The sequence below is a fragment of the Castor canadensis genome, chromosome 3, assembly GCF_047511655.1.
Source record: "Castor canadensis chromosome 3, mCasCan1.hap1v2, whole genome shotgun sequence".
NCBI classification, from domain to species: Eukaryota; Metazoa; Chordata; class Mammalia; order Rodentia; family Castoridae; genus Castor; species Castor canadensis.
The window spans coordinates 175,822,727-175,894,815 of record NC_133388.1 but is presented as its reverse complement, the minus strand read 5'-3'; the positions used below and the strand labels follow the sequence as shown (position 1 = coordinate 175,894,815).

The 72,089-nt window shown below is 36.9% G+C and overlaps 1 protein-coding gene, 1 non-coding gene and 1 pseudogene across 2 annotated transcripts; 2 read left to right on the top strand and 1 right to left on the bottom strand.

Annotated features, from left to right (window-relative positions):
- Positions 1–31,998: 31,998 nt before the first annotated feature.
- On the top strand, positions 31,999–32,718 carry LOC109688149 (large ribosomal subunit protein uL6 pseudogene; annotated as a pseudogene).
- Positions 32,719–35,897: 3,179 nt separating this feature from the next.
- On the top strand, positions 35,898–60,437 carry Rad21 (RAD21 cohesin complex component). Its single transcript, XM_020166446.2, has 14 exons — positions 35,898–35,989; positions 43,642–43,816; positions 46,799–46,928; positions 48,190–48,289; positions 50,053–50,159; positions 50,799–51,005; positions 51,462–51,587; positions 51,963–52,085; positions 52,882–53,105; positions 54,360–54,519; positions 54,935–55,083; positions 56,264–56,413; positions 57,979–58,062; positions 58,592–60,437. Exons 2-14 carry the CDS (start codon positions 43,673–43,675, stop codon positions 58,781–58,783), a joined length of 1,896 nt encoding a protein of 631 aa, XP_020022035.1. The 5' UTR covers positions 35,898–35,989; positions 43,642–43,672; the 3' UTR covers positions 58,784–60,437.
- Positions 59,121–59,193, bottom strand: Trnaa-agc (transfer RNA alanine (anticodon AGC)). The gene has a single exon. It is a non-coding gene; the product is annotated as a tRNA-Ala (tRNA).
- Positions 60,438–72,089: the final 11,652 nt, after the last annotated feature.

Genomic DNA, 72,089 nt, shown 5'->3' with positions numbered 1-72,089 from the left:
GAATGGCTGAGTATGGTCTAAAAGCACTAAGACTGGCTTACCAGAGCTGCAACCTGGCTGTGTGTGTTTTCTGCCAAGTGGGAGTGGGGGCTCTGAGCTCAGAACCTGCAGATCATACAGTTACCCCCAGTCTCTTTCCTCCCACAGGCTACTGATCTGATCAGAGGGGCCTGAAAGCACTAAGTCTTGTGCCAGAGTGCATGAGTCACTCTGCTCACCCTCTCTCAAATGCAGCTGGGGGACACACATAGGCTTGAATGTTTGCTGCCTGTGGGGGCAAGAACTGGGGGACTTGTGGCACAAGTGGAAGCCTACCTGGGATCGAGGCTGCAAAGCTCATTTCAGCTAGCAGCAACTTCTGGTACAATGAAAGAAACATTCTAAAGAAAAGGCAGCCCAGAAGTGGACAGAAGTAAGCATCCTTAATGAGCCCATCCTCAGTTCACTTATAGAAACAACATGTACACTAGAAACTACAGGAGACTCCACCATGATTTCTTCCATCTAATTGGTGTTGGAAATTAGGACCAGTGCCCCTAGCACCTGGGTGAATGTTTAAGTACTGAGCTATATCTCCAGCTTAGTGGTGAGAAACTGCAACTCAACTTTGCCACTACCCAGTCTGCCTGAACTTTGACAATAGATCAACTGAAAGACTATAGGTGATCAAAACTTCCAACCAATGACTTGGCCTCAGATATACAAATTCCAATACTGAAACATAAGAAATATGAAAAAAAAGGCAATGTGAATCCTCAAAAATCAACAACCCTACAATAATGGAAACTAATGTCAGTGAAGTGGATGAAATCCTAAAGAATGATTATAAGAATCATCAAAGAAATTAAAGAGGATATGAAAACACACTTGAATGAATTCCAAGAGAATATCAATAAACAGCTGAATGACATGAGGAAGAAAATGTAGGTGTGAAAGAAGAAATCAATAACAATATAGAAATTCTGAAAAAAATCAAGTTGAAAGTCTGGAAATGAAAAATTCAATAAGCCAAAAAAACTCAGTTGAAATCCTTTCCAGTAAACTGGATCAAGTTGAACACAGAATATTGGGGTTGAAGGCAGGATAGATGCATTAAGACACTCAGATGAAGCTAAAGAAAGAAATCAGAAAGTATAAATGGAATGTGCAAGACCTCTGGAACACCATTGAAAGACCACACCTATGTGAATCATGGGCATATAAGGAGAAGATGTATAGGCATAGAAAACATAATCAATAAAGTAATAGCAGAAAATTTCCTAAATCTTGAGAAAGAGATGGTCTCTCAGATACAGGAGGGTTTTAGGATATCAAAAATATAAGACTAAAAAAGATAATCTCCAAAACATAGTATAGTTAAAACCACTAAGTATACACAAGAAGGAAAGAATATTGAAAGTTGTAAGAGAGAAACTCCAAGTCATATAAAGGTAATCCCATTAGAATAACAGCAGATTTCTCAACAGAAACTCTAAAAAGAGCAAGGAGGGCAAGGAATGATATATTTCAAGTCCTGAAAAAAATAAATACCAACCTAGATTACTGTGCCATTCATAATTGAAGTAGGAATAAAAACTTCCCATGATAAGCAAAAACTAAAGGAATCATAACCACTAAACCAGCACTTCAGAAGACACCTAAAGGAATCCTACCTGCAGAAAGGGAAGATAAATACAAGCATGAAAATATGGGAAAAAAATAAATCCCACCAGACAAGTAGAATAATCAAACAAAGACTAGGGAATAATCAAACACAACAACAAAGACAGAAATTACTACACAGCTTTCAATAATAAGCCTGAATGTTAATGGTCTGAACTATCTAATGAAAAGGCACAGACTGGTGGACTGAATTAAAAAACAAGACCCAATAATTCGTTTGTACAAGAAAAGTACCTCACTGGCAAAGATAAGCCCATGCTTAAAGTGAAAGGATGGAAAAAAGATATTCCAAGCAAACAGAGCACAAAAGCAAGCAGAAGTTGTCTATGTTCATATCTGACAATGCTGACTTCAAACCAAAATTATTCAGAAGAAACAAAAAAGGTAAATTCATACTGATAAAGGCAACAAAATATCAGGAAGACATAACAATCACAAACATATATGCATTGAACATTGGTTTATCCAATTTCATAAAACTACACTACTGAACATAAAAGCACAGATGGATTCTAACACAATAATAGCAGGTATCTTCAATATCCTATTCTCACCAATAAATAAGACTTGAGACAAACAATCATCAAAGAAGCATCAGAATTAAATGACACTGTATATAAAGTGGACTGAAGAGATAGCTACAGATTACTCCACTCAACAGCCATAGAAAACACATCCTGTTCAATAGCCCATATAACTTTCTCCAAAATAGATTGTATTGGGAGATATAAAGCAAGTCTTTACAAACACAAAAAAAATTGAAATAATTTTCTGTATTTTATCAGTCCACAGTAAGATAAAACTAGAAATCAACAGGAAGAGAAACTACAGAAAATATTCAAACATATGTAGACTGATCAATACTTTTGAATGTTACCTGAATTGAACCAAGATGATAGAAACTACTTAAATAGTCAGCAGCGAAACTGAAGTAGTGACATAGTATATAACAAAGAAAGGCACAGAATTGGATGGATTCATTACTGAATTCTACCAAACTTTTAAAGAATTAACACCAATGTTTCTCAAACTATTTCATAAAATAGAAATGGAAGGAATGCTACTAAACTCACTTTATGAAGCTAATATTATGCTGACACCAAAACTGGATAAGGACATGACAAAGAAAAGGAAAATTAGAGACCAATTTCCTTGATGAACAAAGACACAAAAATTCTTCAATAAAATACTTGCAAGCCCAACTCGACAACACATTAAAAACTTCATACACCATGATCAAGTTGGTTTCATTATAGGGTTGTAAGGATAATTCAACATATGCAAATCAACAAACATAATACCACACAGAATAAAGGATAAAACTACACAAATCATCTCAATACATGCAGAAAATGCCTTTGATAAAATTCAACAATGCTTCATGATAACAGCATGAGGAAACTTGGAATAGAAGAAACACACAACAGCATAATACATGATATATCTGATAAACCTATATCCAACATCATACTAAATGGGGAAAAACTGAAACCATTTCATTTAAAGTCAGAAAGGAGACCACTCTCTCCACTCTTTTATTCTTAGAACAATAAAGTAAAAGAAAGAAATAAAAAGAATACAAATAGAAAAGGAAGAAATCAAATTATCCCTATTTTCAGATGATATGATTATATACTTAAAAGACCCTAAAGCCTCCACCAGAAAACACTTAGATCTGATAAACACTTCCAGCAAAGTACCAAGATCCAAAGTCAACATATAAAAATTAGTACTTTTTCTCTATACCAATAAAAAAAAGGCTGAATAAGGAATCAGGAAAATAATCCCATTCACAATAGCCTCAAAATAACACCTAAGAATAAACTTACCTAAGGAGGTAACAGACCTCTACAGTGAACAAGACATCTGCATATAATCAAGAAATTGAAAAAGACACTAGAAGATGAAAAGATCTCCCATTTTCATGGATTGGCAGAATTAATATTGTGAAAATGTCCATACAACTGAAATCAACCTACACATTTAATGCAATTCCCATCAAAATTCCAATGCCATTCTTCACATAAACAGAAAAATCAATTCTAAAATGTGTATGGAAGCTTAAAAGACCCCAAATAACCACAGAAATCCTGAAAAAAAATAGCAATGCTGGAAGTATCACAAAATCCAACTTCAAATTAAACCATAGAGGCATAGAATCAAAAACAGCATGGAAAACTTACTGAAATCACTGTAAGAAAGGGACTAAAGTGGAAAGAAAAAAATAGAAGAGATGAACCAATTTGGGTTATAATACATATATACATGGAAATGTCACAATGAAGCTCCCTGTATATCTTAAACAAACAAAAAATTTTTTTTTCAAAAATGGAGGTTAAACAGGTCCTGTCTGGGGTTAGTACCAGTGGGAGAGGAAAGGATATAAGGAAAAGGTGTAGAAGGGTAAATATGGTGGAAATATTATATGCTTATGTATGAAAATGGAAAAATGAGACCAGTTGAAACTATTCCAGGAATGGAGGTGAGGATAAAGAAATGATGGAGGGGTAAATTTAACTATGACATATTATAAGAACTTTGGTAAATATCACAATGTACCCACAGTACAACAATAATATGACAATTAAAAAGGAAAAAAAGAGCATGTTGCTGGTATAGAAACAGGCATGAAGACGAATGGAATAGAATAAAAGACCCAGAAATAAACCCACACAGCTGTGGCCATCTGATTTTTGACAAAGAATCCAAAAATATACATTGGAGAAAAGACAATCTCTTCAGCAAATGGTATCAAGAAAACTGGATATACCAAAATCTATTCAAAATCAATCAAAGATCTTAATGTAAAATCTTAAATTTTGAAATTACTACAGGGAAACACTTAAAGAAGTAGGCATTGGCAACAACTTTCTGAATGGGGTTCCATTTGCTCATTAAATAAGAGCAAGAATTGAAAAATGCAACTTCATCAAATTAAAATGTTTCTATGCATCACAGGAAACAATTACCAGAATGAAGAGAAAACCTACAGAATGGGAAAAAAATCTTTGCCAGCTATTTATTGGACAAAGGTTTATATTCAGATTTTTCAAAGAGCTCAAAAAATTCAATATCGAAACAAATAATCCAGTTAAAAAGTGGGCAAACTACTTGGGTAGTTCTCAAAAGCAAAGGTACAAATGACAAGTAAATATGTGAAGAAATGTTCAATGTACTTAGCCATAAAGGAAATGCAAATAAAATGACAACTGAGATTCCATCTCACCCCAGTCAGAATGGTATTATGAAAACAAACAATAACAAATGCTGGTAAGGATGCAGGGAAAATGAAATTCTTATACAAATTAGTGGGAATGTAAAAACTAAAACTAGAGCTACTATATGATCCTCCATATTTTATTGAACATAAAATATAAGAAATGAAGGCATGCCCATGTTTATGGCAACATTGTTCCCAATAACCAAGTTGATAGGTGCCCATCAATTGACAAAAGGAGAAAGAAAATGTGGTAGATACAAACAATGGAGGATTATACAGCCATAAAGAGAAATTATGTTGCTTCTAGGAAAATGAACAGAAGTAGAGATAATCATGTTGAGCGACATAAACTATACTCAAAAATATTGCATGTTTCCAATCACATGTGGAATCAAGACCTAAAACCCATAATTAAATAATAATAATATCACATGACTACAAAAGGAACACTGTTTGGGGGACAACCAGTGAGAGGGAGAAGGGGGAAAGGAGAAGATGATGGGACAGTGAATATGACCAAAGTATATTATATGTATGTATGAAAATAGCATACCAAAACCATTTATAACTATAAAAAGATGGCAGGGGAGATGTGAAAGAGTACTAGAGGGGGTGAACCTGGTCACAGTACATTATATGCACGTATAGAAATACCACAACGAAACCCCTTCGTACAATTAATACATGCTAATAAAAAAATTTTTTAAATCTCAAAACTAAGAAGATATGAACTAAGATAAGCCAAATATCTACAAATAAGACATTAATTAAAGATAAATGTAAGAAACAATTGTAGAAATAGAAAAAGGTATGACTTTACAGCATTGGGTATATTTTTTTTTAATTAGAGGGCTTTGACAGTAAGCTTATTAGAAGTTAGAAAAACTTAATAGAAAAAACTAGTATGAAGTCAGTCTATCATCAAATGTAACTAATTTCAATAAATGCTTATTTTGCACTATTTCTAGGTCTTCTACGTCATCATTAAAGGTTTAGGATGACAGAGGGAATCGATTTGTTTTATTCTGTGCAGGTCAGAGTCCCTCCTGGAAAACAGTGCTCTGTTTAGAATAAAAGAGAACCATATTCTATGTCAGGAATGAATGTCTGGGCTTGCAAACCTTTGGTGTAATAAATTCTCCACTGAAAAAATGTTTAACAGAATGTCTGTTATAGAAAGTGCTTAATAGAGAATTTCATGCTTATCATTTGTTTTGAATTCTGAAAGATGACATTGTTGCTGTAAAGGGAAGGGCTAATGTGAACATTGTCCAAGTTTTACCCTTTGACAAGTGCCTTAAAAGCATCTCATAATCCTCAGGTATCTTCAGCCTCACAACCTAATAATAACATCAGCTGTCTGTGATAGGAGCTGATAAATAATTCTTGTCTGCATCATCTTCCTGTTTAAAAAAAATCCCTGTATCCCATAAAGACAACTTCTTAAAGTAAAATAGGATGAGCCTAATTAAAGCAATGAGCAAACTGCAACCTTTGTCAAACCAATCTCAGTGTAACAGCACAGTTTTTTCCACTATGGGAAAGAACTTCCATTCTAAACTGAATTTAGGGCAAACTCTATGAAACTTGAGTTCCATGAACTATTAATTTAGCAGATAAGAACTAACTCCCAGATGTTTCATGCTATTTAAAGTGAAAGATTCATTTGCCTCTGAGGTATACTCAGAAAACCACACAAAGTAAAAGCCTCACTGGCATAAATGAACTAAGAAAATTATATGAAAGTCAATTTGCTTCCCTACTTGGAAACTTTTGACTTCTGGAATGAAGAAAATTACTATATTTACCATGAATTTATGGGTTCAACTACATGAATACAAGCACTAGTAATATATCTTAATGAAAACATGGGAAGTTATTGCTGGCATCCTCTACCTCTACATTAGAAAACCAAAAGACTCATGCTATCCTGTATTTCATGGAGCAAACTACTTGGTCTCTACAGCCTGTTTGGAACAAGTTATCAGAGTAATAAATAAAGTCTGGAGCAAATTATAAAACCACACTAGAAGTGCTAGAATTGCACAATTGAATGGAGAATTGTCTTTTTTTGAGTGGTACTGGGAATTGAACTCAGGGTCTCATGCTTACTAGGCAAGCACTCTACCACTTGAGCCATACCTCAACATACCTATTGTTTTTACTTTGTTTTTTATCGAGGGTCTTATGCTTTTGCCCACACTGACATCAGACTACAATTTTCCTATCTCCACCTCAAAAGTAGTGAAGATTTCAGGGCTTCAGGAAGAACTGTTTTCATCCTAAGAGATCCTGGTAGTATTAGGGAAGATATTCAAGATGCCACAGAGGCCACTGGCAACACCAAATTTCCAAAAGCTAGGTAGACATTACTGACACTCCAACTCATGGATTGTGGGGGCAGACAGATCTCATTTCAAAGAGTGAGTCTTACTAGCAGGTACTTAAACCTCAGTTCCCCATTTGTGAAATGAGACAAGAAGAGTACCTTTTTCAGATTAAATCATCCATGTACATGTGTCATGTTTCTTTTGAGAAACTAAAGAGCGCCCATGTCTGCTTTCACTTAACTTCTATCAAAGTGTCTTTAATAGAGCAAATGATCAAGAAATAGAAGTGATTATCAGATGCATTATTGTTATTGTTATTATTATTAGTGATTAGTGATAATGACCAACATCAGTGCACTCATTAAAAGCTATAGTTTCAGGGGGTATTTGTGTGTGTGCATGTGTGTGCTTGTGTGTGTGTTGCTGGGAATTGAGTACAGGGCTTCGAGCATGTTAAGCACATGCTTTACCACTGAGCCAATCCCCAACCCTATGGGGTTTAAAAGGTCCACCACTTCTTGGCACCAACTTTGGATAAGTTACAAAACTGCTCTGCTATCAGTTTCCTCATTTATAAAATGGGGGTGATTATAGTACTTATCTCATAAGGTTTTCCTGAGTAAATAAATTAACATGTAAAGGCTGTTTAAAACAGTGACTGGCACAGCACATGCAAAAGCCAATTACATTACTAATTACTAATGCAAATTAGTCCACATGCTTCTGAGCCAAACAAGAAAAAATATCAAAGTTCCATTTTCTGGAAAAGTCATTTCTTAAACATGACTCCCGAAGACTGTAGATCCTAGCCTTGTATTATATAGTGAGCCATGAGGACAGGAACAAGTGTTCCCTCCAATAAACCTAAAGGCTCAACAAGCTTCCTCCTCCTGTCTCCTGAATCCATCCAGGCACTGAGCTATTCACATCCTCCTTTTCTGTTGCAAGGTAAGGCGCATCCTTCCTCTCTTCCACTCCTTCCCATGGCTGTCAAGGCCCTGACGATGGGAAAATGGGAAAACAACAAGACTCCTCTCCTTACTTTTATCAAATAAAATTAGTTAAGTTTACCTCTTAGAATGGCACTAAGACAAAATAACTATATATAATTGATCAGAGCAGTCAGGTCATATGAAACAACCAATAAGACTTTTCTGGGAATATGTGAATAAAATGTTGGAGAATAACCCAAATCTATTAAACTGTGGTGAATACAATCTTTTCAAAACTTACTCACCTCTATCAAATCAGTCAACTCTTCGTTTTGTTGCTGTCAATTCTCTCTACTCTAGAACTAAGCCCGTCAGAAATACACTGCAGTGTAATTCTTCTCACTGTAGCTAAAATGATGCAAAAATATGAGGAATCAGGTTGACTTCCTTAAATGGTTTTCTAATTGCTTTGAAGATAAAAAATCCAAAATTCCTAACATGATGTATAAGATCCTCCACATTTGGGTGATGAAGAGAGAAGATGAATGAGTTCTGGTTGGATGGATTCTTCCACCATGTAAAAATTTGCAAACTTAATCTATGTTAAAACACAGGACTTAAACCATACGAGAGGTGAATTTAAAAATCAGAGACCCTGAGATAACATTAAATCTCTAATAAAATATGCCTATTAACATTGTCATTATTGTGACCATTGCTTAACTATTATCAAAATGGAAAATATATTTAAAGTTTCCCTAATTTCTGAAAACAAACAGCTCCAATTTTCATTATGGAACTATTGCTGTGTAACAAACTGCCCTAAAATATAGTTGCATTAAAAATCAGTGTTATTTTCACATTTCATTGTATATAAATGGGGATGGCTTCCATCTGCTCCACAGAATATGAGTCCTCATTTAAGATGGTACAAATGATTGAAGATGAATGACAGACTAAAATGGGGCTATGTCTCAGTGGTCTTTATTCCTCTCCATGCAGTGTCAGCTGGGGCTATTATGTCTAAGATGACTTTTTCACTCACATTCATGGTTCCTTGAGTGGAATGGCTAGACTAGCGAGGAGCTGGTTGGCATCACTCTTTCACCATGTGGTCTAACTATGTAGCCAGCTTGAGCTTCTTTACATAATGCCAATGTCGTAGTAATTGAACTCTCTTCAGAGAAACTCCAGGAGGCCCAATAAGATCCTAAAGTTTGTTACAATTTTCCTTGGAAGACCCAGAACATCACTTCTACTGCACTCTGCCAGACCAGATTCAGGACAAGGGGAGAAACAGAATCCTACCACATGATGGTGAAATAGCAAATGTATTCACAGAGGGGAAGAAATTATAATGGTCATTTTTACAAACTACTATGGCCATTCACTGCTTTCTGGCCCCAACAGTTTCTTTCCTCTGACCTTTATATATAATGTACTTATACATTCAGATTTCCAAGAACTGCCCTTGTCAGCCTCATCACAGAGCCACATTAATAGTGTTACTGGTATTAACAATGCAAAAACTACCTTCCAGACACTACCCTAAGCACTTTGCATACATAAATTCATTTCATTTTCTCAACAAACTTATGATGTTTTTGTTATAGCCCTTTTAGAGAAGAGATAAAAATGAAGTACAGAGGAGATAAGTAACCTTTCATACAACTAAGCCCAGTGGTACAGCCAGGATTCAAACCTAGGCAACACTGCTTCAAAGCCAGATGTTTCTTATTATTTCTTTTATTCATATGTGCATACAATGTTTGGGTCATTTCTCCCCCTCCCCCTCCCTTTCCTTTGCCCCCTCCCTCTCCCTCCCTACCCCCTCGCTACCAGGCAGAAACCATTTTTCCCTTATCTCTAATTTTGTTGAAGAGAGAGTATAAGCAATAATAGGAAGAACCAAGGGTTTTTGCTAGTTGAGGTAAGGATAGCTGTACAGGGAGTTTACTCGCATTGCTTTCCTGTACATATGTGTTACATTCTAAATTAATTCTTCTCAAACTAACCTTTTCTCTAGAGAAAAGCCAAATCTTTTTAATCACTGCATTGTATTATAAAGATAGTGCCTTTTCATCCTTCCTTTCTATATCTACTGGATGTCTGCAACTCTTCTAGGCCCTGGGATAAAAGAAATGATTTACTAGTATGTGTATAGGGGACAAGTGAAAACAGACAAAAAAACATATAAACAAGGAAACACACAGTGTATCAGATGGTAATAAATCTATGCAATTTTCTTTAAGCAAAGTAAGGAGAATAAGCAGTATCTAGAGAGCAAAGCAGTTACTTTATAAAACACAGTGGTCAGGAAAGACCTCCCTGATAAGGTTACATTTGAGTAAGACCTGAAGAGAGTAAGTCAATGAGTCTTGCAGATATCAAGAGGAAAAGCATCCCAACAGCAAGGACAAAGACATTTAGATGTGTGTTCTAGGAACAACAAAAGTGGAGCAAGGAGGCCAAGATGACTCACATGGAATAAGTCAGAGGAGATAGTTCTATTTCTCCAGATCATTTCCATGCCTGCAGAACTTAGTTACTGATCTATATCCTTTGTATACTTTTCTCCTCAATCTCTGTATGTTCTTTTTAATCTGTAGAGCAATTAATATATGGTTATAATTACAAAGCAATGGATTTTGTAAGATAATCACTTTTATCTCAGACAAAAACTGGTATCTTAAAATACATTTATCATTTGTGAAGATAGAGTGTTTTGTCAAAGAAAAATGTGTTAGTTGCTATCTCCTACAGAAGTGAGTTGATTTTTCTCACTTCTAGCCTTCCACCATCAAAGCCAGCTTAATTATTATTCTCCACCCTTAATACTTATTTCAGTGATTAATCTGACAACTTAGATGCACATTTTCTTCAACACTAATAACTGTACAATTTTGAAGATGAACCTTGTTAGAATTCTCCAAAAGGTAGAATGAAATCATATAACTCATTAATTCTATACAAGATGGCTACACTATCAAAACCAATCTACATGTTTAATGCAATTCCTATCAAAATCCCAATGGCATTCATCACAGACATTGAAAATTCTACCCTAAAGTTCATTTGGAAACACAAGAGACTGTGAATAGTCAAGGCAATACTCAGCAAAAAGAGCAATGCTGGAGGTATTACAATACCTGACTTCAAACTATACTACAAAGCAATAGCAATAAAAACAGCACGGTATTGGCACAAAAACAGACATAAAGACCAATGGAACAGAATAGAGGACCCAGATATGAATCCACACAGCTATGCCCACCTTAGTTTTGACAAAGGCACCAAAAACATATGATGGAAAATAGACAGCCTCTTCAACAAATGTTGCTGGGAAAAGTGGTGCCTGCAGAAAACTGAAATTAGATCCATGTTTATCACCCTATACTAGTATCAACTAAAAATGGATCAAAGACCTTAATATCAGACCTGAAACTCTGAAGCTAGTACAGAATACAGCAGGGAGGATTACAAGATGGCCTCTAGAGGGAGGAAACAGAAAGCATGCCTCCTACAGTGAAATCTTGGAGAAACGTTGGAAACACACCTTGCAGGCAAGGCCACTGAGAAGAGGCAAAACTTTGACTCCTCCACATCTCCAGCCTGTGCAGAGAATCTCCACCTCACGTTAAACAGAGAAACCAGGAGGGCCCCCAGGCCACCAGACACCCGCGCCCAGATGGCTTGGGAAGACCCGGACAAGGTGAGCTAAGTGGTACACGGTACTTCCACAGACAACCCTGGGCCAGATCAGCATAGCCCCCTAGACAGACCGACCCCCAACCTGGGGAAAAAAGAGAAACTGAGCAAAAAGCAATAAGAACAATAAAGACACGTGGCAAAGAGGGTGGGGCACCAGGAGCTCCAAAGAGGGGGGGAGGGGAATCCTTCCCAGAACTGTAAGTAAACAAGCTGGGCCTGGCTGGAGAGGCTCTGGTGGGAGCAGGGGCGCACGCCCAGCAACCAGGAGTGGGAAAGCTTGTGAGAGTCACAGAGGGAGGAAAACTCAAAGGAGAGGGGAGAAGACTCACCTCCCATGTAAGCTGTAGACAAACATGCCACCCGGCAGGAGCAGCAGCACATGCCCAGCAATCAGGAGTGGGAAAGCTTATAAAAGCGGCAGTGGGAGGAAAACTCCACAGGAGAGGAGGGAAGGCCCACTTCCCATGTGAGCTGTAAATAAACACGCAGGCCTGAGAAAGCAGGTGCACTGTCACCTCCCCCAGTGTGCTTGGAAAGGGGAAAGCTTGTAGCAGCAGCTCACACACAGGAGAACTCTGAATAAACAAAGCCTGCGGGGCCAGGTGAGTGCTAAGCTCACTCCTGAGATGTGCATAAATAATGCCACCAGCAACAGCAGACTGACTGCAGTAGGCAGGCAAGCCACAGATGCAGATAGCCATTCACAGACCTGTCTCCAGACTCTTTTTTTTCTCTCTCCCTACCTTTGATGAGAAAACAACCGAACTACACCTGCATGATGAAAAATTTACTGAAACTGTATTGCATTTGAACTTGTGACACTTGGTGGGCTTTTTTGTGTGTGTGTGTGTGCAGTTTTGTTCTACTTTATGTCTCCCCTTTGATGAGACAGCTACAGAACAACATCTGAGGCACCATCTCCAAGATTGGAGGCTGAGAAATGAACACCAAAATTATTAAGACTGAAATTTCATTGCATTTGAACTTGGAGGTTTTTATTTTTTATTTTTTATTTTTGTTTTGTTTTATTTTATTTTATTTTACATATATATTTTTTCTTTCATTTACTTATTTTTTATTTTTATTCTTATCTTTACTCTTTCTATTTTTTATTTTCAATCCTCTCTCTGTCTCTCTAATGCTTTTTTGGCTTACGGTTCATCAGTACACTGTCTCTCTCTGTTTATATTTCTGAAATTTTTTTGTGTGTTTCTTTGTTTTGTTTTTTCTTCTACTTCATTATTTGTTTTTCCCTTTTCCTTTAACTTCTTTGCTTTCCATCCCCTCTCACCCTTCCATTCTAAATATCACTAGTGCTATTATTATGCGAGAAAATACTTAATTGTACACAGTACAGGGACAATAACAATATCAAGGGCAATGATGGAAAGACAGAAAAAACAGGGAAAACAGTTTCCCCACAGCAAAAAATTACTACAGGAACCAGAGGGAAATGAAGAAAACAGATAACTCAGATCCAGACTCCAACAAAATGAAGATAAACTATGCCAAAGAACCCAATGAAGCCCACAAGAATAATTTAAAAGAAGACATACTACAGGTACTCAATGAGAATTTAATGGAGATGATACTGGATATGGTCAACCAAAATGTACAGGAGACACTCAAGAAATTCCAAGACAACAAAAACAGAGAATTTGAAAAAGCAAAAGAAGAAATGAAGGAAACCATAGAAACACTGTATAAACACCAAAGTGAAACAGAGAACATGATGAATAAACAGATCAATGAACTCAGGACAAAAATAGACAACATTAAAGAGGAAACAACCCAGGATATGGAAAACCTCAGAAAAAAGAATGAAACAGAACTGCAAAACAAAACAGAAGGCCAAACCAGCAGGATAGAACAAACAGAAGACAGAATCTCAGAACTCGAAGATGAAATGGTAATTAAAGGAAAAACTGAAGAACTATTAATTAAACAACTCAACACCTGTGAAAAGAAAATGCAAGAACTCACCGACTCCATCAAAAGACCAAACTTGAGAATCATGGGCATCGAAGAAGGAGAAGAGGTACAAGCAAAGGGAATGTGTAATATTTTCAACAAAATAATAACAGAAAATTACCCAAATCTAGAGAAAGATAGTCCCATAAAGATGCAAGATGCCTCCAGAACACCAAACAGACCAGATCAAAATACAACTACCCCACGACATATCATCATTAAAACAACAAGTTCAGAAACTAGGGAAAGAATATTGAAGGCTGTAAGAGAGAAAAAACAAATAACATAGGAAGGTAAGCCCATCAAAATCACAGCAGACTTCTCAACAGAAACATTAAAAGCAAGAAGAGCGTGGGGTGAGATCTTCCGGGCACTGAATGAAAATAACTTCAACCCCAGGATACTCTACCCAGCAAAACTATCATTCAAAATAGATAGAGCAATAAAAGTCTTCCATGATAAGCAGAAACTAAAACAATATGTGACCACAAAGCCACCACTACAAAAGATTCTTCAAGGGATTCTGCAAACAGAAAGTGAAACCCAACATAACCATGAAAGAACAGGCAGCACCAAACCACAGGAAAAGAAAAAGCAAGACAGTAGAGAGTAACCTCAACTTAGTTACACACAATCAAACCTTCAAACAACTAAGACAACTAAATGACAGGAATCACCAACATACCTATCAGTACTAACACTTAATGTTAACAGACTTAATTCACCCATCAAAAGGCACTGCTTGACAAAATGGATTAAAAAGGAAGATCCAACAATTTGTTGCTTACAAGAGACCCATCTCACTGACAGAAATAAACATAGGCTTAGGATGAAAGCTGGAAGAAGATTTACCAAGCCAATGGCCCTCCAAAACAGGTAGGAGTAGCAATACTTATCTCTGACAAAGTAGACTTCAAACATACATTGATCAAATGAGATAAAGAAGGACATTACATACTAATAAAAAGGGAAATAGACCAAAAGGAAATACTAATTATCAACCTATATGTACCCAATGTCAACGCATCCGATTTCGTCAAACATACCCTGAAAGACCTAAAAGCATATATAAACGCCAACACAGTGGTTGTGGGAGACTTTAACACCCCATTATCATCAATACATAGGTCATCCAAACAAAAAATCAATAAAGAAATCCAAGATCTAAAATATACAATAGATCAAATGGACCTACTTGATGTCTACAGAACATTTCATTCAACTTCTACACACTATACATTCTTCTCAGCAGCCCATGGAACCTTCTCCAAAATAGATCATATCCTAGGGCACAAAGCAAGCCTCAGCAAATATAAAAAAATAGAAATTATACCATGCATTCTATCTGATCACAATGCAATAAAACTAGAACTCAACAACAAAAGTAGAGACAAAAAACATGCAAACAGCTGGAAACTGAATAACTCATTACTTAATGAACAATGGGTCATTGATGAAATAAAAGAGGAAATTAAAAAGTTCCTGGAAGCCAATGAAAATGAAAACACAACCTACCAGAACCTTTGGGACACAGCAAAGGCAGTCCTAAGAGGAAAGTTTATAGCCATGAGTGCATATATTAAAATTCTGAAAGATCCCAAATCAATGACCTAATGATACATCTTAAACTCCTAGAAAAACAAGAACAAGCAAATCCTAAAACAAATAGGAGAGAAATAATAAAAATAAGAGCTGAAATCAATGAAATAGAAACCAAAAAAACCATACAAAGAATTAATGAAACAAAAAGTTGGTCCTTTGTAAAAATAAACAAGATCAACAGACCCCTGGCAAACCTGACTAAAATGAGGAGAGAAAATACTCAAATTAGTAGAATCAGGAATGCAAAAGGGAGATAACAACAAACACCATGGAAGTCCAGGAAATCATCAGAGACTACTTTGAGAACCTATATTCAAATAAATTTGAAAATCTTAAAGAAATGGACTGATTTCTAGATACATATGAAAATCCAAAACTGAACCAAGAGGAAATTAACCACTTGAATAGATCTATAACACAAAATGAATTGAAGCAGCAATCAAGAGTCTCCCCAAAATGAAAAGTTCAGGACCTGAAGGATTATCTGCTGAATTCTATCAGACTTTTAAAGAAGAACTGATACCAACCCTCCTTAAACTGTTCCACAAAATAGAAAGGGAAGGAAACTAGATCCATGTATATCACCCTATACCAACATTAACTCAAAATGGATCAAGGATCTTAATATCAGACCACAAACTCTAAAGTTGATACAGGAAAGAGTAGGAAATACCCTAGAGTTAGTAGGTATAGGTAAGAACTTTCTCAATGAAATCCCAGCAGCACAGCAACTAAGAGATAGCATAGATAAATGGGACTTCATAAAACTAAAAAGCTTCTGTTCATTAAAAGAAATGGTCTCTAAACTGGGAGAGAACACCACACAGAACACCCACAGAATGGGAGAAAATATTTGCCAGCTACACATCAGACAACGGACTGATAACCAGAATATACAGGGAACTTTAAAAACTAAATTCTCCCAAAACTAATGAACCAATAAAGAAATGGGCACGTGAACTAAACAGAACTTTCTCAAAAGAAGAAATTCAAATGGCCAAAAATCACATGAAAAAATGTTCACCATTTCTAGCAATAAAGGAAATGCAAATCAAAACCACACTAAGATTCCCTTCACCCCTGTTAAAATAGCTATAATCAAAAGCACCAACAACAACAAATGTTGGCGAGGATGTGGCAAAGATGTCCCACTACTAACAAATGGATTAAGAAAATGACTCTTGGGGATATACCCAAAAGACTGTTACTCCAGAGGCACCTGCACATCCATGTTTATTGCGGCACTATTCACAATAGCCAAGTTATGGAAACAGCCAAGATGCCCCACCACTGACGAATGGATTAAGAAAATGTGGTATCTATACACAATGGAATTTTATGCAGCCATGAAGAACGAAATGTTATCATTCGCTGGTAAATGGATGGAATTGGAGAACATCATTCTGAGTGAGGTTAGCCTGGCTCAAAAGACCAAAAATCGTATGTTCTCCCTCATATGTGGACATTAGATCAAGGGCAAACACAACAAGGGGATTGGACTATGAGCACATGATAAAAGCGAGAGCACACAAGGGAGGGGTGAGGATAGGTAAGACACCTAAAAAACTAGCTAGCATTTGTTGCCCTTAATGCAGAGAAACTAAAGCAGATACCTTAAAGCAACTGAGGCCAATAGGAAAAGGGGAACAGGTACTAGAGAAAAGGTTAGATCAAAAAGAATTAACCTAGAAGGTAACACCCACGCACAGGAAATCAATGTGAGTCAATGCCCTGTATAGCTATCCTTATCTCAACCAGCAAAAACCCTTGTTCCTTCCTATTATTGCTTATACTCTCTCTACAACAAAATTAGAAATAAGGGCAAAATAGTTTCTGCTGGGTATTGGGGGGGGGAGGGAGGGGGCAGAGTGAGTGGTAAGGGACGGGGTGCGGGCAGGGGGAAGAAATGAACCAAGCCTTGTATGCACATATGAATAATAAAAGAAAAATGGGAAAAAAAAATAAAAAAAATAAAGTAGTGTTTTGTGTAATGTATTATGCATGGTGTTTAAGGAATTTTCAAGAAATGTTGCACTGGGAAACTCAAATTAAGTCACTAGAACTTTCATTGTGAGTTTTGGGTGCACATTGGATGCAAATCTTTTCACTAAAAATGGGGTGCTTCTCTTTTCAGAATACTTAGTGTATGACTTGTGTGATTTGGGACAATCAGAGGCTGCAAATCTGGCTGTTACTTCCTGTCCTTTGCCCATTCTGTTGATGCAGCTAAATTCTTTCCATGGTAATTGTTTTTTGTAGGTTTGTTTTCAGCTTTTGAAACTGAAGACATGTTTTGGAGAAAACCCCATTCAGAAAAACATTATATGGGGGAAATCTTCATTATTCAAAAAACATCATACAGCTGAATCAAGAACAGTCTCCTACTCTGAAGAAGCAACATAAAATTCCACAATAGAAAAAGAAGATAGTCAGAGGAATTGAGAATGAAGAGAAACAGCATATTCTTTCTGGGATATTTGAAATTTAGTAATGCAAACTTATCAAATAACATAAGTTAATTATATTGCACTTTTATCAAGTACATTTATTCTAGTTATTTGAAGAGTTATTCCACTAGCTTTCAAAAAGTTGTCCAAAAGAGTACAAGAGGAATGAATAGTCCTTCCAAAGTATTGCAGTAGATAATGAGAAATTGCCAGAAGTTATTAAAAGAAGAGAGATTCTTTGCAATGGCCCTTGCTTAACTAACATCACAGAGAACACGACATATATATATATATATATATATATATATATTTTTTTTTTTTTTTTGTGGTACTGGGATTTGAACTCACTTGAGCCATACCTCTATCCCCAACTTTAGTTTATTTTTAGTTTATTTTTCAGATAAGGTCTTGGATTTTTGCCTAGCCATAATCCTCACAATCTCTGACTCTCTCATAACTGGGATTATAGGCATATACTACTACACCCAGCTGGTAGTAAAAGGCAGTTTCAGGACTGGGGACATGTCTCAAGTGGTACGGTGCTTATCTAGCAAGAGCAAGGCCCAGTGCTGCCAAAAATAAGAAAAAAGAAAAGACAGTTTCATGTTAGTTAACATAGTAGTTTATTAGGTTTATTAGATTGAGGAGAGAGGTGGCAAAAGAAAGAATATTTGCTACTATCAATAGAAATTATAGTTTTTAAAAGGATTTTAAGACAGAATTAAAGCATACAACACTATTACATAAAATATTACCCTAAATAAATAGAATAACTCCTGAAATGTATGAGGAAGATCAGGGCAAAAGAATTCTGGTGAGTGTGTCAGGTTGGAGAATGACCCTGCTGTGTCAGAGTTGGGTATGTATAAGGTAGAAAAGAAAACTTTAGGGCCAGGTATGGTGGTGCACATCTATAAACTCGTCAATGCAAGAGGCAGAGGCAGAAGGATCACAGTTTCAAGCCAGATGGGGCATAGTTATCATGAGACCCTATCTGAAAAAACAAACTAAAAAGCCTGGGGGGAAAGCCCAAGTGGTAGAGTACTTGACTAGCAAGTGTGTGAGGCCCTGAGTGCAATCCCCAATACTGAAATGAAAACAAAGGAAACCCTAAGAATTCTCATATTTGGACCTGTAGGATTTGTTGAAGGGCCAAGATTACACATCTTTAACTAATCATTCAATTCCATAGCTTGACACATTGCCATACAAGTAATGATTCAAAACTTATCAAACAACTTGACACCAATGTCTACTGAACGCAGATACACAAAGCAACTCTTTTCTTCCTTCTTCTTATCTAAATACAAAAGTGATGCCTAAATCAAGAAGTACCATCTTACTGCCATGAAGCAACAATTCAGCACTCTGAGGATGATAGAACTGGAAAGATGCTTTGCTATATGACATTGTTGAATATCTTTATTCTTTATTTCTGAAATCAATGTTATTCAGATCATTTATTTCTTGAAGCAAAAGTATTCTTAATTAATATATCCCTAAAAGGAAAAACATATTTTTTTCAAGGTCCTCAAAGATAAGCCAGGCCTGATTTGAAAGCTCTGTCACCACAGTATCCCTAAGACAAAGCAAACAAACCAAATCACTTCCCTGCTGACATCTGCAATTCTTCATTTAATTAAGGTACACTTATCTAGGACATGAATGCCAACTCATTTGTTTGTATAGCACCTATGTTTGGCATTGTTTTAGGGTCTGCTCCAAGAGACAACTTCCTTTTGGGGGAATGTTTTTGTTGCATAACTTCATGTACTCTTCAACATATCTGATTTTTAATTACTATAGATTTCCTGGTTTGGTCATTGCTACCCTTCATTGAATAAATAGCTACTTCTGAAATTTTTCTTAATGAGCCATCTTTTCTCTGGATTTTTCTCTCGAATAGTTACAAATGACCATCTGTCATTTGAACAGCCCTTCCAAAGTATTGCATTAGATAGTTTATTGCCCCTCACTTCCAAATCTACTTTGCTCTTGCTTTGTAATACAAGAGCTTGTCTATGTACATGTCCCTTGTTGGCAGATGTGATGTCATGCTTTATCAACAGCGAAGCACAAGAAGGCCATGGGAAGAGAATGAGGCTCCTCTTGCTGGCTTCTGTATGTGCTTAACAAATAGTAAGTGGTACATCCAACAGCATTTAGGCCTCATTGTGTCTTTCCAGTACTACTAAACAGTCTCCTGGGATCCAAGATGGCAACCAGAACACAGCCACAGACCTTCTGACCTCCGTGATCCAGGGACTTTGACAAGAAGCTGGAGACTTGCTTGAATGAGGTAAAACACCAGGGAGAGCTGAAACATCAGCACTCTAAACCCCTAGCTCCTGGGAGGCTTCTCCATCCCACCATATACTAAAAGAATAGCAGGCGCTGCATGTCAAGCCCCACCCCATAGGTCCATGGAGCCACTGCTCCATACACCGTGGGATCGCCAATCCTCCAGCCCTGCTCCTTTGCCCCACCAGGGCTGTGCTACCCCAAACTCGCACCCCTCAGACCCACAGGATCTCTGTGGGACGAGCCCTTAAGGCCAGGGATCCACAGACATTTATGATCTCTGCCAGGCCACGCCCCCTCCAGGTCTGCACAGCCCTGCAGGAGCTCTGTCTCACTGGGCTGCATTCCTCAGCCCTACATGATCTCTCCTTTGCTGGCCACACTCCCAAGGCCTGCACAGCCCTGCAGGAGCTCTGTCTTGCTGGGCTGTGCTCCCCAGCCCTGCACGAGCTCTGCTTTGCTGGCCAGGCTTCCAAGGCCTGCACAGCCCTGCAGGAGCTCCGTCTTGCTGTGCTGCACTCCCCAGCCCTGCATGATCTCTGCTTTCCTGGCCATGCTCCCAAAGCCTGTACAGCACTGCACAATATTTACTCTGCAAGGCTGTGCCCCTAAGGCCTGCCAAGCCAGGGACACACACACACACACACACAATCACTGTTCTTCTTGACCATGCCCCCCCCCCAACGCCTGTCAAGCCAGGGATCCATAGACAAGCAAGATCTCCACTCCACCAGCCTGTGCCCTTCAGGCACACCAAGCCCATGCTCCAAAGGCATGCTACTTCACCTCAACTAAAGGCCTCCATCTGAAGGCCCATGGGACCCCACCCACCATCCGCTTGCCACAGGAAGGCTCAAAACCTACCTAAGAGACACATACAGACAGGTCTGGATGCTAAAGAACTAGCATCAGAACAGCTAAGACTGCAATTCTACTGCTCCAGACTGGTGATTTTTTTTTTTAATTTTTAATTTTTATATTTTTCCCTTCTTTAAGGGATTTGCTGCCTAGTTTACTGTTTGATCATCCACCATCTCTACCATTATTTTTTTCTACTTTCCTCTCTACTCTATTCCTTTTATCTTTCTATCTCTCTCTCATTTTTATCCTTCTCTGTTTTGTTAGCATTAATATTGCTACCCAGCTAATACTAAATTACACATAATTCAGGGATAGAAACATTACCTAGTGGAAATATGGGAAGAAGAAAAAGGGAAGGAAACCATTCCCCCAAAAAAAATAAAGTACTGCAGGATTTAGAGTGAAATGAAGAAAACGGATACCCAGACCCAGACTCCAACAAAGATAAACTATACCAAGAAACCCAATGAAGCCCACAAGAACACCATGAAAGAAGAAATCCTACAAGTAATTAATGAGAATTTCATAGAGATGTTACTAGACATGGTCAACCAAAATGTACAGGAGGCACTCGAGAAATTCCAAGAGGACAAAAATAAAGAATATGAGAAAACACAAAGACAAATAAATTAAATCATAGAAGCCCTAAATAAACGCTAAACTGAAACTGAGACCACCACAACAGAGATAAACGAATTAAGGTCAAAATTTGACAATATAAAAGAGGAAGTAACCCATGATATGGAAAACATCAGAAAAAAGAATGAAACAGAAATACAAACCAAAATGGAAGGCCATTCCAGCAGAATAGAACAAACAGAAGACAGAATCTCAGAACTTGAAAATGAAATGGCAATTAAAGGAGAAACTGAAGAACTATTAGTTAAAAGACTCAAGACCTGTGAAAAGAAAATGCAAGAACTCACTGACTCCATCAAAAGACCAAACCTGAGAATCATGGGAATTGAAGAAGGAGAAGAGGTGCAAGCAAAAGGAATGCATAACATATTCAACAAAATAATAACAGAAAACTTCCCAAATCTAGAGGAAACTATGCCCATTCAGGTACAGGAAGCCTCCAGAACATCAAACAGACTTGACCAAAATAGAACTACCCCACGACATATTATCATTAAAAGAACAAGTACAGAGACTAGACAAAGAATATTGAAGGCTGTGAGAGAGAAAAAACAAATAACATACAAAGGCAAACTCATCAAAATCACAGCAGACTTCTCAACAGAAACATTAAAAGCAAGATGAGCATGGAGTGAGGTCTTCCAAGCACTGAATGAAAATAATTTCAACTCTAGGATACTCTACCCAGCAAAACTATCATTCAAAATAGACAGAACAATAAAAGTGTTCCATGATAAGCAGAAACTAAAACAATGTATGACCACCAAGCCACCACTACAAAAGACTATCCATGAAATTCTGCACACAGAAAATGAAAGCAAACAAAACCATGAAAGGGCAGGCAAAACCAAACCACAGGAGAAGAAAAGGCAAGAAAGCAGGGTAACACTGATTCAGCTACACACGATCAAACCCTTAATCAATAAAGATAGCTACATGACAGGGATCACCACCTACTTATCAATACAAACACTGAATGTTAATGGACTAAATTCCCCCATCAAAAGACACCAATTGGCAAACTGGATTAAGAAGGAAGATCCAACAATCTGCTGCATACAGGAGACCCACCTCATCGACAGAAATAAGCACTGGCTGAGAGTGAAAGCCAATGGTCCCCGAAAACAGGCAGGGGTAGCAATACTTATCTTGGACAAATTAGACTTCAAACCTACTTTGATCAAACGAGATAAAGAAGGACATTCCATACTAATAAAAGGGGAAATACACCAAAAGGAAATAACAATTATCAACCTATATGCACCCAACGTCAATGCACTCAATTTCACCAATCATACTCTGAATAGACCCCAACACAGTGGTATTGGGAGACTTTAATACCCACCTATCACCAATAGATAGGTCATCCAAACAAAATATCAATAAAGAAATCCTAGAACTAAATCACACCATAGATCAAATGGACCTAGCTGATGTCTACAGAATATTTCATCCAACTTCGGCACCATATACATTCTTCTCAGCAGCCCATGGAACTTTTTCCAAAATTGACCATATCTTAGGGCACAAAGAAAGCCTCAGCAAATATAAGAAAATAGAAATAATCCCATGCATTCTGTCTGACCACAATGCATTAAAACTAGAAATCAACAACAAAAACAGCAGTAAAAGAAACACAAACAATTGGCAGCTGAACAACACATTACTCAATGAAGAATGGGTCACTAATGAAATAAAAGAGAAAATCAAAAAGTTCCTGGAAGTTAATGAAAATGAAAACACAACCTACTGGAATCTATGGGACACAGCAAAGGCAGTACTAAAAGGAAAGTTTATAGCCATGAGTGCATATATCAAAAGAACAGAAAGATCTCAAATCAATGACCTAACACTACAGCTGAAACTCCTAGAAAAACAAGAACAAACAAACCTCAAAACAGCAGAAGGAAAAAAATAATTAAGATAAGGGCTGAAATCAATGAAATAGAAACAAAAAAAAATACAAAGAATCAATGAAACAAAAAGCTGGTTCTTTGAAAAAATAAACAAGATTGACAGACCCCGGCAAACCTGACTAAAATGAGGAGAGAAAAAACACAAATCAGTAAAATCAGAAAATCAAAAGGAGAGACAACAACAAACACCATGGAAATCCAGGAAATCATCAGGCTACTTTGAGAGCCTATACTCTAATAAATTTGAAAAGCTCTAAGAAATGGACAGATTTCTAGAAACTTACAACCACCCAAAACTGAACCAAGAGGATATTAATCACCTGAATAGATCTATAACACAAAAAGAAATTGAAGCTGCCATCAAGAGCCTCCCAAAAAAGAAAAGTTCAGGACCTGACGGATTCACTGCTGAATTCTATCAGACATTTAAAGAACTAATACCAACTCTTCTTAAACTGTTCCACAAAATTGAACAGGAAGGAACACTGCCTAAATATCCCTAATGAACATCAATGCAAAAATCCTCAATGAAATAATGGCAAACCGAATCTAACAACACATCAGAAAGATCATTCACCATGACCAAGTTGGCTTCATCCCAGGGATGCAGGGTTGGTACAACATAAGCAAATTTATAAATGTAATACAGCACATCAATAGAAGCAAAGACAAAAACCACTTGATCATCTCAATAGATGCAGAAAAAGTCTTCAATAAGATCCAACACCACTTCATGATAAAAGCTCTAAGAAAACTAGGAATAGAAGGAATGTACCTCAACATTGTAAAGGCTATATATGACAAACCTACAGCCAACATCATACTTAGTGGAGAAAAACTGAAACCATTCCCCCTAAAATCAGGAACGAGACAAGGATGCCCACTCTCCCTACTCCTACTCAACATAGTACTGAAATTTCTAGCCAGAGCAATTAGGCAAGAAGAAGAAATAAAAGGAATACAAATAAGTAAAGAAACTGTCAAAATATCCTTATTTGCAGATGATATGATCATCCTGCACCTTAAAGACCCAAAAAACTCTTAGACACCATAAACAGCTACAGTAAGATGGCAGGATACAAAATCAACCTACAAAAATCATTAGCTGTTCTATACACCAACAATGAACAAACTGAGAAGGAACACATGGAAACAATTGCATTCACAATAGCCTCAAAAAAAATCAAATACCTAGGAGTAAATTTAACAAAGGATGTGAATATCCTCTACAAGGAGAATTACAAACTCCTGAAGAAAGAGATCAAGAAAGACTACAGAAGATGGAAAAACCTCTCATGCTCATACATCAGTAGACTCAACATAGTAAAAATGGCTATACTACCGAAAGCAATCTACATGTTTAATGCAATTCCCATGAAAATCCCAATGACTTTCATCACTGAGATTGAAAAATCTACCCTAAAGTTCATTTGGAAACACAAGAGACCACGAATAGCCAAGGCAATAATCAGCAAAAAGAGCAATGCTGGAGGTATCACAATATCTGACTTCAAACTATATTACAAAGCAATAACAATAAAAACAGCATGGTACTGGCACCAAACCAGACATGAAGACCAGTGGAACAGAATAGAGGACCCAGATATGAATCCACACAACTATACCCACCTCATCTTTGACAAAGGTGCCAAAAATACATGATGGAGAAAATACAGCCTCTTCAACAAATGTTGCTGGGAAAAGTGGTTACCAGTCTGCAAGAAACTGAACTAGATCCACGTCTATCACCCTGTATTAGTATCAACTCAAAATGGATCAAGGACCTAAATATCAGACCTGAAATTCTGAAGTTTCTACAGGAAGGAGCAGGAAACACTCTGGAACAAATAGGTATAGGCAAAGACTTCCTCAATAGAACCCCAGCAGCCCAGCAACTAAGAGAAAGGATGGACAAATGGGACTTTATAAAATTAAAATCTTCTGCACAACAAAAGAAATGGTTTCTAAATTGAAAAGACCACCTACAGAGTGGGAGAAAATATTTGCCAGCTATATTTCAGACAAGGGACCAATAACCAGAATATACAGGGAACTTAAGAAACTAAACTCTCCCCAAATCAATGAACCAACTAAGAAATGGGCAACTGAACTAAACAGAACTTTTTCAAAAGAAGAAATTCAAATGGCCAAAAACACATGAAAAAATGCTCACCATCTCTGGCCATAAAGAAAATGCAAATCAAAACCACACTAAGATTCCACCTCATCCCTGTTAGAATAGCCATCATTCAAAACACCAACAACAAGTGCTGGCAAGGATGTGGGAAAAAAGGAATCCTAATCCACTGCTGGTGGGAATGCAAGCTGGTGCAACCACTCTGGAAAAAAAATTTGGAGACTTCTTAAAAATCTAAGCATAGATCTGCCATATGATCCAGCAATCCTACTCCTGGGGATATGCCCAAAGGAATGCATCACAGGTTACTCCAGAGGCACCTGCACACCCATGTTTATTGCAGCACTATTTACAATAGCCAAGTTATGGAAACAACCAAGATGCCCCACTACTGATGAATGGATCAAGAAAATGTGGTACTTGTACACAATGGAATTTTACTCAGCCATGAAGAAAAATGAAATCTTATCATTCATGGAACTGAAGAACATCATTCTGAGTGAGGTCAGCCAGGCTCAGAAGACCAAAAATTGTATGTTCTCCCTCATATGTGGACTTTAGATCTAGGGCAAATGCAGCAATGTTGTTGAACTTGGATCACAAGGAAAGGGGAGAGCACATATGGGAGATATAGGAATAGCTAGAAAACCCAAAACATGAAAGCACTTGATATCCCCACTCCAGAGGAACTAATACAGAAACCTTAAAATGACAGGTTATCACTAGCAGGGCATCAGGAACCAATGTAAAGATCAGTTAGAGTTGGATCAACAAGGGTCATAACACATGGGTAAACGAAAGCAATAGTAGGAATCTCTCTTTATAGCTCTCCTTAACTCAACTAGCAAAAACTCTTTGTCTTTCTTATTATGCTTATGTCTTTTCTTCAACAAAATCAGTCACAAGGGCAGAACAGGCCCTGCCTGAAACTGAGGAGGGGAGGGGGGGTAGGGTGGGGAAGGGGGGTAGGGTGGAGAAATGACCCAAACAATGTATGCACATGTGAATAAATGAACAAAAAAAAATTTAATATATATTGAGTGAAAGAAATCAGAAAAAAATAATAATTTAAAAAATAATAAATTTTTTTTTAAATCCCCTTAGTCCTCTTACACCAGAGAGAACGACTTCCTAGTTAGTTTTACCAGCAACCCAGATGGTTGATTCCCAGCTAGACTGAGCCAGCCCTCACCAATGGTACCTCAGCAAATTTCTCTGCCATTGAGTGAACCACACTCACACCTCGTGTTGGGATGACAAGGTTAGTCTCTTGCCAACATTTTTTTCTCCCATAGCTACACAGGCTCAGCTGTAGAAATAACAGGTGTTCACTATATCTACTATATTTTCTTTTGGTGGCACTGGGTTTTGAATTCAGGGCTCCACACTTGCTAAGCAGGTTTTCTACTCCTGGAGCCACACCTCCAGTCTTATCTACTATTCTTATATCCTGTAGCATTGTCTTTACTTGATATAAAATCCTCTATTATTTGCGAATTAGTTCTGTATCCTTTAGTAGTTAATTCTTGTTTTCTTTAAGTATTACTTCATTATAAGATAATTGCTCTTAATATTAAAACTTTCCATTCAAGTCAGGCATAGTGGCACACACCAGTAATCCTAGCACTGGTGAGACTGAGACTGAAGCAGGAGGAATGCAAGTTTGAGGCCAGCCTGGGCTAGAAAGTGTGACTCTGTCTCAAACAAAAGACCAAAATGTCCCATTCAGATTACTGAGTGGTTTTGCCTCCTGACTAGACTTTGACTGATAGACACATGGTCTCTAGGTGGCTTGTAGGAATTCCAAATATAGTACCTTTATTTTACACAAATGTCAAGAACAAAGGTCCAGGAATGAGGTAACACTCAAAGACACTGAATTTCTGCTGTGGTATTCTTCCTTGATCTAATTATTTAATTGTGATCCTAAAATAAGATTTTGAATGTCAGCCTGTAAACTGAATTACACATCTAAAATTTCAATGTTTAGGGAAGTGTCTGAGTATTAAAAATGGAGTGGTTTCCTACAACTCAAATATTTACAATATATTTTACTACTACTATTGGTGAGCCCATATGGGAAATACATGGTTTTAACTACTTTCAACCCACACAATCGAATACCAGACTATTTTAGATTTTAAGCTTTTTGCTATTCTTTCTCAAGGATATCTGCAAATAACATATCTGATAAGAGACTGGAATGAAGAATATATTAAGAACTCATATAACTCAACATTTTTTTTGGTTGTACTGGGGTTTAAACTTAGCTTTGAGCTTGTTAGGCAGGTACTCTACCATGTGAGCCATGCCTCCAGCCCTTTTTGCTCTGATTTCTTTTGAGATAGGGTCTCACTTTTTGCCCAGGCCAGTCTGGACTATGTTCCTCCTATTATGCTTCCCTCAGTAGCTGAGATGACAGGCATGTGCCAGCCACTGTGCCCAGCTTTTTCTGTCGAGATAGGGTCACAAGAACTTGTTTTGCCAGGAATGGCCTGCACAAACAAAATCTCCACTTCCCAACCTCTACCTCCCAAGCATCTAGGATTATAGACATGAGCTACTAGTGCCCAGCCTACAACTCAACTATTCAGAAAATAATTTATAGGTAAAGGACTTGAATACATTGTTCCATAGAAGATGTACAAATGGACATGGAACCCATGAAAAGATCCCCAATGTCATTTAGTCATTAGGGAAATGCAAATTAAAATCACAATGAGGTATCATTTCATATCTACTCAGATGAACAGAATAAGAAACAGAAAAATAAGTTTTGGTGAGGATTAGAACCCTGCTACATTGCTGGTGGGAATGTAAAATGGTATCGCTGATATGGGGAAGAGTTTGGCTGTTTCTTGGTAAGTTAAAATAGAATTACCATATGACTCAACAACTCCAGTCCTAGGTACATATTTTAAACTACTAAAAAAATTCAAACAAAAATCTGTACACAAATTTTCATAGCAGTACTATTCATAATAGCCCAAAAAGTAGCAACATCCCACTGCCCATCAACTAATAAATTGATAAACAAAATGTGGTAGATCTAGATCTATACAACAGAATACTGTTTAGTCATAAAAAAGAAATGAAGAACAGATGCATGTTTTAATGTGGAAAAAACAAAAATACTATGATAAATGAAAGAAAATGGACACAAAAAGCCACATTTTGTATGATTCTGTTTAGATGATGTGGAAGTCAGATTTTCACAGTGTTTAGTCCATGGTCCCTTGGCCCAACTGTCTTCAGTCCTGTGGTGAGTCAGTACATTATGACAGCAATATGTGGAGGAGGAAAGCTTCTCACTTCATGTTGGCCAAGGAACAGGAAAAGAGAGCACTCTCTTACAAGAAGGCCACCCAAGCCCTTTATACTCATGAATCCATAAATGGATTAATGCATTGATAAGGTCTGAGCACTCATGATCCAGTAACCTTCCAAAGACTCCTCTGAATACTGCTGCATTGGGGACCAAGCCTTCAACACTTGAGCTTTTGGAATATGTGTAAAATCCAAACCACAATGTGAGAAACTACAAATCCACAGATAAGTGGTTTCCAGGGGCTGCAGGAGGGGTGATAAAGAGGGATTGTGTAATAGTTAGAAGATTCCTTTTGGGGACAAAAAAAAAATATTCTGAAGCTGGATTAATAGTGACTATTATACAAAATTGTAAATGTAAAAGCTGCTATTAAATCATACAATTTTATATAACAAATATAGATATATAGATTAGGTATACTTTACCATAATGAAAAGATAGATTATAGGAGGAGAGGAGTAAGATTTAGAAAATACAAACAAATCTTTCAAGAAATTTTGCTACAAAGAGTAGCAGAGAAATGGTACAGCAGATGTGGGGTGAAAGGAAAGTTTTTTAAAAAAATATTGAGGATAGTACCATTATGATAATTACTAAAGGGATGTTTGATGAATAGATGTGTGATTACCAAAGGCATAGAGGTCATCCACTTCCACCTGGTATGAACAGATAGACTGCCACTGGGTATGTTAGGGCCCTAACAGATAACATCCCAATCCACCTTTTTCCACTGGTACTCAGGGTTTCCCTGTGCTAAAGAAACAAATGATGGCCATAAAAATATGGAAGAGCACAGAGACTAACTTAGATTCCACCTTAAATTGTCTTCCTCTAGTGAGATAGTGGACAGAACTCATAAATGTGTGCTAACAGAAAGACATGTGAATGGGGGTTGAACTCAGGGCCTTGCACTTGTTAGGCGAGATCTCTACCATTTGAGCCACAGGTCCAACCCTTTTAGCTGTAGGTTATTTTTCAGATAGGGCCTCACTGTGACTGCAAACAGCTTATCTGTGCCTCTGGTATAGCTGGGATTACAGGTGAAAGCCACCATACCCTGGTCTGAAAACTTTTATTCTCAAAAGTTTAAAATCCTATCCATGGTTGAAGTAATACCTTAACATGAAATGAATTCAATTAATTCCAGACAAGAAGTACATAGTGCATAAGAAAAGAGAAGAGTTTCATTTTAGGTGCAGCAAATTTGCTAATGAAGAATGATTAATGTTTTCATCATCCAAAAAAGCAGGTATAGTATCCCTACACAATAGCATGCTAAAGAGAAAAATGTACTAGATAAAAATCACTTTGTCGAACTGTGAGGAGACTTCCCTACACAGATGACATGACCAAAGAGAGATGCTATTTAGTATTAAAGATAACATCTCAGAAAGAGATATAATAAAGGGTTTGCTGAGACTCTTCAAATCCATAAAATACTTACCATTTCAGATTATATGAAATGCTCCCTTCAAGGGGAACGTACAGAATATTGTCAGGGAGCCTAAAGTGTAGAACAGAGAACTGCAAATCCTGGGCTTAAACATGTAAATTTAATTCTTCAGTGTGAAGAGAGTGAACAGCTACATAAGTGTTGATTTACAAGTCTTGAATTTCCTGCTGTGGTTTAAAATGCTGTTTTCTTTTTTTCTGTTTTTTAATTAGTAGAAAATAATTATGCAAAGGGGTTTCATTATGGCATTCCCATGCATGCATCTAATGCACTGCTTTTGAAGAAGAATGGAATGTATAATAAAGATTTGGAAGAAAACATTTGGTGGGAACATGATCAAGAACATAGGTAGAGGGTTGCTTGAAAGTAAAGTTTATAGGAGAAAAAAGTTTCTCCAGTGAAATTATAAAACAGTACTCTATGAAACACCATGGATGACATAGATGATTGAGCTACTTGAAGTTAGAAATAAGACACTCATTTTTTAATCCCTTGTATCTTGCAAAGTACTTGAACTAGGTAAGTGTATCTGTACAAACATAAATATGCAGCAACATAAACAGAAAAAATTAAGATAGGACTTGCTCATTTACAAAATAGATGTTGAGGTAGGCAATTGAAGGCTTAAATGACAACTCCACAAATTTATCATGACTTGTCCACCTCACTGCTTTTCTATCATTAATCTTTATCATCATTGTCCAGGATAGCTATTGGAGCACTGGCCATCACATCTGTGTTCCAAGCAGCAATGTCTTCGAAATATTTAGAGGAAAGAGAAGAGTAACCTGCTCCACTTTTTAGAAAACTTCTAAGAATGCCCACATAAAACATATTCAAGAGGTGTGGCTTAATATTCCAGCACTTGCCTAGCATGCACAAGGTCCTTGGTTTGATCTTCAACACCACGAAAAAAAATTCACTTGGCCACACTTCGATTCAAGAGAAGTTGGGAAATGTAATCTATTAATATTGGTGACATGTGCCAAAGGCAAACATGTTGGAAGGCAAGTATCAGCTTTTGTCACTCAATATAGACTAAAGATCAATAGCAAAGGAGAATCAGTATATCTTAGAAGGGATAGCAAATATAGTGTGGAAATTAAGTATGTGATTAGATACCCAAATTTCAATGACTGTAACCACAATAATATTAAAATAGTAACTAATATTTACTGAGCTCAAGCAATGTAACACTTTACATTATCACATATTATGAACCTCAGCACTAAAGGGGCAGATAAAATCAGCCTGATTTTATGTATGAGAAAACTCAGCCTCAGACAGGTTGTACAACTTGCACAAAATCATACGGCTACTAAAAGGAAGAGCCATGATAAACACCCAGGTCTACTTGATTCCAAACTCTATTTTCAAAAACATGTAGTCCACATACCTGAAATCTTGGAATTACCTGGAAGCTGTCTATAAAAGCAGACTCTCCAGCTCCAAACTACTGAATTCAAATCTGATTTAAACAAAATCTTGATGTGCTCTGGGAATCTGAAACCCATCAGCTCTGGAAAAGCCAGCAGTGCAGGTCAGATCCCTTTCCCTGATGGTCCCCTGCACAGCAAGTGCCATGTAGATGTAGAGGCAGGTGATATGAGTTCTTTTCTGGGCTTCTCCATCAGCCTTACTGGAATAGCATTCCTGATGAAGACTTCTAGGGTTGGGCAAGCAATAAGGGCCATTCTCAGTCATCAGAATGTCCACATTCCAGAGAATGTCGACATCAGTTTGAAGGGATGCAGAGCTATTGTGAAGGGCCTCAGAGGAACTCTCTGAAGGACTTCAATCACATCACTATAGAATTCACTCTCCTTGGAAAGTAAAAGAAGCAGCTCAGGGTTGACAAATGGTGGGGAAATGGAAGGGAACTGGCTACCATTCACTTTCTGTAGTCATGTACAGAACATGATCAAGGGTGTTACACCTGGCTTCAGTTATGTGTATGCTCACTTCCTCAATATTCAGTTTCTTATTGAAATACAAAATTTCTTGGGGGAGAAATACATCCTCAGGGTTCGTTTGAGGACAGGTGTTGCATGTTCAGTATCTCAAGCTCAAAAAGATGACTTAATCTTTGGAGGAAATGATACTAAACTTGTCTCAAATTCAGCTGCTTTGATTCAGTAAGTCACAACAGCTAAAATAAGGATGCCTGAGTTTTTAGATGACATCTATATTTCTGGAGGGGGAAGCTAATAAATAAAATCCAAATTACCCAGCTGCAGAAATAAGATCCCAGAAAGACCAATTTGTGATATTTTAATGATGCAATAAAAGACTCCTATTACATTTTTATAAAACAAAATCTCAAAGTAAGCAGTAAATCCATTAAAATTGGATAAGTATCACTCTTGACCCCCTGCCATGAATATATCAGACCCTACTGATAGTTAAGCAAAGAGTGTTAAGCAAAGAGTTTCGATGTTATGACACATACCAATTTTTATAATAATGCTAATTCTTCATATATGATTAGCAAATAGAGAAATGATTTCCAAATAACATGGCAATTAAACTGATTCAGTTGTGATTCTTTTTTCCCATGGTATGTTAATTTTTGTTGTTCCTATCAAGCCACAAAGAACCAAGTACACGTCCAGGCATTCATGTCAGTTCTTGGCTCAGTTTGGTCCTGTGCTGTGTCTTTGACGTGCTTACTGTAGCAATTTCTTTTCCCACTGCATTTTTCTAATTTCTCATAACAGCTTCTACATTTCTTATTCCTCTCATTAAGCAACTTCACATTCTTTGTAGCAAAAGTACTGTATTTACCATATTGTTTCCTCAACTGTTGGTAATTTAACACTTTTTAAAAATTTGCAATGATTTTTTTAGAAGTTTGTTGGTATTTTGGTTAGTTCTGTTGGTTTTAAGAGCTCTACTTCAATCCTATTTACCACCACTTTGCCTAATAATTTTTAAACCATATTACAGAATGAAAGGAATAGTAGATACCATATTAAAACAACAAAATACCTTGATTCTGAAGTGAATGTCTAGAAGGCTTAAGGGTGAACACTACCTACTTACATTAAGTACCCATCATTCTCAAAGATTTGTACTATTACAAAGGAGAAGATGTGTACGAAAATGGAGGAAATGTGTCAAAATGGTCACTAACAAAAGTTCCCAGCTAAAGAGTTGAAAATGCTCCCAGAATTGAATTTCGGTTAGCATAGTGAAATTTCCTGAGAAAAGTCCAAGTAAACAACATAGACTTTGATCTAGATTCTGTCCCTGAGAATTTTCCTGGTCTCTATCTCAATCCTTAACAAATTCACATTCACATATGACCAGAGACTCACCTCCATCATTTCAGGGTTCACTCCAACCCCTGGTGATTTTTCTTTGCTGATACCTACCTCCGTGAGCAGACCCGTAGCTTAGCAGGGATGTCTACAGTCTCTTTCTAGAGTCTTGACTGAAACCCCACAGCTTTTGCTTGAAGTTTAGGATTAACTAGCAATTTAATCTATCACTTCCAATGCTTATAACACACTTACATCCCATTATCATTCACTTGGTATCTAGAGCATTTCACATGGAGGTATGACTCAAGCAGTAGAGTGCCTGTCTAGTAAGTATGCCCTGAGTTCATACCTCAGTACTACTACACAAAAAAGGAATTGATATTTCATATAATGACTTTTGTCCTTAATTCCTCTGCTTTTTGTATAATGTCGGTGCCTATTTACCTTTCCACTATGAACTTTATCCTTAAAATATGTTCCTCTTTTTGTTTAAAATCCCTCATAGGGATAGACAAGATACTGTTTGGATTACTCTGCTTATCCCAAAACCTTAAAGAAGCTATTCACTCTTACTGATCTTTCTTCACTTAATTTTAGAAACCTTATGCAGAAAATATTTTGTACTTTGATTTTTCTTCATTTAAATAAAAAAATTTTAGAAGCTTTGGTGCAGCATACTTAATATTCATGCATTATTAACATTAAAATACTCCTGAAAATGTTTTTATTTCTCTCCTAATCTAACCCCTTCTACTTACTATCATGTTTTAATGTTATAAAGAATTGTTTTAAAACCTTGTTAGTTCAGAGGAACAAGTCAACAAAATTGTGCACAACTCTTAAGTAAAACTGCTATTGTATGTTTGATCTTCTCTTTCCATAACAACTTTTATCTCACAAAAATGTCCCAGTTTTGTGTGTCATTATGAAATAATAAGATATAGAACACAGCTTCTTTAACAGATCTACTCAAAACAGTGGAAACATCCAGTTTTTCAGTCGTTAACTCAAATATACAAGTCATCATCTGTGTAATCAGAAATAGAAGATCATGTTTTTAATTAAAGACTAAATTTTTCATTTAAATTTGTCCTGTCTTGGTTTTAGTCAAATAAATCCACAATTACTAAAGTTGACAAATGCAAGTTCATCATGTAAGTATTTCCAGGTAGAGGAGATGCTGTCTGCAGCTAACTCTTGCAATAAATTTAACTTGACATTTAAGCACAATGAGATGAATGAATACTGTGATAGGATGAGATGCTGAGTCAGAACATAGTATTTACCTTGCTGAAAAGTCAAGTCCAGCAGGTTTAGGGGAATGGACTTGTACAAGTATGTGAAGAAACTAGAAAAATCCTGGAATAGGAAAATGAGGTCAGGGTTGAAAGCTAAGTGCAAATCTGGACATTGCTAGAAACTGAACACAAAAGTAAATTATTCCTCCATCTATATCTGTTCTTTATGGCACACATAAATATTTGTAAAATTTTTTAGATTCTTTTCTAGCTATACTGCAAGCTTCACGTGGACAGGGATTATCACCATTGTATTCATGATTATATTCCAGAGCTTGGCTGACAATGTGGTAAACAGAAGCCCTTCTATAAATATAGGTTGACTAAATCAATGAACCCCCCCCCATTTTACTAGTTTAAAGTTTTTATGTTTTCTTCGTTAACATAAAGCCATTAAAGTGAATTTCTGTGTCGGGTACACACAAACCTGCACAAGGTTACTGCTTGCTTTAAAAACAAGTCCAAGAATAAAGCTAAACCCAAATAGCCACTGCGATGGACAACACTGCGCGTGCGCAGCTCACTAACCTCTCTCCCCAAAGCCGCACCTTTGCGCATGCTCAGTTCCGGGCTCCCGGGCCAGAGGGCGGGTACCAAAGAAAAGGAAGTGGACACTGCGCCTGCGTCCCTCCTTCTATGGCGCAGGATGGCTGCGCAGGCGCACGGGGATCATTTTGACCGTAAACATCCTGCCGATTTGAACCGAGGATTTGGGCGGCAGGAAGAGCCGCGGCGTAACGGCAGCCATCTTGTTTGTTTGAGTGAATCCGAAAGGAGGCGGCGGCCTTGGCGGCGGCGGGAGCAGCTCCGAAGCTACATTTCACAAGGGCTCCCCCCCCTTTCCCCGCCCCCTCCCCCGACCCTTTTCCCCTCCCCGGGCCACCCAGCCCGCCCAACTAACTCCCAGCGGAGAGCCAGGTAAGCGCCTCGGCCGACCCCTTCTTTGGCTCCGGCTCCCTCCCCCCCCCCCTTCGGCGCCCTGCTGCCGTCGGGGGAGCGGGACTCGGGCGCGGGAGGGCGAGGAGGAAGGCGGCCCTCGCCGCGCCCCCGCATGCTGCCAGCCCCGGTGCCCCGACTGGCGGCGGCGCCCGCCCAGGCCCTTCCGCCCCGGCCCGCCCTCTGCCGGGACCCGCGCGGGCTGGGCCCGCATCATCGCCTGTTCGGTAACAAATGGTTCTGGTCCACTCAGAGGCTGACCTAAGCCATTAGTCGGCTTGTTCCTCGGGGAGCTGGCCCCTCATCTCCCGGAGGAGCAGAGGAAACAAACCCTGGGCGGCGGAGGGACGAGGTTTGAACGAGCCCGCTCTAGGGACCGGGCCGCCTACTCTCGATGAAAATGGCTGTCCGCAGAGACGCGGGACTCGGGGCGGGAGCAGGCGGTGATGGCCCGGCCAGGTCGGAGGCAGCGCGGTCCGCAGAGCTGGGTTGCGCGGGTCGGGAACGCGCGGGCTCCGTGTCGCCGCCCCGCCAGCCTCTGGCTGCTGCCTCCCACCCACCGTTTAAAAAGGAATGTATGTTGGGAATATTTTTAAATGGACAGACCACCAGGAAACGCGGCGAAGGGAAGTTGGTTCTGATCCTTTAGGACCAAAGTGTAATTGGTCTTAGGCTCAACTTTTCTACTTTTTTTAGACTTAATAAGGGTAATCGGGTGCTGTGCACACGCTTTGATGCTGGACGCCTTTTTCGTCTCGGAGAAGGGCTTTGGGAATGAAGTGCTGTGGTCGCGTGGGGTGACAGACTTGGCGGCCTTCTTGAAATTTGAAAGAAGGAAATGCTGAGGGGTTTGTGTGGTCACTCTGATTTGTTAGGCTGTCTTCTGCGTTCCGAGCGCCTGGGTGTTGTGAAGGGTTTCTGGTGATGGCTTGTGTTTCTCGTCTTCCTTTACAAGTGCAAGTTAGTGTTTGCTTGCAGTGGACTGTATAGTCATTGGTTTTGGTGGTGGAGGGGGAGTAGAGAGGAATCCTGTTTTCTTAAATTGAGAGTAAATGCCAGCGAGCTGTGAGAGTCTGCAGAATTTTGGAGGCGGACTGAAGCAGCTTTCCTGAGTTGTAGAGTCATTAAATACCTTTGTTTAATGTTGGAGCAACTAATTATTTTTGAGAAGGCATTGATGATGACTTAAGAGTTTGTGTAATAGGTGACAACAGTGTACAACTAATGGGCATGATGCTTTCTATGCACAAGTCAGAATTACGTTGGTAGAGCATAACCTTTACCATTTTGTGCTTATAAAGGCAGTGTATTAGTATACTGTAGAATTACGCTTTCTCTTTGAAGTGGTACATGGTTTAGGTATTCTTGAAGCTGAAAATTTCCTTACCAATGAATGCCTGTTTAGCAGAACATACAAATTGTGAGAAATGTTATACTGTGTTAATTTGACAAGTTTTGTAGTCCTTGAGAAACATCGTTATTTTGTCATAATAGGCGTGATTATGCTGACTGAGCAAAATTTTTTCAGTTACTGTTTGCATCTACTGTGGCACGTGTTAGGCTTGTGTACCTATTTACTTTTTATAATTCTTGGTGCATATTATCCCCACTTTTTAGGTGAGGTAACTAAAACTCAGATTCTTTCGGGGGGGGGAGAGAGGAGGGGACAGGATCTCACTAGGTAGCCCAGGGTGGCTTCAAACTTGGGATCCTCTCTCCTGCATCAGCCTCCTGGCTGCTGGTATTACAGACTTGTACTCCTGTGCCCAGCCTAAAATTAGAGGTTAAATAACTTATTTACCATTACTAAACAACTAAGAAAGAAGGGAACTGAATTTGAATCTAGAACTGCCTGAATGTAAAAACCCTTGGTCAAACAGTGAAAGGGAGGGGTGGGTTACACATGCATTCTTTTCTCTTCCTCCTCCCTCCATTCCCCAGTGAAACAGCTCCATTCTTACCTGACTTGGGTATTGACGTTTTCCAATGTTAGTAAATTGCCAGATGTCATCTTTCCATGTTTTTGTAGTAGAGAACTGAACTACATAGAGGTTAAATAGCATAACTTACTAGCAAATGTCAAAACAAGATTTTTGTCTTGACTCCCAGTATGGTACATATATATCAGACAGTACAAAAAGGTAGGCTTCACTCTCCCTGCAGACCCTCTTTCCACAGGTAACTGTTGACACCAGTTTCATGTGTACTGCATAGATACTTAATGCAAGTGCTTGCAAATACATACATTTGGCCTCCACGTCCATGGGGTTCCACACAGGTGTATTTAACTAATCATGGACCAAAAATACAGCCATACCTTATCTTAACTGCCCTTCACAGATACTGTTTTGACTTTTTTCTTTTTTACCAATTGAAGGTTTGTAAGACTGCTATATTGAGCAAATCTATATGCACCATATTTTTTCCAGTCTTCAGATTATGATCAGCATTTTATTAGCGGTAGCACTTGTTTTTTTAATTTAAGGTATGTCTTTGTACTGGGAAACCAAAAATTTGTGTGGCTCACTTTATTGAAGTGCCTTAGAACCAAGTGTGCAGAGTCCTATGCATGTATTAAAGTAAAAATTGGGAGGACCATTGGCCCATGGTATCTGAAGGAGATTAGTTCCAGAACACCCCACCCCCTTGAATACCAAAAATCTGTGGATGCTCAAGTCCCTAACATAAACTGATGTACTTTCTGCATGTAACCTACACGCATCCTCCAGTGTACTTTATGGTTCTCGGAGTACTTAAAAGTAATTACTAATACAATGTAAATGCTGTGTAAAGAATTGTCATACTATATTGTTTAGGAAATAATGAAAAGGAAAAACATGTTGAGTACTGACATAATTTTTTTTTAAATATTATCTGCAGTTGGTTGAATCTGAGTATGTGGAACCTGAAACTATGGGAGGCCGTGTGTGTGTGTGTGTGTGTGTGTGTGTGTGTGTGTGTGTGTGTTTAGAGAAAGAAAGGTCTATGCCCCTGCCAGCTATTTTTTCCATACTAGTGCTAACTTTATTTCATTGTTTAAGGCAGCCTTGTATTTTGTATGGTTGTATTAATTTTCAGTTCACTTAATGATGGTCAAGTTGGTTATTTCAAATGCTTTGTTATTAAAAGTTGTGCTGACAAGACAACATAGTGTGTTCTAGTTGGAAGTGTGGGCACTGAAATTTAAATTCCACTTCCATTAAATACTAGTGACATATATTTATCCTCTTTCTCTCTGTTTTCTCATGCAAAATGAGCTGGTCTTTACCTTATAAGGACAATTATTATGAAATTGGATGTATAAAACACTTGGTGCTTAGTAAGTTCTCTCTTTATCTTAATATTATGCTGCTCCAAGTATATATTTCATATTGATTCCTGGAAGTGGAGTTTTGTCTAGAAAGCAAGAATATATGAAGTTTTTTTCATAAGAACTTGCCAAATTGTCCTTCAAAGAGGTGTTACTAGCTTACACAACTACTGTACTAGTAGAGGAGTAGATGAATGAAGTACTGGTAATGACTGATATTTTAGAAGAAGCTTGAGCTTCAGTTTGACTCTCCTTCTTTGGAAGAGTCTTAAAGAAATTGCTATGTTTTCAATTACTGAATATGTTCTAAAATACCAGTCCTTTGCGTTGGACTTAAAATTTTTTTTTCTGAAACAATTAGAAAAAGTTCCTTACTGCTTTAGAAAAAAAATGATTCGGAAATCATGAAATTGCCAAGGTCTTTTGTAAAACATAATCAGAATTTAGAATTTTCAAAATCTATAGAGATTAACTGGCTTTTTTTCCTTTAAAGTTGGATAAAGGCTGGTATTGCCAAGAAAAATTGGTTTAAAAAGGCAACAATGATTACATTTTCTCTTTATTCACATATAAACCAGTAGTTGACCCACCATTGTTTCTTTGACTGCCTTTAGTTATTAGGGTGGTTTTCTCTTACTAGCTGTTTCTCAAATTAATTTTAGCTGACTCTGCTTTACTTGTTCCCTCACCCCCCCCCACACCCCAAAAAAAAAAAAAATACCAAGAAGACATCTATTTAGGAATCTCTGCCTCTGGCCTCTGCATAGCTGGGATACTTTAGGCATGGTGCCCTAGTCAGCAGCTGAAGTGTTGGCCACAAACTACTGGCACCTGTCGAAAAGTGCCAGTAGTTTTAATTTCTAAAATCTCTAGAATTTTTTTTATATGTGTCAATTATGAGATTATTTGTTGTATCTCATTCACTTATTAAATGCATATTTAGTAACTGTCATGTGACAAACAGTATTAGTTTTTGGTTTATTTGGAATACAGTGTATTGTTTCCATAGTGAGTGAAATTTGGGACTTTTATGACAGTAACTACATTTCAAAGGACACTCTGCCATATTGGATTTCCATAGGTTTTATTTATAACACTGTGGGGACAGCTTAAATTTTGCTTTAACAAGCTTTTCAGCACCTGAAGTAGAAACACTGTTTTGGGTCTAGGAACCTCTCCCATTTTTTGGAAGCATATTTTGATCTATAAAATACTAAGTAGCAAATAAGGAACTCTTGAGGTGTTATTTAAAACTTACACATTAGAGCATTTGATCTGAATTCTTTCTGTATAGTATTCCTTAGTTCTTAACTCGAATTTTTTCTTTGGGAGAAAAAGTTTACATTGGTAGACAGTTGATGAAGCATGTTATTTTTTCCTTTGGAGAAAATGTTCCTACTGCGAACTAATGATCCCCTGGGAGCATTAGATTCACTGAATAAGAGTTTCAGGATCCTTTGCTGTTAAGTGATGGAAAATGGGAGATGAGGCAAAGCTGTTACTCTTTTCCTACCATACCCTACCTTCCTAGGTATTTTTGATATTCATGAAATCTCTTGCATGTGATATAGTTAAGTAAAATAAATTTTATTTGTATCATTGGAAAGAATGGGCACATTTTTAATTGAAAGTACAGTAAGCAAATTCTCATTTTAAAAGTTGCAGTTCTTTTTCATGGGAAAACATGAAAATTAGAGTTACTCTTTTTTTTTTTAAGCTAATATAAGAGGGATTTTACATACTCACCAGCAAGTAAGAGAGATCTTAATTCTCTGTGTCCTTGCCAGCATTTGGGGTTAACTCTGTTTTACTTAAACCTCTGTAGTAAGTGTATGTTGATAACTCGGTGGACTTTAACCTGCATTTTCTCAGTGGCTAGTCATATTGAATATCTCTTCATTTCTCTTGCTCATTTTGTAGTTGAATTTTCTTTTTACTTCTTGAACCTTGAAAATTCCTTACATAGTCTAGATTGATGTTCTAGTCAGATATGTGATTTGTAAATATTTTTTTCTAATCTGTAACCTGGCTTTGCATTCTCAGTGAAGTCTTTCATAAAGCAAAAGTTTTTTTAACTTGGTGAAGGCAAGTTTATTGAGTAATTTTCTATAAAGGATTATGTTTTTGATGTTCTGTCTAAAAAATTCTCACCATGCTTTTGGTACCAAAAATTTTTCCCCCTGCTAAAAGTTTTGCAGTTTACATTTAAATCTGATCTGTTTTGAATAATTTTTGTATATGTTTAGTGTGGCAGTTCATTTTTGCTGGCAAGGAGGATATATGGGTAGCTGTGGAGGACATTCAGTCACTCTAGTACTGTTTGTTGAAGACTACCCTTCATTGAATTGCTATTGTATTTTTTTTAAATTTAAAGTTAGACTTATTTATGTGGTCTGTTTCTGAGTTCTGTGTCCTGTTTCATTGATATATGTATCTTTCTGCTATGGTACCACAATATTGACTATTAAAGCTATATAAGTCTTGAAATCAGTGGAATAATTTCTTCACATTTTATTCTTCATCCTTGAAATAGTTTTAGCTTTTCTAGTTCTTTTCTATCTCCATATTGATTAATCGCATCTATATTGTGAAAAGAAAAAATCTCACTAAGATTTTGACAGTTTTGTTAAATTTTCTTAAAACTGAACATATATCGCCTAGCAATTACACATTTGTTCTAGAGGAAACCTAAGTTCACCGTAAGTATATAGATGATATTTACAGCAGTTCTATTAGTAATAGCCAAAAACTAAACACCCATATGACCATATGGTGGGTATGTTGCCTGTCTCACAGAATGCTACTGTGGCATAAAAAAGAACAGAATATTAATAAATGGCAATAAGTTGAGTGGATCTCAAGAACATTATGCTAAGTTCAAAAAAGTAACATTCTGTATGACTCTGTGTATATAACATTCTCAGAATGACAAAATTAAAAATATAAAGAACAGTATTGGCTGCCAAGGCTTACTAAAATGATGGGGAACAAGGGATGAGTGTGACAGTCTTTTATGGTGTTGGAACAATAGTTCTGTATCTTACTTGCAATGGTGAGTACAAAAATCTGCATATGTGATAGAATTGTATAGAGTTATACATACACATTAACACAATCTCAGTGTCTTGGTTCATTATAGTTACATAAAGTATTATCATTAGGGTAAAGAGTGTCTAAGACCTGTCCACTGTTCTTACAGCTAGCTGAATCTATAATAATTTCACAATTAAAAACCTGAAACTTGTAGACTGGAGAAGTGGCTCAACTTGTAGAGTGCCTGCCTAGCAAGCACAAGGCCCTGCGTTCAAACCCCCATATTGCAACAAAAAAAAAAGAGGCTAAAACTTTTAAGTACTTTTTATGTATTAAAAGTGTTCTTGATTTTTATTTCTGAAAAGGCAGCACTGATACATCTTATTCTAGTCATTGATTTTTTTAAAGGCAGAAATTCATTTGGCAAAATGAATATCTTAATGTGTCAAAAGGGAGAATTAAATAGTGTAAGAAAATACCAATTTGTACAGCTAATGTAATATTCCAGACAGGCTTTTGTTTTTTATATATTTGTATACTAACTTGCTAAAAGAAAAGTAAATTATCAATAACATGCTTTTAATTTTGAGTAGACAAGTATTTTCCAAAGTCCTAAGTCAGAATAAAACTGTATATTTGTATGTATGTGTATATATATGATATACATATACATGATACTTTATTGTTTTGGCAACTCAGTTTTTTTAAACTACCCACCTGACAAAAAGATACCAATCTACCTGCTTAGCTCTGCTTGGTGGACTATGAAATGCTTAGTACAGTCATTTTTACAAAGTAGCAATTATCTTAAAAACCTTTTAGCTAAGAATCTTTTTAATGGTATTTTTTAAATGAAAATTATTTTTGAGTACCTCAGACATTTGAATTTTTCTCTTTTGTGGTACTAGGGTTTGAACCCAGGGCCTTACATGTGCCAGGCTTAGGCAGACATTTTTTCTTGCCATGAAATATATTCTCTAGGCCTTTGACTAGTGTACAGACCGTTTTCTACCATCAATAATCAGGATAGAACTTTAATTAACACTTGATGGAATTTCAAAAAGAGTAAGAATTTTCTGATGATAGTTTTCAAGATAGCACAACATAAAAGCTGTTTGTTTTCCCTTTAGCTCTTAATTTTTGGGTATCTTTTTCCTTGGACTCAAATTTTAAACAGCACAATGTTTTGTAAAATGCATATTATGCTTTTAGGTCTTAGATTTTTCAGCTGTGTCTTGATAAATATTATAGTTCTCATGTGGTAATTATGTTAACTTTTTTCTCCCTTCAGGTTTCCTCCTGTTTTAGACTAAAACAGAACCATGTTTTACGCACATTTTGTCCTCAGTAAAAGAGGGCCTCTGGCCAAAATTTGGCTAGCAGCCCATTGGGATAAGAAGCTAACCAAAGCCCATGTGTTTGAGTGTAATTTAGAAAGCAGTGTGGAGAGCATCATTTCACCAAAGGTATGTTTGATGTTGGTATTTTTATCCACTTTGTTTACTGATATGTAAAACAGAACATATAAAAACAACTTGTTATATCTCTGTATATTGGAAGCAAGGAAAATCCAGATTTTTCCAGTTTCCCTTTTTATTTTATCTTTACTGCCTCTAGATAGGATTTGATATAAGTGTGATACTCTTTAAAAAAAAAGCAAAAGCCTAAGTACACACATATTTTCCTTTGCCTGTTTTAATACCAGTATGTATGATATTTTACATTTAAATTCTAGGTGCTTTTATACTTAAATTTAAGTGTATAAGTGTTCCTAGTTTAGGAATTTACAAAACATTCAATATAAGGAACTTGTTAATTAGAAAAGGTTTCAGGGGGCCATATCTAACTACCTTATCCATCTTAGCAACTGCTGTCAGCATCATTTGTTTTTCTTCAGTTTCACTTGCTGTTTCTTGAGGGTTCAAAGCTTTTTCCCCATTGCAAAATGTTTGCTTCCTGTTCCCTTTCCAGGGAGTGTTCTTCCACTAAATACTTGCTCCTTTACCATCTCCCACCAGGAGAATGAACATCGCTTATTTGATTTTCCTTGCTTACTGATCTGTTCTTAGAGGAGCTCTTATTGGCATCTTCTGGAAATTTCTGAAACAGTGACTTCCACACTTGGTAATAAGGGATTTTTGCTTTGTCAGGAAAGGACCATTAAAACTCAAAGAATACAATTGCTATCTGTTATCATAATTAATATCTCATTGAAGGATAGACTTGTTGAATTCACAGATGTATGAAGGTGAGAATCCCAGCACTTACAAAGCTAGGGTAGGTGGATATAGTTAACAGTGTTTTTGTGTTTTAAAAGTCATTTCTTATACCTTGTATTTACACACGTACACACATACCATGTGTATTCACCAAAAGTCCTGTAGTGAAGACATTCCAGATCACCAGCATTAGAAAGTATTCTTAGAATTACCAGTTTGGAACATTTTGGCATAATGTATTAAAGAATAGTTATTTATTCTTGGGGAGTCAAAGAATCTTGGGAATAAAGCAGGGGAATATAGCAGAGGCTTGTTCTGAAAAGTTGTGTTTTAGGTGGGAGAATTGCAAGTATGCTTGGAATTAGAGTAAAGTTTATAATTAGGCTGTATTTGGGAACAGCAATGCTTATATCTCTTACCTCATTGAATGGGTACATAAGCATCATAGTCTCTCATCCACAGAGCTTAAATACAGAATTTGAAACAGACTTGACCTTCGCTGAGATGAAGTAATTAAGTATTCTTACAACAATGTAGAATGATGAATGCGTATGATTATGGAGGAGTTGCTGTAGAACCTCCTGGGAATATTGTTATATATGGCATATCTGCTGTATTACCTTTATAATATTCAGAAACTTGTATATTCTAAAACATACTTGGCCCCTAGGATTTCATATACAGAATTAAAGACCTGTAAGTCATTGTTTTGGCTGAGCATGATTTGTTTAACCCTTCTTATTTTGGATAGTTTGTATTTCTAATTTTTTGAAATTTACTCTGTTCCTACTTGGTGCAATTATTTAGAATGATACAACAAAAAAAATCTTTTCAGTAAATGGTGGTGAAACAATTGGACACATCAACATGCAAAAAAATGAATCTACACACAGACCTTAGTACTTTCAAAAAAAGCTCAAAGTGGGCTATAATCCTAAATGTAAAACACAGAACTATAAAACTCCTAGAAGATAACATAGTAGAAAATCTATATGGCCTTAAGTTTGGAAATGACTTTTTCATGGATCACCAAAGGCATGATCCATGAAAGAAAGAATTTATAAGCTGGGTTTTATTGCAATTTGAATTTTTGGAGTCCAGGGTTATAGTTCAGTGTGTATAGATAGCACATGCAAATTAGTGGGTTCAATCCCGAGCACTAAAGAAAAAAAAAGAATCTATGAAAAACACAGCAAGAGAATGAAAAGACATATTATATGACTTGGTGAAGCACATTTGGGGAAGTTTGAGTTCATACTGTCTTAATCTTTCAATAAATGTTCCATTTATCCAGAAGAATTTTGAATACTTCTGTTTACATTGTTTACTTGTCTCATTTTCCAACTACTGCTTCTCATCCCCCACACAAGATCCCACAATAATTAAGATCTATCTTGAAAGAAAGCTGTGTATTTTCTAGGGAAAAGGAGTGGACATTGTTACCCTTTATTGGTATGTTTTTCAGTCAAGTAATAGAAAGTCGGTAATGAAAATGGCTTAAGAAGGAAAATGGCTAATTCACTTAAGTAGAAATTTTGAAACGTGTATATCTAGGATTGGTTTAACAGCTCAAGCATGTCATTCAGGACTTACTGTTCTCAGTTTGTTGGCTTCTTGTCCTCATACTTTTAGCATCATGGTTATAGGGTAACTGCAGCTAACTTTAAGCCCTGAATTTACAAGGCAGGAAAGTGGATAGAAGACAGACATTCTTTTGTTTAGAAAATCTTTCTCTGAAATTCTCTGGCAGAGTTTACCCTTATTTCTCAATTGGCTGAAATGTGTTAGCATGTTAGCATGCCCACTCAATAGCAAGTACTAACAGTCAACAGTGAGATAATCATTCTTTAAGGTTGGACGCATTCAGTTCTGAAACAATCAGAATTCAGTTAACCAGCATCAGCAGTGGCTCTGGATTGGAATCCAAGTCATACTTACTGTACTAATGACACAGTTCATGGAATGATTTGGTTCCTGCTTCATAAACTACCTTCATGTCTATGTTAATTCATTAATTACTACTGTTCAGTTTATCTTTGGGGAATAGTCGAGGAATTTATAGATCAAGACAAGAAATAAAATATATGTGATTATGAGCAACTTTAAAATAAATGAGAAAAAGTATAAGAGAAAGTGAAAATCCCCTATAAAAGAGCACAACATACAAACTTTGAATTATACTGTCCTCTAAAACTATAAATTGGATTAATATTAATGTTTTATTCAAAGGTGAAGATGGCACTGCGAACATCAGGACATCTCTTACTGGGAGTAGTTCGAATCTATCACAGGAAAGCTAAATACCTTCTTGCAGACTGTAATGAAGCATTCATTAAGATAAAGATGGCTTTTCGGCCAGGTATTGCTTTTTCTTCCTTTGTTTTTCTTTCCTCCCTTCCCCCCCTCTCCCTTTCTTCCTTCTTTTTCCACATGGTTTATATGATAAACTGCTAAACACATATTCTAGATTAGCATGTTGTGTTTTATTTTCATTACAATACAAGGAACCCTTCAAAGATAGAACAAGGCTTGGGAAGGCAGTAGTTCAAGGGAAACCCACTTTACTTCCATCTTCTATTTATGGAGTAATTCTTTTACCCCTTTTTTAGCAGCTTACATAGAACTGAATCATCAGAGATTGAAATGTTAAAAAACAATAGTTATGTGATGAATTGTTAAAGATAACTCAAGACAATCTTTAACATTTTTTTCTGAATAATTCTAGTGTATTCTTAAGCTCAAATCAACTTTAAATTTATTGAAACTTTATTAAATGTTTTTTGTAATTTTTTTTTGTAGTTATGTTGGTTTAGGTAATGATTGTTTCTAGAATTGGACTTAACCAACCAAACTTAATCTGAACAGGTAATTACTAGGGTAGTCATCTGAATTCACACGTCATTTTTTTAAGGCATTCAGAAATTTTATTCTATTTAAAATAATCTGAACATATGAGGAAGATACTTTACATATCACAATAGTTTCTATTGTGATTATATTCTTGTGCTTCAGTTTATTTTAATACATGAATAAAATGCAGTCTAAAATTTTATTTAAAATATTTAGGCAAAGACTGAATTTTGAATGATTTCTAACATGTAGCTACTTACATGTGTTTTTTTAAACATGGTTTTTATTTCTGTCTTTTCAAAGTAGTGTGTATTTATTGTAGACAGCTTGTAAAATGTATTCTATTCCTCTCGTTATGTCTCATTTTTATTTGAAATTGTTTTATCATGGAAATTTTTAAACATAGCTAAGATTGTGCATTCCTACTCTTCCTAAAATAACCAGCTTATTTTGACATTTATTGTACTTGTTTGCAGTCATTCCTATTCCCCCTCTTAAATTTTATGCTTAACTAGAAAATAGTGGTATTTATTTGTTGATAAGTTTTTTTTTTAAAGATTTAGTGGTTTAATGCATAATTTTGGGTTTTGTACCTTTTTTTGTAATGCAAAAGGCTTATAATAGGAAAACAAGTACTTGTGCTACAAGGTGCTTCTTTGCATAGATTATCAACCTTTCTAGAATATTACCTCAGGAAGTTATTTCTGTTTCACCTCCCTTTGTTAACCTGTGGTGTAGCTAGGTCTTTAAGCTTAATATTTCTTTTCCAGGTGTTGTTGACCTGCCTGAGGAAAATCGGGAAGCAGCCTATAATGCCATCACTTTACCTGAAGAATTTCACGACTTTGATCAGCCACTGCCAGACTTAGAGTATGTCTGTCTGTCTCTCATTTTTAAAATTTTTTAAATACATTATTGACTTTGAAGTTGTATGTTTTTTTCTTGGAATGTTTTTGACATTAAGTTGACATCTTACTAAAGAACACATACATTCATTTAGGATAGTGTTTATATGAAATACAGTAGAAAATGTTTCTTCTATAATAAAATAACATGGATGTCAGCTTTTAATACAGCTAATGTACAAGAACTGATGTACTTAGACCAAAATTTGTGTAGGTTGAACAGTTGTGTAGGTATGCTCTTAAAGTCATCTATTAGTTTCTTCTTGGTCAAGCTGTACTCAGAACCACATTTGTTTTTAATAAAGATAACTTTATCACTCTTCACAGTGTGTCATTGTCACAGCACACATTTAAGAGGAGAAAGTTTTACACAGATGGCCTTTATAGCAGAGTACTGGGTAATGTGATTGCAGCTTTCCAAGTGATAGAGTTTGACAACCAAAAAACTGTAGCAAAGATTTCTCTTTGAAATGATCTGAGATACCTAATTGGAGAAAAATTTTACCTGTTTTCATAACTATTAATTACTGCTGGACTACGCACTACTTTACTTTTTATTTCATTTTTTTCTTTCCTTAAAGAGATTGGTATGATGAATTTTGTGTATCAGTTATTTAGTTTCTTTATCATTATGTTGCCAGTTTTCTTCCACCCATATTTTTCTATCTTACCCATGCACACACTGGATTATTTTAGATTAAATAGTTAGATAATCTTATTTCATCTCAGTATTTGACTTAGTACTTCAAAGTTGCCAGGCAAGTACTGTATCACTTGAGCCACACCCCCAGCCCTTTTTGCTTTATTTATTTTTCAAATAGGGTCCTCCCATTTAAGCCTTCCCATAAATCTGGGGTGACAGATGTGAGCCATTCTGCCCAACTTAATTGGTTGTGATGGGGTCTCACTGAATTTTTGCCCAGGCTGGCCTCATACTGCAATCTTCCCAATTTCTGACTCCCAAGTAGCTGGGATGAGCCACTATGCTCTTTACAGTACTGTGATTCCTTAATATGTCTAGCAGGCATTTAAGCTTCCTTATTTAAATGTTTTTTCAAATTTTATTTATTTATTTATTTATTTATTTGACTTGGGGCTACACAAAGTGTATAGACAACAATTGATACATCTCATAAGCATTAAGAATTTAAGAGTTCTGCATCTCTTTCATGTTTTATTAGGTTGTTTTGGAAGTTTTGTTTGCTTGTTTTTCTTTGCTAATTATTTACAGAGTAAACTTGGTGATTTGTTTTGAAGTATTTATGTTCAGAATTTTGCCAGCAATATTCCAGATTGATATTTAAAATTACATATTTTTTTTAGCTGTATGAGAGGTTTGGCTGTTATTCGTTAGAAAAACTGAAGTTTCAGTAAAGCCAGATAAATTTAGAGTTCACAGACTATACATTGCAGGGCCCTGATGAAAACCCATGCCTATCTAACCTATCATTTATAATTTTTGCCTCTATAATATATACTATATTGCTTTAGGTAATGATTTTAGTGTATTATATTTTACTGGTCACTTTCAGTTTTGAATTTTTTAAATATAAATAAACCTCCAAATAATTTGGACTATTTTGAATTTATTGATTAAGTATTAGACATTACAACCATGATATCTTTGTATGTAGAGAGAGAATTGGAGTATGGGTTTTTTTTTTCCCTTTGTATAAACACATTATAGTAAGACTTGAAGCTGAAATGTATTTAAATTTTTTTTTAAAGTGACATCGATGTAGCCCAGCAGTTCAGTCTGAATCAGAGTAGAGTGGAAGAAATAACCATGAGAGAAGAAGTTGGGAACATCAGTATCCTACAGGAAAATGATTTTGGTAAGAGAGAAATGTTTCTAGATACTAGTTATATAATTAAAATTATGTTATATATGAGGCTTCTAGCAATTTCAAAAAGAAAACCAGGTTTAATATACATTTGTGTTGATGTAAAGACTCAAAATTTCATCTGATATTTAAGAGAAGAGTTTGCCTTGCTTGTGTATATTAAGCGTCATTGCCATTAATGCACCAAAATTAAGAGTTTGTTCTTTGCCTATATTTTGACTTACATAAAAAAATCTCAACATTGAAGTAATGCTTACTTTTTAAACTAATCATTTTAGAACAGTTGGATTATTGTAATCACTATTTGAAAACTTAGTTGTTCAAAATTACTAGTAAACTGCATTCTTAATAAAAACACATTGTAACAAAATGTACATCTGAATTCTAATGTAATTTAGGTATTTAGATTTGCCTAACATATTTAGAATAACCTAAATTTGGATCTAGGTCTGATTTCATTATGTTAGTCGTACCCCAAAGTTATAAAGCTTAAAACTAATGTTTCAAGATTTGAAGATAAGCAAGACAGCAAGTGTGACATAATAATTGTAATCAATCATTGGCCATTGTCCTTTGTAACAGTACTATTTCTGACTTCTCTCAATTAATGATTTACTAAACTTTACTTAGGTGACTTTGGAATGGATGATCGTGAAATAATGAGAGAAGGCAGTGCTTTTGAGGATGACGACATGCTAGTAAGCACTAGTGCTTCTAACCTCCTCTTAGAGCCTGAACAGAGCACCAGCAATCTGAATGAGAAAATTAACCATCTAGAATATGAAGACCAATATAAGGATGATAATTTTGGAGAAGGAAATGATGGTGGAATATTAGGTGAGTCCCCAGAAGTAGTTTACTATGATTGCTTTATTCAGTTGTGTTGTTTTGGTGCAATTGCTAATTCTGGGTCTTGAGCACTATCTTAGTCACCAAAAGTTTTCTATAAAACTACCTGAAAATGTTCAACCAAATTCCTATAAAGACGTTTGCCTTAGAGTTCTAAATTCTCCTGGTTCTTTACTCTGTGTCTGGATACCTATGTTAAGTAAATTTTTAAAGTAGATTTAAGCTAGACTGTATATTTAAATATATGAACTAGAAATATAAATAAACAAGCAATTTTTAATATACTAATTATTTTACAGTTGTACAAACTACCTTACAAAGTAACAAAGTACAAATTGAACACAGTTTTAAATTTAGTCCACTTCAACATAATTTTATTTTTCTAGTGATTGTTTTTTTAGCATTTCTTTTTTCAATTTAACTCCATTTCCTGTCCTATTTCAGATGACAAACTTATTAGTAATAATGATGGTGGTATCTTTGATGATCCGCCTGCCCTCTCTGAGACAGGGGTGATGTTGCCAGAGCAGCCTGCACATGATGACATGGATGAGGATGATAACGTCTCAAGTGAGCATTTACTGTTCAGTGAGTCTGGGGGTGAGGGGGGTGACGTATAACAGCCAAAAAGATACTTCACATAGAAGACTACAAAGAAATGTTGTAGCTTTTACTGAGATGTATACATCCTTGAATATGTTGCTTCTCTTATGTGTTTAATACTGTGCCCTCTCCTTGTTTTGTCCATTAGAGTTCAAATCAGAAGGGACTACTTGATAAATAGCAAGGTTTTTTTTGTTGTTGTTGGTTGGTTGGTTGGTTTTTTTTTTTTTAAAGTACCATTGTGGTTTCTTTCAGTCCCAAAGAGGGATTTTTTTTTCCATTTATTGGCTATACATTATATACCTAGGCCAATTGTGATTATATTTATACTTGTTTTTATAGTGGGTGGGCCTGATAGTCCTGATTCAGTGGATCCTGTTGAACCAATGCCAACGATGACTGATCAAACAACACTTGTTCCTAATGAGGAGGAAGCATTTGCTTTGGAGCCCATTGATATAACTGGTGAGAATGTGTAAAATAATTTCCTTCTTCTGGCTCTTACCTTTCTACTGATCTGTTACTGTTGAAGATAGCAAAGCTCTTTTTCTCCTTTGTCACAGTCATATGTCATAGTCTTTATTCAATTAGATAATGCTACCTACTTTGCAAAGTTGTACAGATTACAAACAAATATGAAGTGTCTCCCATCTCTTTGTTTTGGCTTGGATGTGATGTCACTTTATCAACAGTTTGAACACTTGCGTATGAATTATAGCTTTTCCAATAAAAATTACAGTACTTGCAACTATTTATGGGCAACTCAACCTATTCCAGACACTAAGCTGAGCATTTCACAACTATAAACAGTTGACCTTATTTCAAACAAATAAGAAGAAAAAAAAAATGAATTAAGCAAGGTGAAGTTGACTTTATTTTATAGTCACAGCTAAGAAGTGTCAGAACCTAGGACCTCAGCCCAACTCTTAATCAAATATAGTATGTTCAGCATTTATAGTATAAACCTACGTGGGCTGCAATGTATTGGCTCTTCCATTATTTCCTTTATTTTGTGCTAAAAGACTATAGATATTTATTCATTCAGCAACTTTCTATTGAATATCTGTTTAATGCCAACTCATTCTACATGGTGTTGGAAAAAAATGTCAGTTAAAACATTTGTCTTCATAAGGCCTAACCTTCTGCTAGGTTCTGTGTGCAGAAAAACAGAAGATACAGTCAGGCCAGGCTTAGTAAATATATGTTGCATGCTGACCTCTCAGGGAAAAAAATGACTTTTTTTTTTTCTTTTTAATTCTAGTCAAAGAAACTAAAGCCAAGAGGAAGAGGAAGCTAATTGTTGACAGTGTCAAAGAGTTGGATAGCAAGACCATTAGAGCACAACTTAGTGATTATTCTGATATTGTTACAACTTTGGATCTTGCACCACCCACCAAGAAATTAATGATGTGGAAAGAGACAGGAGGAGTGGAAAAACTTTTCTCTTTACCTGCTCAGCCTTTATGGAATAACAGACTACTGAAGGTAATGCAGAATTTATTTCATAAACATTTGACTTCTAAAAAAGTCACTCTGGAAACGTGGTCAAAGTGGTAGAGTGCTTGCCTAGCAAACACAAAGCACTGAGTTTAAACACTGCTACTTCCAAAAGAAAAGTAATAATTATTTCCAAATTTCTAAAACCTTTGTTTATATTTTTTTGATCAAATAGTTTTCACTTACATTTTTTTCTCCCTTAAATCACAATACATCAAGCATAATCTCTGAAATTTAGTGATAAGTGATAAATCTAAGACAGATATAGAATGAATTTTCCCAATATTAAAAAAGTCACTGACATTTTTAATAATAGTTCTTTCTAAAGTTCCTGTAATAAACTTAATTATATTGTCCTAATGTGTACAGTCACATCTGCATTCTTTGAGTGTTGTTTTCTGTATAAAATACGAGATAGTTCCACTTTTCCCAGAGTTCTGGCTCTATCTGCTCATACTGGTTCTGTACCACTCCAAAATAAGTTTCAGAGGTATCTGATGAGTAAGTGTACCTGTGCTTTTATGCTGTTGGTCTGCTTTAAGTTGAAATGTGCATAGAATCAATTAATTTTACTGTACTCTAAAGTATTCGACAGCAGGAAGTTTATGGTGAAGCTGTTCTTCATTGGCAGCACTATCGGAAAACAGTTTTGAAGAAGGTCCTTAAGAATATTTATTCTTTGACTCAGTATCATTATCAGAAACTTTTCATGAGAGGCAATTCACAATATGGGAAGAGCTACTTCTGTGAAAATGCTGATTACATTGCCATGTGCAATTTAAAAAGTGAGGAAACTAAAATGGTGATAAATAGAGCCAGGGGATATGTTATTCCCTCTCGCATGCACACTGTACACACCCAGAGAATACTATATAGCCATTAAAGTGGTACTCAGGTAACATGATAGTGAATGAAAAACGCGTTAAAACTATTGGGTATAATTGCAGCTAGGTTGAGATTTTAGATTATGAATGTGAAAATAACTGCAGGCAAATAAGATATAAAAACCTTAGAACTGAGATAATGGCTAAATTATTTTCAGCCTTTCTAAAATTGCTGAAGTTATAATTTGGAAACTTGTATTTGGAATCATTTTACAATGGAATGAAGTGTGAATATGACATTAAGTAAACATGTTAAATTATGAACATGCTGTATGCTGATTTCAACTCTTAAAACAATGTTAAAAGTAGTAGTGTTACTGTTTCACTTGGTATGGTTTTTTTTGTTATGTTTTTGTAGCTTTTTACGCGCTGTCTTACACCACTCGTACCAGAAGACCTTAGAAAAAGGAGAAAAGGAGGAGAGGCGGATAATTTGGATGAGTTCCTCAAAGAATTTGAAAATCCAGAGGTTCCTAGAGATGACCAGCAACAGCAGCATCAACAGCGTGATGTTATTGGTCTGTTCTGTTGGGATAGTTCCCAGATGAAATTTAAATGAATATTTAGCTTAAAATCCCTTCATATTGCCAACGAAAAAGAAATGAGGAGTGAGAGCATATGCTGGAATTTGGGGACAGGGAAATGCATCAGGTCTGATGGCCTCATTACATGTGAAGCTTGGTTTTCAGAAAAGTTTAAGGTTTAGAACTGGCTGTGTTGATGGTGCACTGATGTTTGGGCTGGGGATGAGACTTATGTTTCAAGACCCTCCCCCTTTTACATTTATTGTTACATTCCATAATCTCTGAGGGAAATTTTTATCTGACTTTCTTCATTAAAGAAAGTAACTATGCCATGTGAACTAATTTTTAAAAAGCACATTGGTCTAAACTACTGCTCAAAACTGAGACTTTTTCATGTGATCAATTGCAGATGAGCCCATTTTAGAGGAGCCAAGCCGCCTCCAGGAGTCAGTGATGGAGGCCAGCAGAACAAACCTGGATGAATCAGCCATGCCCCCACCACCACCTCAGGGAGTTAAGCGAAAAGCTGGACAGATTGACCCAGAACCCGTGATTCCTGTAAGTAAGAAAAGAGTTAAGAAGTATTCACATGGTCAGCTACAAGTGCTATTTAAACAAGTCTTTAGAAATATCTTGGTTTAATGTGTCCAGAAGAATGGCAGCTAAAGGTATAAACTATAATTGGGAGAATAATGTTCTGGGAGTTTACAGACTGACTGAATAATCTTGCTTCGCAGTGATCCAAAATAAGCAACCTTGGCCTACATATCTCCAATATTAGATAGGTAGTTTTAGGCCTAACACCCTATACTTTGCAAATAGTGAATAATAGTAAAGCAAATCTGACTACTTCATACTTTGGCTATCATTAAGTTCACATAGCATAGGAAAACTATAAAGGAAGTAGTAGGGTTTGATTCAAGGCTTCTCAATTTTCAACTTATGATTAGTTAGGATAAATGTTTTTTGTTAACATTAGGCTCCTAATTCAGTCTCCATCAGAGGTATTGGCAGAAGAAAACTCCTTTTAGGAACTAAAATTTGTTTTAGAAACTGCCTCTTGAGACCCCTGGTGGTAAGCAGCTACCAGTAGGTGCATTTTACTGTGTGAGCCCTAAAATGATAACAGGTAGTGGTAAGTGACTTGTACTACTCTCCTGTGATTCTCTTGTTTCTTAAAGACTGTTTTTTAATGTTCTTAACTATTATGGTGAAAAGGAAGGAAATACAGAAGGCATTTCCAGAAATAGTCTTCTATTCCTATTATTTGCTGCGTAACAGTTACAAAGCTTTTACTGAGGGTGAAAGCTTAAGATTTTAACTTACATTCTAAATATCTTTAAGGCAATTTTATGCAGTAATACTGTACTAGTTAACAGTTTTATTTTGCCATGGCTTCAATTTTTTTTGTTTTTTTTCTAAAATGCTAATGGAAAAAGGGTTTGCTTTCATTTTTGTCTTAATGCTTCCAGTTTTTCTTGTTACTACAAATTTCTCACATAGACTTTAGGTATACGACTCCTAAAAAAACATAAAAATGACACACATTTTAGAAAAATGGTTCATTTCCTTTGAAAGCTACTTGATTTTGTCACTTTACAGTAATACAAAGGCACATACCATAATCAGTTTTGAACTTTGGGAAAGTATGGAGATACAACCCCATTTATTTTCATCTAAAAAACTTCAATATCTTTAATATTTATTTCTTACACTGCCTTGTTTTTATTGTTTTAAGCCTCAGCAGGTAGAACAGATGGAAATACCACCTGTAGAACTTCCCCCAGAAGAACCTCCTAATATCTGTCAGCTAATACCAGAGTTAGAACTTCTGCCAGAAAAAGAAAAGGAAAAAGAGAAGGAGAAAGAGGATGATGAAGAGGAAGAAGTAAGGAAACTAAAAAATACCTACTGAATAAAATTTCAGATTTAGCAGAAATCTTCACCCTTTTGTTACTTTTCATATTAGAGCTAACTTAAATTGATGTTGAATATCAGAGTGATGAAAAATGTTCAAATAGAATCAAAATTTAACCAAATTTTTTGTGGCATAGATCATCATAAAGTACATCAGATTGTATGTGGTGCTGTAATTCATGGGTTCCCCTGTGGGCTTTTGAAGGACACAGGACTGCCCTGAAACTGATTTGTTGCTTGAGTTCTAAATTGCTTATAGCTTCTTTTATTATTATCTTGTGGTCAGTGGTCAATTATCATCTGCCTCTGTTATAACGTCTTCTTCTCCTTCCCTGGCCTAGAAGTCAAATAACCAGACATTTTTCATTTGTCGTTTTAGTTATGTTTTAATTAGAGCACAGTTAGAGCATGACATAGCTAGTCTAAGTGAAGGCTTGGATGACTGACTTTTTAAAAATAGAGATACCTTGGAAATGGTTTTTCTTTTTCCTAGAGTGTGTTTTTAACTGTTCAAGATCCTTTCTTACAGTTTTTCCTTCCTATTTCTTGGTCATTGAGGTAATACTATGACGCAGAATTTATTCTTTTTGATGCTCTGTTGTGTATTTTATTCAAACCTCTTAAGTTTAAAATAAGGTATCTTTTAGGTAGCATTGAAGCTACTTAAATTTCTTCCAACACTAGTGGCTATAGATTGAATACATTTTCACTAGCATCTGTTCATACTTCTAATTGTGCTTACCTTTAATATGAATACTACATTATTTTAAAATCAAAATTTAGTTCACAGCTACTCCAGCCTATGTACTACAGTGTTCCATTATCTCAGATTTAGTATTGAATCAGTATTTAAACTTGTCTGTGCTTTCTATTGTATATGAAGGTGCAGACCCCTGGCTTTTTGGAACATGGTGTATGTAATACTGGCATAGCTGGGGAGCATTGTAGCTGCTACCCCATACCAATGCCAGATGTCAGAAAATCATTGAGGCAGCAGGTCTGCAGTAAAATGTACATTAAGAATTATAGCCCATTTCTTTTAATACACCATACAGAACAATACTAATTACTCTTACACAGTACAGGCTCTTCAGTTCTGGACTATTACACTATTAGGAGTCTCCCAGTTTAATAAATCACTTAGAAATCATACTACAGCAAACAGAGATATATTTAGTTGAAATAAACATTATACTTAGTGGCATAGCATGGTTTATACCCTTGTATAAGTTCCTTAACTGGGGCACTAGTAACCAAAAACTTAATGGCCAGCAACAGTCCATGGACCACACTGTGTAAACCACATCCCTAAAGAACAATATAGAACCATACATTCAGCCAAATGTTTGCTGAGAAGGAGGACTTTCTTTTATAAGAAATCAAACTTCAAAGTTCATGCTAGATGCCAAGTGATTTTTCAGCAGCAACAAGTACTATTGCACAGTCTTAAGATAACCAGAGCTTTCAGGAGGTACAGAAATGTTTCATTTTGCAGCAGAGCAGTTTCCTCATTTTGTTGGGATCATTTTCATTCAGGACGAAGATGCTTCAGGGGGTGATCAGGATCAAGAAGAAAGGAGATGGAATAAAAGGACTCAACAGATGCTTCATGGTCTTCAGGTATGCCAGGGTAGTCTTACAGGAAAATGCTTCATCAAATACTTTGGGCATTGTTGCTCAAAAATAAAAGCTATGTGTTATAATCAAAAAACATACAGTTGTAAAACATCTTCAAGAACTACATAATTTTTAAATATATTAATTAAATACATAAACTGTTAGACCAGGAAGAAGAACCATGGAAAGCAATTTACCCTAAAAAGCATTTTAGTTTGATACTTAATTTTTTTCACTTTAAAATTCACGTTAACTACTAGATTTTATTATCTCATCACATTAGGTATCCAAAGAAATTAGTTATTTGACTAATATGTATTATAGCAACTTTGCTTCCTCCTTGTTTTTTTCCTTGTGGACATAGCATAATATGCTTTGACCTTTTATTTTCTTGATAACATGAAAATCACTCAAATTTGAATCTCAGCCCCCAAAAGAATATATAGTTTACCTTTTCTTACCAAAATTAGTATCCTTCTTCAATTACTACTTTATTGTGTGCTTTAATTTGTCCTTCGTGGTTTTATTTCAGCGAGCCCTTGCTAAAACTGGAGCTGAATCTATCAGTTTGCTTGAATTATGTCGAAACACAAACAGAAAGCAGGCTGCAGCAAAGTTCTACAGCTTTTTGGTCCTTAAAAAGCAGCAAGCTATTGAGCTGTCACAGGAGGAGCCATACAGTGACATCATTGCAACACCTGGACCCAGGTTCCATATTATTTGAAGAGCTAGAGGCACTGTACCTAGTGTTCGTTCACTAGGGCGTACAAATTGCCCCCATGTGTAGGGCACACAAAACCCTTTAAGAAAATTTTTAGATTTTTGTACAAAATCCTTGCCTTTTCTGTCTTCATTTTTTTCCAGTATTTTTAATTTGTCCATCACATCTTTAAGGGAAACTGCTTGTATGGGTTGTGCTTGTGTTCTGATGGAGAAAACAGCGCCCAAAGGACCCAGAAGACTATTTTAACAGTTCAGAACAGATGTGTGCAATATTGGTGCATGTAATAATGTTGAATAACAGTCAAAAGTCATAATTTTTAGTGATTTTTTTTTTCTTTTGGTGGTACTGGGGTTTGAACTCAGGACCTCATGCTTGCTAGGCAGGTGCTCTACCACTTGAGCCACTCCACCAGCCCAAAAGTCAATTTTTAATCTTCATTCTCTATTATCATGTTGGAAAGGAAAACCTGTCTAGGAAAATGCCTGGCAGTTTAATTAAGAACTCTGGTGTGTGTCCTTTGACAGGAAGAGAAAATGTCTTCCCATCAGTAAAACCAGCAATGTGGTTATTAGGGATAGTACGTGAAGCAACAGAGATCATCCTCTTTGAGATATGTTTTTAATGTGTAATTCCATAATGAGCACGAGTATGTGAATTTGTGTTGTGACTGATCCCCTGCAGCTACCAAAAGATAGGACTAGCTTGGTTCAAGTGTTCTGTCTTACAAATCATTCCATTTGAGTCTTTATGCTAAACTTTGCTGTCCTGAACTCTGTTTTAGTGCAGCTTCAAAATGAGCAGAAATAGACTTGTAAAAGTGGAATGACTTTAAAAACATTTATAACTTTCTGGGAGCTATAAATCAGAGTTTTAAAAGATGTTTGGATATATTTGAGTATTCAGCTCATGAAAATAGAAATTCCTCTGCCTACTAAAAGTGTAGACTTACGGAAAATAACCTTTAAGCAAACAATGCTGTAAAAACTAATGGCTTCTCTGATATTTATTATAAATGTTAGTACTGATCTCTTTCCAATGCTGCACACTCCTGTATTTGGAACTCTTATTATAATAGCTTTGCAATTGAAATATTATATCTGGTTCCCTATAATTTAAATGAAGAAAAACACATCCAGATAGGCTTTATTAACAGACCAGATAGCACCAGAAATTAGGTGTCTATTACGATTATCAGAACATGTCTTAACTTTTTAGGGCAAAATTATGCTGAAAGTTCTAGCTTAAGTGTTGGCACTTTTGTGGGAAAAAAAATCACTTTTAAAACTCAGACTTCATTGTATACCCAGTAATTTAAAATTATGTGAAATATTTTAAATTTGTGAACTCGTAATTACTGTTTTAATGATTCATTTTCTTGAGAATGGTAATTGTTTAAAATTGCTATTGCAGTTTTATTTTCAATATGATGTGCCTGTAAACCATGGATCTTCCCCCTGCCCCCCTTTCCCCCTCCTGTTGTAAAAAGACATTGTAGATAATTGAATGTTTGATTATAGAAAGGTCATTAGTTTCTTGTTACACATTTTGTTAGTCTGATTTTTGTTGCTTATTGGGTTTAATATTGTTCTTGAAAATAGTTGATGCTATGTTATGTATAACTTTTCTAATAAAAGTTGTGTTTATAAGCTGTAAATTTTGGAGTATTTGTTATACAGTTGGTGGTGTTTCCTAGGAAAAAGTTGACTGAAAAAGTTAACATGGCCAGATGCCTCTTTTGTTTGCCATATCTGGAATAACTATCCATACGATGTGAATTGCAAAAGTTCAGTAAAGCTCCATCTACCATTATCAGACAGCATGGCATCAAAAGGCTACACAATCTCAAGATAATTGTAAACCTAGGCAGGATGCTTAGAGTCCATGAATACACAAAGCAGAGTTCTCTCTGCCTTGCCTTCTAGCATGGAGACAAGTAACAAATATGTCAGAAATCTAGAATATTAGGAAGATTGCAGCATTAATAGAGTGGTTAGAATAGGCCTCTCAGAGATGAGGGTTCTGCCCCAGCAGCTCAGCAACTAAGAGAAAGAATGGACAAATTGGACTACATAAAATTAAAATCTTCTGCATAAAAAAAGAAATGGTCTCTAAACTGGAGAGACCACTCACAGAGTGGGAGAAAATATTTGCCAGCTATACATCAAAGGACTAACCAGAACATACAGAGAGCTCAAAAAACTAAACTCTCCCAAAATCAGTGAACCAATGAAGAAATGGGCAACTGAACTAAACAGAACTTTGTTTCAAAGGAAGAAATTCAAATGGCCAAAAAACATGAAAAAATGCTCATCATCTCGGGCTACAAAGGGAATGCAAATCAAAACCACACTAAGATTTCACCTCACCCGTTAGAATAGCTATCATCAAAAACCACCAGCAACAAATGTTGGTGAGGATGTGGGGAAAAATGAACCCTCATACACTGCTGGTGGGAATGCAAGGTAGTTACAACCACTCTGGAAAACAATATGGAGGCTTCCTAAAAAACTAAACCTAGACCTGCCATATGATCCAGCCATCCCACTCCTGGGGATACAGCCAATGAAATGCAACTCAGGTTACTCCAGAGGCACAGCCATGTGGTTGCTGCACACCCATGTTTATTGCGGCACTATTCACAATAGCCAAGTTACGGAAACAGCCAAGATGCCCCACCACTGACAAATGGATTAAGAAAATGTATTTATACACAATGGAATTTTACTCAGCCACAAAAGAAGAATGAAATCTTGTCATTCACAGGTAAATGGAACTGGAAAACCTCAACTTAAGCAAAATTAGCCAGGCTCAGAAGACAAAAATCACATTCTCCCTCATACGCGGACTTTAGACCTAAAACAAATGCAGTAATATTATTAGACTTGGTCACACGCTAAGGAGAGAACACATACGGGAGGAACTGGGAAAGGTAGGAAACCCAAAACTTGACAGTGTTTGATGTCCCCACTGCAGAGGAGTTAACAGAGAAACCTTAAAACAACAGAGGTCAATATGGGAAGGTGACCAGGAAGTAATGAAGAGGTCTGGTAGAGATGAATCAATTCAGATTGTAACACACTTGTGCACAGAAGCAGTGCTAGGAATCTCTCTGTATAGCTATCCTTAACTCAGCTGGCAAAAATGCTATGTTTTTCTTATTGCTTATGTCTTCTCTTCAACAAAATTGGAGAAAAGGGTAGGACAGGTTCTGCCTAGAAGTGAGGGGGATCCAGGGAGAGGGATGGGACAAGGGGTCAGGGGGGAGAAATGGCCCAAACAATGTATGCACATATGAATAAATGAATAAAGAAAAAAGAGATGAGGGTTCTGAAGAGTGAAATATTTGAAGGAGCTTTACGTAAGGGGATGGAAAGGTACAGAATGTTTCAAGAGAAGAGGGCCTGCTAGAGGAAAGGTAATGCTTTACCTGTTGAAGATAAAGAACAGTATGACTGGAACAGGGAGAATAATAAAGGAGGAGATGTTACAAGTTAGGTCATGTCCAGCAGGGATTGTCAGTGTTGCTGCCCATTGCAGTCACCCAAGGAGCTTAGTATCCCCAATCCCTGAGAAGTGTACCCCCTGGTTATTGGAAGGAATTAAAGGTCTCCTGATAACAATCCTTGAGTGAGACAGATTCTTCTAGAAAGTGTGTTTTTAGTGTGTGAGAATAATCTTTGACAGATTGTCATCGTTACCTGAATTTGAGAATAGGTTTGAAGCTTCACTGGTGTAACCTTGGATCTCAGTTTTCTCAATTGCAAAGTTTAGTGCCAAATTTGCAGTACATGAAATAATGTGTGTAAAGTGCCTAGGACAGTGAGCACTCAATAAATGATGGTTATTGTAAAAATAGAAAATTTACAACAAGAGATTCATTGTAGAAAAAATGAAGTTTCAGAACAGAAGTTTGGCATAGTTGGATGCTAACTAGACTAGGCAGACTAAATACTAGGGAATCAATGAGATGCTATAAGGAACCTAGAGAATGGTCTCTGAGTGTTCCCTCCCTTTTCAACATACTGGCTTTCCTCGTCTGCAGTGCTCTTTGCTCATGTCTTAGGCAACTAAATCCTAGTTAACTTTTGGATTCTAGCTGAAGTATAAATTCCTCAAAGACAATTCTGTCCATACCACATCCCCTGCTAGGTCAGGTTTTCTGATTAAATGTTCTTACAGGTCCCTGAAGTAAAAAGTAAACTGACTTCTAGTTATTTGACCACACTTTTCCACCATCTTAGGAAGGATTCATATTTTAAGACCTCTTACTTATCTTCCAAAGAATTATGCTACATAGTGCTAAATAAATGGAAAGTAATAGCAAATTAGAATTTAGGAGTCCTTCAGTAGTTACCAGTGAGAAAATCCTCACCCAAAGTGAGGTTGAACAACCATTCCATCTAGAAACATCATGCCTGTTAAATTTTGAAAGTGATGTGATCTACAGTTAAGGACACAATATATTATACATGTCTTCTCATGTCTCCTAAAACCATGTTTTTAAAAAAATTTAGAGGGTATCAAATTAGACCTGTTAAAAAAAAAATCACTGACTTCACAATCAGACATGCCTGGCTATAAAGCCCAGCTTTATCATTTGTCATGATCTTAGGCAGCGCTCTTTACCTCTCTGGACCTGAGTGTCCTCATCCATAAAATAGAGTACCAAGAGCTACTTTGTGGGTTTTGTGAGAAATGAATGAAATGCTGTATGAAAGCAACAGGAACCAAGCCAAGTCAGGCTGCAGTATCTAGAAGTATTGCAAAGCATATAGCTACATCCCTCTAAACTTTCTCTTTTTGTTAAACTTAAAACATCAAAACAAGTAAATGGGTCTCTCTCTGTAAGATGAGCTTCTCTAGATGTCACATAAGTGAGGTCATGTATTTCATGTAAGTCCTTGGTCATTTTTTTAAAATTCATCTTTTCTGCTAGAGATGTGTCTCAAGTGATAGAATGCCTCCTCCAGCAAGCATGAAGCACTGAGTTCAAATACCAGTACCACCAAAAACAGAAAAAAAAATTCAGCAATTCATCTTTTCTAAGAATTGAAAGCCAGCCCTGGGCATGGTCTCCCAAGTAGTGTTGGCTACCCAGAGCTATAGCGGGTAACTGAGCAGTTTTGAAAATAAGAGACCACTTCTGATTATCTTTTCCTGTCCTAATGTCTTCACACTAAGCATTACACTGTAGCCATCTGGCAAGTCTGTTTAGGAACTTTTAAAGGGATAAGGGTCTGTTTTTTTTTTTTAATTAACACATAATTGTTACTTACAGGTACAGTGTGCTGCTCCTATAAATGTATACCTATGTAAAAAAACATTTTTAGCATATTCACTTATACATTTATAACTTTTTGTGATGAAAACATTCAAATTACTCTCTTCTAGCTATTTTGAAATATTCAGTACAATATTAACTGTAGTCACCGTGCTATGCAACAGAACAGCAGAACCTATTCCTCCTATCTAACTGTAGCTTTGATTAATCTCTCTGTCCCCACTAATCTCTCCATCTCCTGCTAACTATTCTGCTCTGCAGTGTTTGTCTTTCTGTGCCTTGCTTATTTCACTCATTGCTGCAAATTACCGGATTCCATCCATTTTGATAACTGAATATTAGTTCATTTGGGTATATATTCCACCTTTTCTTTATCCACTCATCCATCGATGGACACTTGGGTTGATTCCACATCTTGGCTGTTGTGAGTAGGAAAGTTATCCCAAAGCTGTGTCCCATTCTATATTTCTGTTACCCTTCAGTTGTAAGTCAGGTCATGAGTGTAAATGGTGGCCCAGGCAGATAATGGAAATGAGTAACCAGGTGTGCAATAGAGAGTGGGGAGGGAACTTGTTGCAGGGATGGAGACCAAAAACAGCATATGCTAAAATTTCAGCTGTTGGTTCAGATGATTCAGCAGTGCCACATTTGGGGATTTATCAGGAGAGACCCGGAAAAGACGCAGAGAAGGGAACTCTCACACTGTTGGTGGTGGCAATGTAAATTACTGCAGCCATTATGGAAATCACAGTAGAGGTTCCTCCAAAAACTAGAAACAGAACTACCATATGAACTAGCTATCATACTACTGGGTATATACCCAAAGGAATTGAAGTCAGGATGTTGAAGCAACATCTGCAACAGCATGTTTACTGCAGCATGATTCACAATATCTAAGATAGTGAAACAACATAAGTGTCCCCTGACACATGGGTAAAAGAAAATGTGAGATATGTATGTATGTATGTATGTATACACAGTAGAATATTAAGTCATAAAAACTGAAACTGCCATTTTCAGCAACATAGATGGAACAGGAGGACAATTATATTAAGTGGAGTAAGGCACAAAAAGATGAATACTGTGTTCTTACTGCTATATGGAAGCCAGAAGATTAATGGAGAATACAATAGTAGTTACCAGAACCTGGAAGGGTGTGGTGGAGGGAGAGATGGAGAGAGGATGATTAATAGGTACAGGGGTACAATTGGATTGAAGGAAAAACTTCTAACGTTCTTTATCCCACAGTAGGGCAACTGTGGTTGGCAATAATTAGTTGAGTATTTCAAAATAGTTGAGATCTTAAATGTACCCAATAAAAAAATGATAGATGTCTGAGGTGATAGATAGGCCAGTTATCGTATCTGACCGTACTGTATCAATACATGTCATATGCATGTATTGAGATGTCACATGTACAGTTACTATGTATCAAAGATGAAAATAGATTTTTAAAAGATGAATTAGATAATTTAAAATTATTTTTGCTTTAATACAGTATTTTACTGAGTTGAATGAAAATATTCAGCACTGTTTCTTTTTTGGCAATAAAAGGATTTTAGAGAACAGAAATCCACATTCTTATGTGAGTGCTCCTGATTTTTTTTATTTATTTATTTATTTTGATGAGACTGCTGTTTAAACTCAGGGCTTCACGCTTGCAAAGCGGGTGCTCTACCATTTGAGCCACACTTCTAGTCCATTTTGCTCTGGTTATTGTGTAGATGGGGTCTTGCCAACTATTTGCCTGGGCTGACCTTGAACTTCAGTCCTCCCCATCTCAACCTCCCAAGTAGCTAGGATTACACCTGGTGATGCTCCAGATTTTTAAACATGATGTGTTTTATAATTGTCTTCAAGGGCTGGGGGCATGGCTCAAGTGGCCTTCCTAACAAGCACAAATCCCTGAGTACAAACCTAGTATTTCCAAAAACAAAAAATTGTTCCAGCACCATACAAGCCACAAATCTTCAGAAAGACCCAGCCCTTAAGCCTTACGTTTTTGTTTGTTTGTTTGCTTTGAGACAGTTTCTCACTATGTAGTCCAAATTGACCTTGAACTCTAGCCCTGACTGGCCTCAAACTCTTGATCATCCTGCCTCAGCCATTTGAGTGCTGGGATTACAGATGTGCACCACCACCACCACACCTAGCTCAAGCCTCATGTTTGTAGCTTCGGTTGAGTCAACTATGTGAGCTATAAAAAAAGTAATTTGAGGGCTGGTGGAGTGGCTCAAGTGGTAGAGCACTGCCTAGCAAGCGTGAGGCCCTGAGTTCAAACCCTAATCCCACCTCCCCCCTCCAAGAAGAAGGAAAGAAAAGTATTTTGTACCACTAAAGCTAGGCTACCCAGGCTCTTTCTCAATCACTGCTTCAGAGGCCACAGGCTGACTGCTTCCTTTTTGGAATTAATTACTTAATTTCTTCCCAGGCCCTTATTTTACTCTCCAGATCCAGAGGGAGCATGCTTACCTGACTTTATTTATGCTTCAGGTCATGCCCTGCTAAAACTTTGGGCAATACCTATTGCACAAGCATTCCCAACCTAATGAAAGATTTGAGAAGCAGGACTTGAAAGACATAAACCTAGAGACAAATGTCTTATCTCAAATCTCAAAGGCTACAAAGTGTAGGGTTCTCAGACACAGGAAGCTACATCCGTCAACAAGCAGTCCTGTGGTCCTGAGGCAAGCAGTTCCTTGATGACATTTTGGGATACCAGAATTTAGCCTCATCCTCAGACTTGCCCTTTCAAATGCCGGGCCAGCATCTGGAGCTCCACCTGGAGGGGGAAGTACCCTCTATGATCAGCTATTAATTATGCACCAGGACTAATTAGTTTTCAATTGGCCAACAGCTGTTCAGCAGGAAACTCTCATGCAACTCAAGGATGGAGTGATGCTCTCCAAGTCGAGCAAGCTGGTACAGTGTTATTTCCAGAAGACATCTGGCCAAAGGGCTTCTCATGTCCTGTTCTAATTATCCCAGCTGCTGGCAGTCTCCTAGGAGCTATGAAAATGAGTAAGGGCACCAATGGATATATAATAACCGCATGAAGAGCGATCCTCAGACCAGCAACGCAGCTTTTCATTATCAAGTGAGTTTGGTCTCGTGCTTGAGAACAGGGAATTGGAAAGAGGGAGAGTTCAGTGTGAGCTCTGCCTCTAACTATAAGCCATGGTGAATGTCTTCACTTCTCAAGATCTTGTCTTCTGAAGGAACCTGTGAGCACTGGCTAACAAAACGCAAGGAAGGCACTGAGCCTGGCATCTGGCCCATGGAAGCCACTCTACAAGCTGATTTTCCAGCCACAAATATTTACTGAGTGCTTTACACTAAGCAAGGAGTGACTGCTGCCGGGAGTACTGATACGAGCAAAAGAGACATGATCCCATCCTCACAGAGGTTACATTTTTGGTACGTATAAGAGAATCAGAACAGCTTCTCCAAAGAAGTAAACCCCCTCTACTTTCCTCCAATGGTTATTCCCCCATTTCACAATATTTGATTCATGCCTCTTTGATGAAATTTATCCCAATATACTGTAATTCACCTATTTATTTCTCTTGACTACTTGACTATGAGCTTTTAGAAAGATGGTCTGCAATCTTAGAACCACCTGATCACATGTGATCTGAGTTGAAGGGTGTTTTTATTGGATTCAACATTAACAACAGTAAAAGGTGAATGAAAATAACTCTGATGAAGTCAATGACTACAAATATTGGTATCCAGAATGGAATACGAGTTCTTATCATCTTTAAAGTCTTATTATTTTGACTTGGAAACCAAAGAAGGGAGAAAAACTAACAAGGAAGGAAGTGTAATTTATATACCAATTTCCATCTCCTAACAGCCAAAGGTTTGCTCCATGACGCATTAGCTACCCATCCTTCCCAGGATCACCATGTAGATTAGCCTTCCCCTACCAAGGCAGGAGGCTAGAGGCTCCTTCCTACAAGGTTTGCCCTTTTAATATTAGATTAGAACTTGGCCAAAGGCCCAAATTCAGGTGGTACAGTGTCTTGTTTGGAAGAGAACCCTACAGATTTTAAATATATGATAAACATAGGAGAATCCTTGATTTGGGATCCAAATTCCCACAGAAATTATTGATGAGAAACTTTACTTTCCAGGAAACAACAGAGTCATTTTCTTCATGTCATTTGGAGGGTAACAGCAGCTGGTAAATTCTAAGTTTTTTTCCCCCCAAGCCATCCCAAATTTGTTTAGATTGACTCTGCTGAAATCAAAGACACTGCTGAGTTTGCTTGATTATAGAAGCAGCTTATGAACTATTATCCCCAGTTTCACCAGGCGCCATGATCATAATGAGCACTAATGATGGTAATGTATGTACACAGACTCTGCAATCTGGAAAGCTCCACAAATGTCTTTAGGATAACAACAACATAGCTTCCTTAGGAAGAAGAACCATCCGGTCAGATGATGATAACATTAGGCCTTAATTTGAAAGTCAATTTCAGCAAGGTAAGAGGATGAAACATATTTGAGGTTGATTTCCTGAGGGAACTATCACAAGTTTTATGAGCTTAAAAGTTTTGGAGGAATTTCAGCTCTCAAGAATTTCCTTGAAGGGTCTCCAGCAGAAGCAACTTTCCACACACTTTCTATAACTGTTCAGTTGACGATCCCCATAAATGCACCCTAAAGAATAAAATTAATGAAGAAAAGAGGGGGATTTCTGCTCAATATTTACTGAACACCAGATGCTATGTGGTAGGTGCCAACATCGTGAAAACACAATCCTTGCAATTTCACCGTCAGAGAGTGTAAAGGAAGCAGTGACTGCATTTAAACTGCACCTTGAATAATGAATGGATTTTCACTGGACAGGTGGACTACAGTACATAGGAGGGAAGGGTGTTCCAGGAAGAGAGAAAAACACTGACGCAGCCGTGAAGTAATGAGCTGGTGGGTCGATTGGAAGCTCAAATCCAAGAAAGCAAAGCCAAGGTAGCAGAGGGAGAACAGAATTAATTCAAGCTAAGGAATCTTGCTGGGTTTTCTACCAGTCACACCACCTAGCATTTCTTCTTTCTTCAGTATAATTCATGTACATTCTCATGTATACCAACGAATATACCCTGTACTCCAGTGTTTTTGCTTCCTGCTTTTAATCAGGCCATGTGGGGTCTTTATTCCTCAATAAGTTAAACAGAGAATAGAAAGCTGAAAAACATTTCCAGAAAAGTCATCTGAGTAGGGCCATTTTTATAAGTCCTTCTGGTTCCAACTCTGTTTTCATGCAACCTTACTGCCAAGAAACCTGAAATGCCAAATCATGACTCCCAGGCCACAGAGTTGTCTGATGCTCTGACAACCTAGGAGCACAGGAGGAACACTGGGCCCCAGAAAATCATTTAGAAGAAAAAGCTGGAGGCTCCAGTGTCCTCTTTGTTGGACTACTGACAAAAGTATTCATGACCAAGAATGTTGGCAAAAAGCATTGACCCAGGGTTGAGTGAACAGCAGCTGTCTCAACAGTTAATTTTCTGGAATCTTTTGTCAATGGCCCTTCTCTTGATTGTATAGCCTTGTAATGGCCCAAAGTGACAAAAGGTCAAGAGCTTCCTATTGACAACATCTCAAATATGGAATCAACCTAAATGTCCAAGAATGATGGATCGATGAATAAAGAAAATGTGATGTATGTACACAATGTAATACATTCAACTGTTTTAAAAAAGGATGAAATGCTGTTATTTGTGACAACATGAATGGACTTGGAGAACATTATATTAAGTAAACAAGCCAGACATAGGAAGACAAATACTAAATGATCTCATTCATGCAGAATTTAAAAATACTGACTGCTTAGAAGGAAAGAGTAAAATGGCTGGAGGTGGGAGTCAGGAAAGGAGGATGGAGAGCATTTGTCAATGGGTACAAAGTTAATGAGTCAACAGTGTTCTCAATGCATAAGCAGTATTCCGTAATAACTAGAAGAGAAATTTTTGTTTTATGTTTTGTTGTAGAATTTTGTTTTATTTTGCAGTTCTGGGAATGAAACTTAGGGCCTTGAGCACACTGAGTGCTCTACCACTGAGCCACATTCCCAGCCTAGAAGAAAGGTTTTTAACTGCTCTTACTGCAAAAAAATGATAAATGTATGAAGTGACAGATGTGTTAATTACACTGGTTTGTTCATTACATAATGTATACATGTGTCAAATTATCACACCGTACCTCATAAGTATGTACAAATATGTGTTAATAAAAAGTAATAGGAAAAGCGCTCAGGCACAGTGACTTCTATGCTTAGGAAAATCACAGCACTACAACTTGTTGCCTACTTGATATATTTATCATGGCTAGAATTTGTGAAATACCTTCTGTGGACGATGCTCTGTATTAAGCACATTGTGTGGGTTATCTCATTTAATTCTCCTAACATCTCTATGAGGTGAGTTATGAGCAGCAGCAGCTGCAGTAGCAGCTTTATTTATCAATAGATGTGGAAACTGAATTTGAGCTAAACTGTAATTGTCATTGAGGATTCCATTCATTCCTCTGTGTTTTACCATTTGATTGCAGTTGAATGAGGTCATTTGATTGTTTGTGGCCAATGAACTCTGAAAAGAGATAAAACGTAGTTCTGAATTGAGGGTGTGAGAAACCCATGTGCATATCTCCCTCATCCCTCTCTGACCTCAGTGATCAAGGATGGTAGAGGTACAACAGAAACTACTAGATACTGGAACCTCTCTCAGGCTGGGTGCCTGAGTGACCATAGGGAGCAGAGCGTTCTCACACTCCTTAGATAGGCATCCACCAAGACCAAGAGATAAGCCTGTGTTGTGTTAAGCCACTGAGATTTCAGTGTTAATTTATTGCTACTTCCTAACCTAGCATATCCTGATAATGCCCAGAAGCCCCAAGAAGTTAGTAACTTACCCTAAATAATAGATTTAGTCAGTGATTGAGCTGGAATAAGAACCAAAATTTCCTGGTTCCCAGAAAAGTCTTCTTTCTCCTGTACAAGTTCAAGACTATGATAAAGACCATGGTTTGCATTGTACCATCTTCTGTGATGTATCCATGAAAGACAAAACCCATATGGGATGACTCTTACAGGCAGCTAACAAACTGGCTCTAAGCAGACCTGGCACATGACAAAGCCGAAATGTCACTAAAATCAAAGTACAAGCAGAGTGTTTGACAAACAGATGTTTGGTATAAAGTTACATGAGTTATGTGTGCTTCAGGTTCTCAGGCTTATCCCATTTGGTCAGCAAACCCAGCACTTGCTCTAGATCCAACTTAGAGTATCCAACTCACAAAAGACTTAAACAAGTACCGAATTTACTAATTCAGAATAATAACTACAATAGTCACATGGCCCACAATGATATTTTTGGCCTAACTTGTTAGCACATTCTTACTTAACACCACTGATCACTTGTTCATCCTCAACACAAATTCCTAAGCTTGCTTTTTCCATATCTTACTCTTACTGTACTCTGCCATCTGTTTTTCCTAACTTACTATAAGCTCATTGTCCAGATTCCTTGGTTGATTCCTCTTCATCACCCACTCTTTAATATTGGAGTTCCCCAAGGCTTGTCTGCAAACTTCTTTTTTCTTTTATTCATATGTGCATACAATGTTTGGGTCATTTCTCCCCCTCTTACCCCCGCCCCCTCCCTTCAACTTCTTTTTTCTAATTGTATATTCTGTAGTAAATTCTTACAGCTTCATGACTTTAAGTATCATCTTATGTGCTGATGATTGTCAACTGTATGTCTTCTCCATCTGTGACTTTTCTCTTGGACTCCTGGCTGCCTGTTTGTCATTCCCTCCTCTCCCCCTATGCTTTCTTGAGATGGGAGGTATAACTTCATGATCAATGGTGATGAGAAAATTCCTTGACTGCCACACACAGAGAATGTGCAGATTGGTTTCTACCTTCAGCACTAGTCCATATTACTATTGGTCAATCCCTTGGCTAGTATTTGTGCTTTTAATGCCAAACCTAAAAGACTTCCCCCAAACAATTTACTT

Excerpts from the sequence above, each read along its gene's own strand:
- Rad21 (XM_020166446.2), top strand. The coding sequence starts at position 43,673 with ATGTTTTACGCACATTTTGTCCTCAGTAAAAGAGGGCCTCTGGCCAAA. Across the intron at positions 43,817-46,798 it reads AGAGCATCATTTCACCAAAG|GTGAAGATGGCACTGCGAAC; the intron begins GTATGTTTGATG and ends TTTTATTCAAAG. Across the intron at positions 58,063-58,591 it reads AGATGCTTCATGGTCTTCAG|CGAGCCCTTGCTAAAACTGG; the intron begins GTATGCCAGGGT and ends GTTTTATTTCAG.